The 72,089-nt window shown below is 43.1% G+C and overlaps 1 protein-coding gene across 1 annotated transcript; it reads left to right on the top strand.

Annotated features, from left to right (window-relative positions):
• The first annotated feature begins 12,126 nt into the window (after positions 1 to 12,126).
• EFCAB5 (EF-hand calcium binding domain 5) lies at positions 12,127 to 68,076 on the top strand. Its single transcript, XM_063450013.1, has 22 exons — positions 12,127 to 12,212; positions 14,112 to 14,633; positions 17,267 to 17,423; positions 18,150 to 18,213; positions 21,773 to 21,840; positions 21,948 to 22,103; positions 22,683 to 22,785; positions 24,329 to 24,514; positions 29,239 to 29,721; positions 29,856 to 29,945; positions 30,376 to 30,468; positions 38,474 to 38,688; positions 40,596 to 40,752; positions 40,954 to 41,240; positions 42,315 to 42,484; positions 47,027 to 47,255; positions 48,978 to 49,130; positions 49,282 to 49,388; positions 50,991 to 51,244; positions 54,086 to 54,315; positions 55,902 to 55,998; positions 67,839 to 68,076. The coding sequence occupies exons 2-22, from the start codon at positions 14,161 to 14,163 to the stop codon at positions 67,988 to 67,990; spliced, it is 3,924 nt and encodes a 1,307-aa protein (XP_063306083.1). The 5' UTR covers positions 12,127 to 12,212; positions 14,112 to 14,160; the 3' UTR covers positions 67,991 to 68,076.
• Positions 68,077 to 72,089: the final 4,013 nt, after the last annotated feature.

The raw sequence follows: 72,089 nt of genomic DNA, 5'->3' as shown, positions 1-72,089 counted from the left end.
GTCTTAGGCTCACTGGATAAACCCCAAGTTTCAGTTCAATTTTTATAGGTGGAATATTGCGGGCCAGTCCTGGTGGGTTGTTCTCTGCCCAAACTCCTGGAATGTTAAATAATGTCTCATCACTCCTAGGGTTTTGGCTAGTCAACACTGTATAAAGTCGCCACTCTTCTTCCTTTGGTACGGATAAAGTCATAATACCTGAAGGTCCATTAAACTTTAAAGATGTTGTTCCATTTGGTAGGAACGTAATCTGCGCTTGTAATTTTGATAGCATATCACGTCCCAGCAATTGGACTGGACATTCAGGCATATAAAGGAATTGGTGTTTTACTACGTGGCCTCCCAATGTACAGAGTCGACTTTTAAGAACCGGTCTTTCAGCACTTCTTCCAGTTGCTCCTATCACAGTAATAGTCCTTCCAGATGGAGGAGCAACTAGATTAGTCACCACTGAATGTTCAGCACCAGTGTCGATCATGAACGCACTCCTTTTTCCCCCTATTGATACATCGACCATAGGCTCCGCTCGACCAAGGGGGATGGAGCCCGGTCGGTATCAATAGTCCTCCATGACCGTGTCAGCCAATCCTACGAAGTCCCTACCTTCTCTATCGCGGGACCTTTGCGCTGCTGGAATATACCTGTCTTCCCTAACACTTCCTCTGTTCCCATTACTCCCTCTATAACCATTACTCCCTCCGGGGCCTCCTCTACCTCTCGCTCTGCCTCTAAAGTTTCCGTAGCCTGCCCTGGGTTGGTCTCTCTCGTACTGCTCTCTTTGCGGACATTCGTTCCTCCAATGCCCTTCTTCCCTGCAATACGCGCACTGATCCCTACTCAAAGGCTCCCTACTCCATCTATTATTGCCTCTATCTGGGCCCCGTTTATCTACGCCTGCGATCGCTACCGCTAGCATATCAGCCTTTTTACGCATCTTGCGCTCTTCCTCTTTCTTACTTTCTGTATCCCTGTTCATATAGACCTTATTTGCTACCTCCATTAGTTGGGTGATGGACATACCTGCAAACCCTTCTAACTTTTGTAGCTTGCGCTTAATATCTCCGTATGCTTGGCTGACAAAGGCGGAGTTAACCATTCGGGAATTGTCTGCGTCTTCCGGATTAAAGGGGGTATACAAGCGGTATGCCTCCAATAATCGGTCATAAAAGACACTGGGCGCTTCATCGCTTTTCTGAATCACCTCAACTGTCTTCGACATGTTAATGGCTTTCTTTCCTCCTGCTTTCATGCCAGCAATTATAGCGTCTCTATAGGCTCTGAGTTGAACCATATCAGCACCATTTACGTTCCAATCGGGATCAGTGTTGGGATAATGTGTTGCGGCCCATGCTGCTGGATTAGCTTGGTTCAAAGCACGGGCTCTATCCTCTAGTGCTTTTATGGCTGCTTGATTTATTCTTGTCCTTTCCTCATTGTTAAATAAAGTCATTAGTAACTGCTGGCAATCAGCCCATGTCGGATTATGCGTCTGTACTATTGAGGTGAACAGATCAGTCATGGCTTGTGGTTTCTCAGTATACGAGGAATTATGGGTCTTCCAGTTTAAAAGGTCGGTAGTGGTAAATGGGACATATACGAAGACTGGGTCAGCGTGTGCCATTTGACCTGCGGCATCGATATAAGCTGACCCAGGATTTAGGCGAAGAGGCATCTGATAGTGCTTTAATTGTTGGGCACCAGTCAACTGTCGGGTTTGGATGGGGCTACGTAGAGAGGCGTCAGTCATGGGTTCCGGTCGGGGAGAGATAGGGTATGGGGATGTGGGAGGTTGGTTTTGGGAAAAGGTTGTAAATAAAACACTTCGAGCCGAGCTAGATGAAGCTTGACCGGAAGTCTGAAGTGGCGCCAAATCAGGATATTCGTTTTTAATGGGGGTGGGTTCTGGTTCCGGAAGGGGAGATTTAGTACGAGGGGGGGTGGATCCTGTACTGGAGGAGGAAGCGGAAGTGGATGAGGGTAATGAGGGGAGGGGTGCAGGACTTCCTGCGTTTGCGTCACTTCCTCTTAACGGAAAGTAAGGGGGCGGCAAAGGGATCTCGGACTCAGGGGGCGTGTCCAAAATGGGCCTAACACCAGTCCTAGTGGACGAACAAGTCCTAGCTACCATGAGGCGACACTGCTCCTCGTGGCATGTCTGGAGCCATTTTGGCGAGTCATTTACGGCCTGTCTCCAACAGTCAATATAGGGAAACTGGCCGTAAAGTTCAGGCCTACCTGATACAGCCACGTGTAAGCGCTGTACCAGAGTTAGATCCAAACTGCCACGTGGCGGCCATGCCGCAACCAAAGTAGGCCACTCCCTAGTGCACAAAGTAACTAAACGCACAGGAGACATCTTAACCCCAAAATCACAAGTTTTGAATCCCTTTTTAAAATTCTTCACCATACAACCTAAGGGATCCGGAATCGTTGACTGCGACGCACCCATACTTAACAATGGAACGTCGTCGACAACGAATACTATACACGCGTACTATTCAACAATCACACCCGTTTCCTCTGGCAACAGCACCACGTGGTACGGTTACCAAGTGAAACGTACACAATAACACAATAAACACTCAGGGAATTCCCGTACACACACAGCTGTTACACCAGTCACTATATAATCAATATTATGCCCTTTGGCGTAACTATACAGTCACCCACGCTATAATTCTCTATATACGAATTACCCGTCTATAACACACCCCAGTAACATCGTCTTTTACAAATAGCGGTTACAGTACGGTTAGCATAGGTCAAAGCACAAGTTAAGGTCACAATACAATTATTAGTGGTTATGGTGTTAAACATGCATTAGACGACAATGATTAGTACTTATATACAATGTCAGTAAATATACAGGGTTATGGTACCGTGCACTATAATACAGCAACACACTATTAACACTCTCGCTAGACGGCTGAGCTCGCGCTATCTAACAAGATATACACTTTACTAAAACAATCGTTAACACATTTACAATTCCCAACTAAACTATTGGCCAGTACCTTGAATGGACTACCTAAAACTATATACACCCGTTTTGGTTAGCCACACTGCCCAATCACCACATATATAGCGAGCTAGAGAACCGAATTTACACAGGCGCCTCTTAGTCGCACTATCAAAAGTCTAGTGGGTTCCAAATTTACACGCCTTCCCACTTAGCCCAGATAGGATGAGAACTAGCGAACCGAATTTACACAGGCGCCGCTTAGTCTCCCGGTCCCTCCGACCTAGCGAACGTAATATACACCCTAGAACGCTAGTCTAGACAAGACACCGGTGTCCGGCTAGGGCTATTTACACCAGAACCCCGCCTGACTAACCAAATCAAACGGTCTGACTAAAGAGCGTTCGATCGAGCGGTGCGCCTTCGCTCCTTCCCTCCGACAGAGGGGGCAGATACACAGATTCAAAACCCCTTTGGGCCTACCGCACAATCGGTATACCCCTAGTGGGTCCTGCCGTCTAAAACGGCAGTTGTCTTACCTCCTCGTTCCTGAACCTGAGTTCACACTCATCGACGGGGACACCCCAGCACTTCTCACGTAGAGGCCGATGATCTCCTGGACAACGGCCCAGTGGCGCCGAGACGAAGGGAGGTCCACGCAGAAGTTCAGGGGTGCAGCCGTAGAGAACGTGGGCAAAGATAGACCGTCTCACGCCTCTGCCTCTCAGCTACCGTTGAACGATGAGCTTCCCGGCCAATGCACCAAATGATACCGGAGAAACTGACGGAAGCCAAGCACAGAGAGATGGACACAGGTTTCTTCAGGAAGGAAGAGATTCTTTATTGGATCACCGATCGGGACTCAGAGGGACTAGCGTCACCAAAATACAGCAAATTCTGAGCCCCGGACAATAGTGCAGGCTCCTTATATAGGCACATAACTCCTCCCATATTAAGCTCCACCCGCACATTCTCTTAACCAATCAACACAAATAAGAATTAACTTCCTGTTTGACCGCATGGCTTGTCCAGCACAATGGAGGAGGGGGAATACTATATCCTGTATTCTTGCACATGCTCCGTACACTACTGATCGTATCTTGCCTCGTGCAACCAACTGATCGATACGTCAGCATATGCACGTACACATGCCACGTGGTAATCTCGGCCTACTAAATTTATTTTTACCGAGATTCCACCACACACACACATTGCCCCTGCCCCCCATACACACACACATTGCCCCTGCCCCCCATACACACACACACATTGCCCCTGCCCAGGGCCGGCGCGTCCATAAGGCGGCACAGGCGGCCGCCTTAGGGCGCACCGGCCCTGGGGGCGCAAAATTCCAGTGACCGGCAGGAGGGAAGTGCTCCCTCCTGCCTGGTCACCTCCTGGATCCCCGGAGCTGCTGGGAGGCGTGCGGCTGCAGTTGATTAGGAGGAGGCGGCGAGGGAGCTCTCTGATCTCTCTGACCGGCTCCCTCGCGCGCCTTTTGCTGATGCCGCGGGAGCCGGAATATGACGTCATATTCCAGCTCCCGCGGCATCAGAAAACAGCCTGCGAGGGAGCCGGTCAGAGAGAGATCAGAGAGCTCCCTCGCCGCCTCCGAATCAACTGCAGCCGCACGCCTCCCAGCAGCCCCACTGGACCACCAATGAAAGACCCACGCCAGCACTCCAGGTAGGGAGGCTGGGTGGGAAATTTACATTTAATTTAGATAATTAATTACTGTGTGTGTATGTGTGTGTCTGTCAGTGTGTGTGTGTTCGAGTATGTGTCTGTGAGTTTGTGTGTGTCTGTCAGTGTGTGTGTGTGAGTGAGTGTGTGTGTGTGTCTGTCAGTGAGTGTGTGTGTGTGTGTGTCAGTGTGTGTGTGTGTGTCTGTCAGTGAGTGTGTGTGTGTGTGTCTGTCAGTGTGTGTGTGTGTGTCTGTCAGTGTGCGTGTGTCTGTCAGTGTGTGTGTGTGTGTGAGTATGTATTTTTCTGTAAGCCTGTCTGTATGTATGTATCTGTATGACGGTATGCCTCTGTATGTATGTATGTGTCTGTATGTCTTGTACGTATGTTTCTGTATGTCTCTGTATGCATGTATGTAACTGGATGTATGTTTGTCTCTGAATGTCTGTATATATGTCTCTGTATGCATGTATGTAACTGTATGCCTTAATGTCTCTGTATGTACGTATGTGTGTGTCTCTGTATGTCTGTATGTCTTTGTATGTATGTATGTGTCTGTATGACGGTATGCCTCTGTATGTGTCTGTATGACGGTATGCCTCTGTATGTATGTATGTGTCTGCATGCCTGTATGTCTCTGTATGTATGTTTCTTTATGCCTGTATGTCTGTATGTATGTGCCTGAATGTCTTTGTATGTATGTTTCTGTATGCCTGTCTGTATGTATGTGTCTGTATGACGGTATGCCTCTGTATGCATGTATGTCTTTATATGCCTGCATGTCTCTGTATGCATGTATATCTCTGCTTGTATGTCTCTGACTGTATGTGTCTGTATGTCTCTGTATGATTATTTCTGTCTTTGTATGACAGTGTACCTGTATGACTTTGACTGTGTGACTGAAAAATGATGCCTGTGTACCTGTGGCTTGGGAGGAAAGACACACAGGTGAAGATGCATTTTTTTTTTTTTAATGAGGGTTGGGGGCGCCAAAATGCATCTTCGCCTGTGTAACTAAAAATCTTAGCACCGGCCCTGCCCCTGCCCCCCATACACACACACACACACACTGCCCCTGCCCCCCATACGCACACACATTGCCCCTGCCCCCATACGCACACACATTGCCCCTGCCCCCCATACGCACACACATTGCCCCTGTCCCCCATACACACACACATTGCCCCTGCCCCCCATACACACACACATTGCCCCTGCCCCCCATACACACACATTGCCCCTGCCCCCCCATACACACACATTGCCCCTGCCCCCATACACACACATTGCCCCTGCCCCCCATACACACACACATTGCCCTTGCCCCCATACACACACACATTGCCCCTGCCCCCTATACACACACACATTGCCCCTGCCCCCTATACACACACACATTGCCCCTGCCCCCCATACGCACACACATTGCCCCTGCCCCCATACGCACACACATTGCCCCTGCCCCCCATACGCACACACATTGCCCCTGCCCCCCATACACACACACATTGCCCCTGCCCCCCATACGCACACACATTGCCCCTGCCCCCCATACACACACACACATTGCCCCTGCCCCCCATATACACACACATTGCCCCTGCCCCCCATACACACACACATTGCCCCTGCCCCCCATACACACACACACACACATTGCCCCTGCCCCCCATACACACACACATTGCCCCTGCCCCCATACACACACACATTGCCCCTGCCCCCCATAAACACATTGCCCCCATATACACATACACTGACCCCCATACACACACATTGCCCCTACATACACACACTGCCCCCACACACATACATTGCCCCACACATACACTGCAATACACACACTGTAACTGTCACACACACATACTGATCCACACACACTGCACCCCTGACATATACTGCCGCCCTCACGTACACACTGCAACCTTCACACACACACTGCTAATACACTGTCCCCCTCACACACACACACACTGCACCCCTCACACATTGCACCACTCACACATACCACTGCTCCTCTGCCCTACTACAGCCCCATTTCCCAGAGGACCTCAGGTAAGTTGTCAAACAGTTCTTAAACAGTTTTACTACTTACTCTGGGGGGGGGGGGGGTCTTGGCATTATTGGCACTATAACCACTACACTGAGCTGTAGTGGTTATTGTGTCTGGATTATTTATTTAAATAATCTACAAGTGCCCCTCCCGAGATCAGGCTCTGGATCCGCCACTGAGTCTGTGCCATTGTACAAGCTTCTGCTCATTAAAGTGAAAGATGTATTCACTAAAGTGTGCATTGTGGGAAATCAGCAATGGAATGAAATTTAGGCCAAGCCTGCTGAAATGGAACAGTAATTGAATTGGAGGATTGTTTTAAAGTTGGGCTATTTTGGTCTAAATCTAAAATTCCCTTTTCAATTCTAGGTCCTTATATTTGCAAACAATTCTACAGAAGAAGAATATTCAGTTGTATTGTCCCAAAAAAGATCTACAGAACTCCATTTCACGTAGTGGGAAATGTACCCAAGAGCCTACCCCATTCTGTAACATGGGATAAGGCTACAGTCTTCAAGCTTGTTATAGATGTATGTTCACAATATTACAGACATATTGGCCTAAAAAGCACATTCTACATCAGAACATTTATAGTGGGTGGGGGCTCTGATTGGTTGGTTTTAGTCAACCAATAGTACTGCTCTGATTGGTAAATAGTGAGCCTTACAGGTAACCAATCAGGTAAGGCTCACTATTTACCTATCAGAGCACTCTTGGGGGGACATCTGTTACTAGGGACTAGGCCTATATTTATTCACTGTAAATTAATAGCGTATCCATTATATCCTCTTTTTGGAACTGTGGATTTATATAAACAAGGCAAGCTGGTATTTCGCACCCTGGGCAGAATAGTCTCTTAGCACACACAGGAATTTATTTATTTATTGTGTCTCACTAGTTCTCACTGGTTGTGTCTCTCAAACGCAGTAAGGAAAAACAAGGTTGCTCAATTTCTTTAAAGCAAATTACTACTTTAAACCAGCTGCAGTAGGCAGGTAAACCCTAAATATGGGTAACATAAGGCTGCCCATTCCCAATAGAATGCAAATATTCAAAATGCTGGTGAGGTAGCTCAGATAGTAAATTCGGGGAAGTCCCAATGCGACCATGACCACATACGCATTAGGTCACTCCGCCGGCTTACATCGGTCTGAGAGGTGTGAAGACGAAGCCTGAATCAGTGATGAAGGACATCAGCGCTGGAATCGGGTAAGGTTTTTTTAAATCCCTTCTGCACCGCAAAGGAGGGCACCAGTATGGGGCCATATAGTGCCAGGAAAACAACTTTGTTTTCCTGGCACTATAGTTTCCCTTTAAACTGTCTAGCTCCAGTCACTATTGCTGTGTGTTTTTGGTTATATTCAGTCACATTTGCGCTTATTGTGCCTATGTGAGGGTTAATACCAGCTCTGCATTGTGTGCAGCTTGTACTGATCATTTGGTTTCCCTTCAGGGTTCAAGCACCTCTAGATCAGGTCCTTTTGGAGCTCTCTTTGGGAATTTAGTTGGCCTCTCTTAGTTGTCGGGGCTGCTTCAAGTCATGGCCTATGCTGAGGCTGTGATTGCTGAACTGGCTAGCACTACGCCCCAATTTGCTGTGCTCTTTTTTTGTCAAGTAGAATGTTGTTCATTTCCTGCTTAGTTGAGCACAACCACTTTTCAGAGTTGGTTCGGTCTCTGGATTCTCTCAAAACTTTCATTGGCCACCAGAGGAGGATGTGTCTTCTCTCTTCAAGGTCAAACACACTATACTTTCTCTTATTGGTAATGCAGCATGGCAGGGAAATCCTTATAAATCTTTCCTACGTAGTTTGAGTCAGAGTGCTCTGATTTGTTGGCTTAAGCCAATCAGTGTGCTCTGACAGTTGACTCAAATTGCACGGCGCAGGAAAGCTTTATAAGGTTTTTCCACCCTGAAAGCTAAGTCTGCCTGGAGCCCTCACTAGGGCTAAATATCATATTGATACCCATAGACCAAGGATGAGAGGGGATTTAGGAAGCGCACGGAGCTGCTTCTATTTTTAAATATTTAACAAATGTGTAACTGGGTGCAGGTACCCTAGGTTACCATCCCAATTCCTCAACGCAATAAAAAGATAAATAAATGGGACTGCAACACCAGGTATGAAAGAAACATCCTACTTTTTGATATCTGGTGCTGCAGTCCCATTTATATTATTTAAAAAAAATATTGCAAGGAGGGAGCTGCAATCCGTCAGCTCCCTCGTTGTAAATGTAACAAACAAACAAAAGAACGACTTGCATGGATGACATTTCTTACAACAAGCAATTTGTTCTTAATTTCATTTGTTGTAGTTTGTATTTGTCCTTTCATCTTTTAGACAAATGGACGTACTGCCGAAAAGTCGTAAGAAAATGTGTTAGTCCAAAAACAAATACCCCCTTTGGACGTGCCCCTTTTACTTTTAAATTTCTTTTTAAGGCTTTCTTTAGGCGAGTTCTTCGATTGACCCGAGTTCAATTTTGTTGCTGTCACACAGTTTTTTTTTTTATTTACAATATATATGCGCAAGTTGGCTGCAAAACTTGTATTCAATACACCTTACCACTCCTAGAACAGTTTGCTGACCAAGTGTGCCTTAATTTTAATGTCTAGTGGCATAGTTATTTCTTCATAGTTGATTGTTATTTGGTATTTTATACCAGTTTTAAAGCTTGCTTAACTTCCAGTAATTGATGCAGTCATGCAGACTCAGAAAGTCACAGCAAACCTGTTCTCCTAATGCTATAGTGTCCCTGTCTCTAGATCTGTTTGCAATAAAATTGTAAAAAAGTAAGGGTTATACTGTACTTACTTTATTCCGGGCTGCTCACCTGTAAGCCTCCTGCAACCTCACAACCTTTTACTGGTCCAATCCAATTTTCTTCACAGAGGAGCGTTGGGGACATAATGCACATGCGCGGCGGGCACTGCAGACGCATCCAAGCTTCCCCATAGGAAATCATTTTATTCAATGCTTTCCTATGGGCTTCTGCTTCATGTGACCGAGTTTGACTCGGTCAGTGCAGCAGAATTGCCTCTAGTAGCTGTCAATATGACAGTAAAGTGGCCTTAAAGAAAAACTCCACTGCCCAAATAAAATAAAACATATCAAAATCACTGTTTAGTAGATATAACAACAATAAAAACATTCATGCATTTTTTTCATTGCAGTATATATCTAAAAACAGCTTATAAAATATGCAGTTCTCATGCCTGAAGTCTTTGCTAGCCCTCACCTACTTCCCCAGCCCAGACTTTCTGTATCTGTCCAATCACAGACTTCCTAATGCAGCTCACTGAGAAGTCTTTGCAAGGCAGGTGCTCTGGGCAATTTCTGCCTCTTGAGCTCCATGGAGCTAACTAAACCAGGAAGTAACAGGACTGACTGTCTGAAAGCCAGGGTGTATAACAAGGTTAATTTATACAAGTGGCAATTAATTTTGAAACCTGCACCTTTTTAAAATGAAAAAAAAAAGAAAAAAGGACACCCTTACTTACACATAAAACATTTTAACAAGCTATAGTGCTTTAAGTGTCTGGAGTGTCCCTTTAACTCTTCAATGTAAACATTACAGCTTATAAAAAACTGCAATGATTTACATTATGGGGTTCAAAGGTCACGGCCACTGCACCCAGACCGCTTTATTGAGATGAACTGGTCTGGGAGACTATAGTGCCCCTTTAATTGTTCTCATAATCATCCAACAGAGAGTCTCTGTCACCTGTTAGGAGAAAACTGGAGCAATGTGCAGCACAAGTGCATTTTTGAATCCACTTGGCCTGCACTTGGAGCCAAACAAAGGGCATTTAAGTCCATGTGCAAGCTCTTCACCAGCATTGAGCATGGGAACATTCACCCGTATGACACGACAGTTTTACACATAGGCATCAATTTGCAAATGCTGATTCCATCCCCTTCCTTCTCCTAACAAATTAGTCAAGTCACCGAGGTTAGTTCAGTCAGAGAACCCAGATACAAAGTTATATCATTCAAATGGTTTGACTACTTACAAAGATGGGTATAGTGGTTACGGTGCTTGGAATGTTCAAACTGGGGATGCAGACATGCTGCATCTCCCGCCAGACTACTGGGGGGGGAGGGGATTGGGGTGGAATAAACTTTAGTATATACCCGCTGTCTCCCCATTACAGCACCTGTCACCCCAGTATAGCTCCTGTTACCCAACTAGAACCCCCTCCATCCCACTAAAGCCCCTGTCACACCACTACAACCCCTACCACCCAACTGTAGACCCTGTCACCCCACTACAGCCTTTGTCAACCCCTATACCCATTATTCATCCCAAAAAGTCTTTATCTTTCCACTACATCCCCTACAATCCCATTATAGCCCCTGTTACCCCACTATAGCTCCTGCCACACCACGATAGTTGCTCCCACCACTCCACTATAACACCTACCCCACACTACAGATCCTACCCCCCACTTACACTAACTACAGCCATATCTGCCTCTATAACCTCCATACCCCTACTATGGCCCCTGTTTCCCCACTATATTTAGAGGGCAGAGGGTGCAGCAGCAGCCCCGATGGAGTCTTGGCTCTGGAAAAAGGTAGTTTTAAAAACAATTTTATATTAGTTGGGTGTGCCCACTAATCTAAATAGGGGCTAAGGCACTATAGCATTAGGAATACAGGCTTGTATTCCTAAGCCTATAGTGTTCCATTAATTATACTCTACATTATAAGGGAGGTTACATAAGCTTGAAGGAACACTATAGCATTAGCAGTACAAATGTATTCCTAATACTATAGTGCTCTAATCACCAGTTAGGTGACCGAACCTCTGTTGCCAGGGTTAAAATGTAAGTTTACTTACCTTTTCCCTCTCGCAGTGCCGGACTCCTCAGTGAAGCTCCGCCTCTGTGGATTAATTATTGTAGCCAATCAAATACTTTTCCATAGAAAAGCATTGGGAGGCTAGTGCGCAGGAACGCCAAAACTCCGCACTGCGCTAGTCAGATGGTCTATATGAGACCATCTGATAGACATAGTGAAATTTTACTTCACTAGTTTGTGAAAGCGCCTCTAGTGGCTGTAGGTATGAAAGCCATGTGAGGCAATTAACCTTGTAACAAAACCATCGCCGTTCCTGAGTTATAAAACGAAGAAATAACCCAATAGGCTATATAAACCTGACTGCGTTAACATTGCTCCATATAGCACATTTTGCTGAAAGAACAGATTAACCTCCTTAATGGATAATGGATTCCTTCATTTTTAGTCTAGGGTCACAGAATAAATAGGTGAAATGTTTGTAAGCTGTTGCATTGCCTAAATTCTGGAATGTAATTTATGAGTAATGAATGAATTAAGGAAGCAGGAAGCACAACAGCCTTGAAGTAAGACAATAGATGATTGCTAAGCAACCTGTGCTACCCAAACATGCAGTGCACACGCCTGAAACAGGCCTCGCTGTTTATTAAAACGAAAAGCAGCTCAACAAACTAGTTGCATTCAGAAAATCTTTATATAAACCACAGACTTTACAGGTAAGAGAGAGCTGTATGTTTACTGTATTTATGGTACAGTTTAGTTCTCAAAAATTTGTTGCAATAACCATAAAATATTTTTATAAAATCTAGTCTTTGTTTCTATTTTGCTCTTCCATTTTTTTTTAATTATTATTGTAGGCAGAGTTTCAGTGTTTGGGAATAGTAATACAACGTTTCCAAATCATGGGTAGTGTATGCTGTTTCTACATTTAATATCTGGCGCATACCAATCCTTCTTTTTTTTTTTTTTTTTTTTAATCAATTATTGATTATTGATTGTTTATTGAAGTTATTCACGTTAACACCAGATTTTCTCCGGATGATGAAAATGGCAGAATTCCGATCGAATTGGCAGAATTCCTGCACTATTCACCCAGATGCATTTGGTGTCTGATTTAAAACTCTACATAATTTCCAATAAAAATATTTGGAAATAAAATCTGTGCTTTTTGCATTTGAACACTATAAAAAGTATGGGATTTGGAATATGTACAAAGCATGGATTTTAAACTTACTAGGGACTGAATGCATTCAGTAGTAAGCACACTTGCAAGTTATTGTTCACATGCTTTTGTTCCAGTAAAAGTTAATTTGAAGAACAAATAGTAAAAAAAAACTTATGGCAGTGTTAGAGTTAACCATGTGGTGGTTGGCTAGCATACATGATTAACCCTCACACAGCCGAGTGAAAATAAAAACTTATGGGGTGTCAACATGACACAGTAGTGTAAGGGCAGTTTTTAACCTCCTTTATACCCTTATCTTCCATGCTGCCAGTCGGAGCATGTCTACTTAGCTGTAAAATAACCGGGGGATAGGGACGTAGGCACAGTTCAGCCCCTACCTATGAACATGAGGGTCATAACATCTACATCTCTACCCCCACTTGTGGCTAGTGGGTGGGGGACTCTGTAAAAAACCATGAAGGGAACCACTACCCATAGTGGTGGTGGATGAAGCTTCTAATATAATTACCGGGTAGGGAGAAATTTCGCTGTCCTAACCAGCCACATGATTAAGCCACATGCATTGCAAGTAGGCAAATAGTTCAAATGTTCAGATTTTGATAATCCATGTTCAGATTTCAGCTGCCATGTGGCTTTCAGTCTGGCTGGAATCCAGGCCAAATCTAAAATGATTTTGTCCCATATGGTACAAAGCTATTCCGATTTTAGTGTGGTTATCATTATAGAACAGGGTTGTACCAAAGACAGAAGGATTGGTGTATCTTTAGTACCTATACAAGATGGTAATCAACAGCATAATTGTGGCTGACCATAACCTGATAGATACCATATATACACCAATTTTATCTACATAAACTATATGTTGTGAAAACACCACTTACTCTGAATATTACTTATTAGTAAGGATCATTCTGTGGTCCTCTACAATGATGGAGGAAGGGGAATTCAAGTTGTAAGGGTCAGTGGACTAGAGGATCAGTGTACTCTGGTATTCATATGGGATACCTGCAGTCCCCATGTCTCCATATGGCGTATCACTCTTCACCCAGAAGCTGAGTTAGAGATATATAACTGTAGTGGGCACAGTTGCTAGACATAAGTGATCAACTGTATATTTGTCATGCATCAGCATTGTATATTTAATAGAATAATAGACTGTAAGAAATCTGACCAGGTTGTAGGGGCAACACACCATGTCAACTACATTAATCCCTTAAGGACACATGACATGACGGAAATATTCTGTCATGAGTCCCTTTTATTCCTGAAGTTATGTCCTTAAGGAGTTAACACAGCGCTGACAGTTTAACTGCTCCTGATGGTGCAAAACTCTACCTTCACACCTACGTTTACAGCTAAAACTGAAATATTAAGGATTGGTCCTATTGTTATTTCTCTAATCGGAGTCTGGTCTTACTTGTATCCTCAGGAGAATACACTTATCATTTAGAAGTTGAGGATTTTGTATTAGCGTTACCATGGAATACTCCAAAGACAACATCAGGCAGTCCAAGGACGTAGATGCTGAATGGAGGAGAATATTTTTAGAAAAAATGCAAGAGAGAGGGTTAAATCTACAAGAGAAAACCTTGGAAAACATAAAACATCATAGAGAACAAGTGGCCAAATTAAAGAAGACTGCTCCACCTGATGAACTGACAAAAGAGTGGTTCAGCGAAGATAAATTGTCCGTGGACACTAGAGCTTATCTGCTTGAAAAGTTAATGCCAACTATAGTGCCTGGCCTGGAAGCTGTGCTGAAAGAAGTTGAGAAAAAGAAGGTTTTGGAAGATGGTTCTGTGAAGTTTGACCCTGTTAATTTTTTGGGAGAGTATCTCATGAGGAATAAACCTGAGTTTAGTGTAGGTTCTCATGCACATCCATATGTCCGAGGCCTAAGAGAGGTAGTTGCAAATCTCAAAGATCAGGTTTTCGACCTTGAATTCAACAGGTGAGCATCTACATTGACTTACAATATTCAGCTTTACTTTCTGGTTAATTACATCACTGGAGTTCATTTTATATTGTGTACTTTTGTATCTGCCATATTCTAGCACTGTATGATTTTTCTATAATACTTAAAGGGACTCTATAGTCACCAAAACAACTTTAGCTTAATGAAACAGTTTTTGTGCATAGATCATGCCGCTGAGGTCTCACTGCTCAAATCTCTGCCATTTAGGAGTAATATCACTTTTGTTCAAGTCCATGCACACCTAGCCACATCTCTCCTGGCTGTAAGTGACACAGACTGCATGAAACAAATTGCTTTATTTTTCACTCAGATGTTAACTGACTTTAGAAGTCTCCTGCTCTTTAAATTTATCTTCAATCACAGACAGGAAGCTCCTGCAAACTCTGCAATCTATTAACAGTACGAAAATAAGATATTCTAAATTAAACAGATTGTGCAATAAAGGAAGTGTAACATTTGATCGCTCTTTACAGGAAGTGTTTAGGAAGGTTGTTAAAGTCACATGCAGAGTTGTTGTGATTAGGGCTGTATAAATAAAGTGAGTTAACTTCTTAATGTCAGAGAATTGAGTCTGTAGAGACATGATCTATACACCAAAACTACTTCATTATACTAAAGTTGTTTTGGTGTCTATAGTGTCCCTTCAATTGATCTTTGACAGCTCCCAGGAAATGTAGGCCCACTTGTTCTTTATATTAACATTGGCAATCTAACAGAATGTAATACTATTAGCTTCTAACAACAAGTATTTGTTGGGTAATGAGGTTGAAAGGTCATGGCTGCCTCTGTAGTTAGACCTGAGGCTTAAGAGGGTTCAGGGGCTGCTCAAGACATCTAGTAAGGACCCAAGATACCACATTAATTATGTGTATGTCATATGCAGGGGAGGTGTGACTAGTTATACATAAACAAAATTATTTAACTACTAAATGGCAGATAATTGAGAAGTGAGATTGCAGAGGCATGATCTATACACCAAAACTGCTTCATTAAGCTAAAGTTGTTTTGGTGACTATAGTGTGCATTTAAAAGACCACTAAAAGCGGCCAGACCACTTCAGTTCAATTAAGTCGTCTGGGTACAGTGATCCATTAGTTTTTTAGGGGGTTTTTGGTTTTTAATGCTTTTTCAGGAATAAAGCAAAACATTGACATTAAGAGCAAATAGCTACCTTGGAGTTTATTTGGTTCATACAGTTATTCCTAGAAATAAGGTTTGAAATGCTTGCTAATAGGTATGCTATTGTTGACAAAGCAGGTTCTGGCCTGTAATGCAGTCTCAAGTCAACAAGATGGGTTGAAATACAATCCTATTCGGTACATGTAAGAAAGTAATAAGTATAACTGATAAGGGATTGTGTTATGGTAGATATTTGAAATGCAAGTGCCAGTAAACTGGTTAGGTTATGAACTAAACAGTTAGAGGAACAGGAGCCTGTATGAGCAATATGGAAGAAGCCATGAATTTGATCATTGGTTTCTGCCATGTCTCTGCTCGTGTTTGGAGATATTTTGTCAATCGTCGCCATGTCTCCCTACATTTCTGTGTGTTAGTGGAGCTAGATGTAAAAAATTACTCCATCACTTACATACACTCAACTCTCTGTATCCAATCAGATAAAGTAAGGGGATAAAGCTTCTCCAGTAGACTGGTATTAGAGCTTTAGCAGCATTTAAAAAATAGCATACAAGGGATTTGTGATACAAGTTTAGTAATCTCATGGTATGGTGGAAAAAGACAGCAGGCAGCATGGATGTCATGACTGTAGCATGTGTAATTTCCCCCAATAAGCTGTAGGATATCTTTTTAGTAAGGTATAATCCTATCACAATGCCACCAAACATGTAGTAATGTTCCTTCAGTAGAACAACATTTCCAGCACTCCCTGGGACAAGTGGGAAAGAGATTGTGGAGGTATACTGGAGTCCTATACCATATCCTATGTAGGGATATTTTTGTCCAGGCAACTGGGGAGAGGGAGCTGGCTAGGTCAGAGTTCCAGACCCTGGTGCATGCTTCCAGTGGAGAAGAATCAGAGGACTGTAAGAGTTTGTATATCTGTAACAGAGTCCTTCGTAATGGTCTCGGTTTCAGACTTAGAGTTTCAAATTGAGTAAGATCTTGTTTTGGAGGAAGGAGTGTAAGAGAGCGTCCAAACCATGTTAGTAGATATGCCAATGCTTACATTGCAGGGTTAAATACACTTCTAGTGGTTCTCTTCCTGACAACCACTATAGGTGCTTCCACTCTGTGAACCGATTTAAACTCTGTTCTCACAACTTCCATTCCATTGGTGGAGCACAGTCCTGGCCATGCATGCACTTCTTGTCCGCAAAACTTTTCTCTGAGGAGCACTGGATTGGGCAAAAAAAGTCAGCATGATGTCGCTTTAGTAAATAATCCTATTAGACCACCAACACTGAGCTGATGGGAAAATAATAGAGTTGCAGAATGTGAAATGGTTGGAGTGTAAATGAATGATATACTGAGCCTTTTCACCAATCAAGCTCATAAATAGACTTCATACATATCCACTCTCACTTTTCCAATTTGTTACCAGATTTTAAATCCACTAAAATGCCCATAACTGTTTGCTTATCATACAATAGGCTTGGGCAGCTGAAAGAAGAACTGAATGAATCCCAAAACCAGAGAGCACAAGTGCAAAACATCCGGTCTCAGATCAAGCAGAGAAGGGAAGGAGCCTTGTCTCTCCAATTTCAAGAGTGGACCTTGGATGTGACGGGGAGAATCCCTCTAGCACTGGTGAGTGCAGTTAATTGAAGGAGGATAGACATTTATACAAAAAAATACAATAATCTATTGCTTTGTTTAAACCTTAATCATCTAAATCAGTGGTTGTTAAATAGTACCGCAAATATTTGTGGCTATGGCAGGGCAGCACTATTCATACATTACCCATTATGATGACATTATTCTAGGAAACATGCGGGATATGTTAAATCTGTCAAAATGTTTAAGCTTAAACAGATTAAGTTGTTCCCATCTCCCCCAATGATGCTACGATCTGTGTTTTATTGAACGTCAATTAGAAATAATCACAAAGAAAACAAAAGAGAGTCGTGAAAAATAAGTCCTATATATGTAATGTTTTTATTAGTTCTGGATGTTTAACCCCTTAAGGACACATGATATGTGTGACATGTCATGATTCCCTTTTATTCCAGAAGTTTGGTCCTTAAGATGTTACACTGTGCCTCTTATATACACTTTTACAGTTTTGTTCAGTTGCCCATTTTTTTGTTTTTATGTTTTTATTCTTCCTTATTCTTTGTAACCAGGGGTGTCCAAACTTTGCCCTGGGGAAGTGCCAGATCAGCATCATTTATTTCTCTTCATTGAATCTAGCTTTCGGTTTTGGCCATGTAGCTCCCTCTATTTTACCATGGAGAGGCGAAACACTCAGGAACAAGTAACTTTTGTAATTAAGCTTTAAAGAATGTATATGTGACCATGTTCCTTTGTTTCCAGGTACAAAGTGCCCTCAAGTCATTTCTTGAAGTAATCCTTCAACTTCAACAAGAGGCTATACCAGGTACCTGGAGTACAGGCTAAAGATCAGAGACAGGGTGTTAGGTCTAAGGTCTAATGATGTCCAACACAAACTTTGAGTATATGCTAACTCAGTGGTTCCAGAACTTTTTAGGTTCAAGGCGCCCTTAATATTTCAATATTTTTCCAAGGCGCCCCCAGTCAAAACTATTTTCTAGGTTGTATATATGAACAGCGCTGCGGCATATAATGGGACCCTTATCTTGGGAGTGGCACTGGTAAATTATTTAAAGAAACAATCCAGGAACAATAACCACTACATTACATTTTAGTGGTTATGGTGCCAGTAGTGCCGTAGTGCCCTCCTAGGGTAAGTAGTCAAACTGTTTAACCCCTTAAGGACACATGACGTGCCTGACATGTCATGATTCCCTTTTATTCCAGAAGTTTGGTCCTTAAGGGGTTAAGAACAGTTTGACAACTTACCTGGGGTCTGTCGGGATAGGAGCTGTAGTGTGTGTGTGTGTGTGTGTAGGGGGGGGGGATGGGGGGAGGGAGTACAATGTGTGTGAGTGTTGCAGTGTGCGTGCATCTGTGTAAGGGGTCCATGTGCGTGTGTGTGTGTACAGGGGTGCAGTGTGTGTAAAGGGGTGCATTGTGTTTGTGAAGGATGTAGTTGTGTGTGTGAGTATGTGGGGCAGTTTGTGCATGAGGGGTACAGTGTGTGTGTGAGGGGGGCAGAATGTGGCAGAACAGACCTCGCCACGTGTTCTTGGAGGGGGCTGCTTGCCCGCCTCCTACCTTCTGACTATGGCCCTGGAATATATGGCATTTGAAAACACTATTTGTGTTTTTTTTATGGGGTTATTGCATGTTTTGGGGTCCCTTTGATATGTTTTATGATACTGTATTTTCCTGCCTGTGATAATTAAGTCTATTGTGTTGAGATAATTGTATCACAGGCAGAGGGGAGGATTTCTGATGTAATTAATGGGAGGCTGCAGGAGAACCCGGCGGAGCTGCAGGTTAGAGCTCCCCAGGTCCTCTCTCCCTCCCTCCCCTGCCGGCTGTCAGCAAAGTGCTAGCGGGACGGAGAGGGAGAACTCTGATCTCCCCTCCGGTCCTGCAGAGCCGGCAGGGGAGAGCACAGTTCCCAGGGCTATAATCATAGCACCTGGAAAATAACTTGCGGCTCCCCTGTGTGCCCGTCTCACAGTTTGGGAACCGCTGTGCTAACTTACTGTTGCACAACATCATTATGCATAGTGAGGCAGGTGAATATCTGTGTACTGTACCTGAAGAATACAATTGTATTATAACATATAAACATACATTATTGTGAATGTTTTCTATTTCAATTCTAAATGATATAGCTGTCCTCAGATAGTTAAAATTGTTCATATACTGTTTACGCAGGTCCAGTTTAATATATATAGGGTAAACGGAAGAGAATGTTATAAGGCACACAGGAGAGCTGTGAAAAGTAAAATATAGGAGATTAAATCAGAGAGGTGTAATGTAGGAAAAAATAATGAGACTAGAGGGAAAGCAGGTAATAAATAAGAGATACAGTAGGAGCTGGAGATAGTGTAAGGAGATATGCACAGCGCTACGGAATTTGCTGGTGCTATAGAAATAATAATAATATGGCAGACAGGGTAAGATAGCAAGTAGGTGTAGGAACCAGAGGTAGAATGGGAGAGCGTGGTAGAGAGAAAGATGATACAGGAGCTGGAGATAGATATAAGGGAGATACAGAATACAAGAGTAGAGAAGATACTTTTAAAGTGGCACTGTCACGCCAAACTTATCTGTTCGTAACAGTTTCCTCTTTTCTTCCTTTCTCGGAGTCTGTTCTTCTTTTCTTCCTTTTTGATCGTTTTTTCTTTAAAACAACATAAAGTAGGGACTACTTTGTCTTATGTATTGTTCCTAAACTCGACCTTCTTTGACCAAAGGAGGAGCTAAAGTCTGCTCCATTTCCAGTGTCAAAGAAAGTATTCCCATCAGTTCCACCCTCATGCGTGTTCTCGCGATGCTTCATTCACCGTGACCGAACGTCCTGTCATTTAGACAGGACACCGGCGAATTGACCGAATTTGTCATTATATTCAGTTTGGAATTTTATTTGTGAGAATTGGTAAACCGCAAATAGCAACTGGTAGATGGAAGACACTGATGTTAGGAAGAAATACAAGCACTTTACAGACAAAGCAGGGTACAGTTTCCTGGATGAGCATACCTACAGATAGCCACATTTATTATGTATTTATTATGGTGTTTTTAAAAAAAAAAAAAAATGTAGCTCTGAATAAAAATCATATAGGTTGCAACCCGAATAATTTCTAACATTAACCTTTTGCTTTGTGGATACAAGAGCTTTTAAAAGACGATTGCCTCAGATAACGTATCACTCCCTGTTAGAGTAAGAGAGTTAAATGCCAGGGTAACCTCATCAACAACAGGAGATGTTTCCATCAGCTGGATAAATACAATGATCTGCCTCTCACAGTGCAGGACACGTCTGACCTTGGAGAATGACTTTCTGTGCTTTACAACCTGTAACTGATAGCTGTGCTATGAAATATCATGTACCTCATTCAATTATGTGTCCAGTCCCACTACAACCTAGGGGTACTTCAGTGTTGCTAACCCTTTGTGTAACAGTAGCCGCATTGCTTTTCAATTTAACAGAAACTAATGTCATAAGGGTTCTAGATAAGATATAAATTTTTTTAGCAGGATGAGCCAAAAATACAGATGTTCTTCTTTGTCACTAAACAGTCACATCCAAATTGCCAAACTTAAGTAAAACCAGTCAAGATGGTAAATAAGTTATTGTATATAAATAAAAACGCTGCAAGTGGAACAAAAATAGGACACAGAGCAAACCATACATACATTATTATTAAACAATAAGGAAGAACTTAGAATAAGAGACCTAAAATGCCTTTGTTTAGCCCATGAGTTGAGCTAACAGGGATGTGTTCCAGGATGGGATACCCTTATTAAAGCAAAAGAGGTAGGTCCCACGTGCTACGGTACATGAAGTATGTTTCTTATCACCCTGACTTAACTATGTATTTCTTCATGGCAACAGCTATAATGATGTGTGTACCACATTAATAATAAATAATTGGAAATAAAAAGTTTGTAAAATATTGTAAAAAGCAATGTCATCGAAAAAATTATAAAGGGTGTTACTAAAGAGCAAATCTAGTGAGCTTTGGCACGTGTCATTTCATTAACATATTCCGCAACAATATGCAAAATGCGTTAACCATAAAAATATCACACCAACTACAGTGTATGTGTTGCGGTTGCTGTAACAAAGAGTAAAAGACTGACCTGTATAAGGCATGTGTGTTACGGAACTATAATATGTGAAAAAGAACAGATGAATATTTTCAGTATTTATTCATTGATAGTGATTTATGGTTTATAGACAGTCAAATCACAAAAATTAGGCCAAATCAGCAATTAGAGCCGATATTTTATAATACTGTGCCTGAATAGTGCTTTACAGTTTGAACACTTTGGTTTTATAAATATTGTCTATAATATTTTTCAGCTCATTACTCATTTATGTTCTTTCTTAATAGCGTATGATATTGACCTGGAGATCGTGCATACCATGGAACAAAAGCTGAATAAAGAAGAATTTGTGGAGGTATAAATTAAATTTACCTAAAAAAAAACTTAAATCAATATTCAGTATATGGACAAATCATTCAAACTGCCCTAAAACCTTTTTTTTTTTTCTTTCCTCCACTGCAGTATGTGTATCCCTTTATCTCGAAATTCAGCACGGATGTTTTTCAAGAGTTTCTGCATCATCTTGCACAGTGTGCAGACATGTTTCGCGAAACGATCCGCCATGACATAAGGCGGCAGAAGTTTTCTGATCTCTTCTTTAAGTGTGACCCAGGAAAGGTTGGTTCTATACTTTATGCATTGTCCTTGTCTACATTCATTAGTGCCGCTTTGCTCTGCTGTCTACCTTCATGTAAATCATCTGAGATAATTGCTTTCCCTCTGCTGTTGCTGTCAGTACCATTACGTTATGGCACAACTGTCACTTGCCAGTATTTTTTATATTATGTTTACTTTCCCCTTCATTTTACTATTAGCGTTAATGAGGTCTGTAAAATAAAATCAAATGTAGAAAATCTGCACTCCCATCCAACCTGTGCTATAAACTCTGACTTTCGCACCTGTCCGTCATTGGCGAGGAGGCGAAATAGAGACAATGTTTCTACTTCTTCAAAGTGTGCCCTAGCTATGCCTGAGCGGAACTGGATTGTGATTTGAAATGCTCAATCTGTGGTCTGTCTGTCTTCCTAGAAGAAAAAAAAACATCACATGAAAATCTTTATAGCTTATTCATAATGTTGTAATTATTAGAGCACAATATATAGAATATATCGAATTTATATTCTGGTTTCAATGCTGGAAGTATTGTTTGCATTGATTGTTGCTTCTTTTTATCTTCTGTTTTTGTGACTTTTTTAGGTTGGCTTCCTGGACAGACAGCGGATTCTTGCCCTGATGGAATCTTTCTTTGACAACACAAGTCCTGAATCACCTGAATGGCAGCCCCGAAATCCTAGACAATGTGAGATATTTACATGGTTATTCAATGAAGTGAAAATTCAAATTGAATTCAAAGTGGATTTGAAATTTAAAGGAACACTATAGTCACCTAAATTACTTTAGCTAAATAAAGCAGTTTTAGTGTATAGATCATTCCCCTGCAATTTCACTGCTCAATTCACTGTCATTTAGGAGTTAAATCACTTTGTTTCTGTTTATGCAGCCCTAGCCACACCTCCCCTGGCTATGATTGACAGAGCCTGCATGAAAAAAACAAACTGGTTTCACTTTCAAACATTCAATTTACCTTAAATAATTGTATCTCAATCTCTAAATTGAACTTTAATCGCATACAGGAGGCTCTTGCAGGGTCTAGCAAGCTATTAACATAGCAGGGGATAAGACAATCTTAATTAAACAGAACTTGCAATAAAGAAAGCCTAAATAGGGCTCTCTTTACAGGAAGTGTTTATGGAAGGCTGTGCAAGTCACATGCAGGGAGGTGTGACTAGGGTTCATAAACAAAGGGATTTAACTCCTAAATGGCAGAGGATTGAGCAGTGAGGCTACAGGGGCATGTTCTATACACCAAAACTTCTTCATTAAGCTAAAGTTGTTCAGGTGACTATAGTGTCCCTTTAAGGCCAAAGTAGTTGAACTAGAAATATAGCTCAATTAGAGATTTTTTTCTGGTTTCACTATTTACACCTTGCATTTGAAATTCACTTTGAAATCATGTTAGAGAATAGTCCTGGTGACAGTGAAATCTGACCAGTATTCTAATCAACAATACTCTGATAAAATACTATACTAAATGACTCTGCTCGTCCAAATTACATACTTTACTAATATACTGCTAAAGGCATTACTATATCTTAAAGGTTAAAACATACAAATTCTGGTTAGGTCAATAAATTAGTATCTTAGCCTGTATGCTAAATGTTCACAGACACAGGTTGACTTTTGTTTTCCAAATACAATTTTTATTGTGAATGCATGATAGAATTGATGTGACGTACATGGTGAATGGACATATTGGACATTCACTTTTTCCTGAGAAATTAGAACTTGTAAAACTAAATAAAGAAAGAGAAATGGCAAATCAAAGCTCCAGTCCTGCTGTTTTATTATTAATGCACAGTCTGCGTGGTCACTTTTGTGCACCGAGAGGCGTCCAAGCGACTCTCAGGCAGGCACCACAAAGGAGAGACAAATCCCACCGAAATTAATATATATAAAGCAAGGCAGTGAAACAATAAGAGACGTTGGGGATTGAATAAGGTCTCCATGGGTTGTAAGAAAGAGATAAAATGACTTCCCCAAATCACCCGGGTAGAAAACTGTGTCATCTACTGTCGAGGGACTGCTCGCAAGGCAATAGTATAACCCATAACGGTTACCGGAAAAGTCCTGAAGCCATCGGCTAATAGTGGTGTACACTAACAGGATTGCGGTTACAAAACCCTGTTGTTTGCGAAGGGAGAAAAAGTGGGTGCAATAAGAAAGGAGCAAGGACACTATTCGGGGATAGGTTGACTTTTAATTTAATTCCTTTATTCACTCAGGGCCGGTGATTGAACTCAGTGAAATGGACCCAGAAGACTTCTGGGCTAACTTTCAAGAAACGGAACAACTTACAGAGGGAAAGGATCATGAAGAATCCAGAATTCCATTTTCAGAATCGACTCCAAGTCCTGAGCCAGCAGTGGTCAAAGACGTTGAGACTGTTTCTGCGGAGAATCCAGGAGAAGGTGAGACAGACAAAGTAGCAGAAATTCATATGTAGTCACTGGCATCATAAGCGTAATTTCTGATAGAACAGTCTCAATAACAAAAACAATTCAATGCTCGACTGTGTCATTTGAACTGAAAAGAAAGGCATTGTTCTGGAAGAATAGGTAGTCTTAAGTCTTCAAATGGCAGTGTTAACACAGAGTCCAACTAGCAGTGGGAGGGATACTTTATATAGTCCGTAGAAACAGAAAAAAATCTGGAAAAAACAAAACAGATGTTGACAAAAAAAAAGCGCTAGATGCTCAAATAAAATAATGGATACTGTTACAATATCAAAATGCTCCATAGAACATCATAGTATTTGTTAGTTATACTCCTGCGAGCCCAAATGGGAATTTCATATAGGGTCTAATGTAGCGTTCTGTCACGGTGTGAATGGGGACCAGATGCTATTCTTTCCATGCTGACAAGCTAACTGTGTGCACAACAATGCCCTTGTGGCCTGCCAGAGGCGGCTCTAGACTTTATGAGGCCTTAGGCGAAACGCAAACATGAGGCCCCACTAACAAAAAAGTGTCACATATACACATTGATGCACTGTCTACCTGTGTATGTGCCTGAGAGTGTGTCTGACAGAGAGTATCCTTGTGTGTCTGAATGTATGTCTCTGTGAGCATGTTTGCGTTTTTGTCTGAGACCCTATGTGTATGGGGTAGCTGCTTGAAGTGTGTTGTGTGTATGGGGGGGGTGATGGTGAGAGGCGGGTGATGTGAGAGGCGGGTGATGGTGAAAGGGGGGTGATGGTGAAAGGGGGGTGATGGTGAAAGGGGGGTGATGGTGTGGGGGTGATGGTGAGAGGGAGCGGGGGGTGATGGTGAGAGGGAGCGGGGGGTGTGATGGTGAGAGGGAGTGGGGGGTGTGATGGTGAGAGGGAGCGGGGAGTGATGGTGAGAGGGAGCGGAGGGTTGATGGTGAGAGGGAGCGGAGGGTTGATGGTGAGAGGGAGCGGAAGGTTGATGGTGACAGGGAGCGGGGGGTGATGGTGACAGGGAGCGGGGGGTGATGGTAATGTGAGAGTGAGGGGGGTAATGTGAGAGTGAGGGGGGTAATGTGAGAGTGAGGGGGGTAATGTGAGAGTGAGGGGGGTAATGTGAGAGTGAGGGGGGTAATGTGAGAGTGAGGGGGGTAATGTGAGAGTGAGGGGGGTAATGTGAGAGTGAGGGGGGTAATGTGAGAGTGAGAGGGGGTAATGTGAGAGTGAGAGGGGGTAATGTGAGAGTGAGAGGGGGTAATGTGAGAGTGAGTGGGGGTAATGTGAGAGTGAGAGGGGGTAATGTGAGAGTGAGAGGGGGTAATGTGAGAGTGAGAGGGGGTAATGTGAGAGTGAGAGGGGGTAATGTGAGAGTGAGAGGGGGTAATGTGAGAGTGAGAGGGGGTAATGTGAGAGTGAGGGGGTAATGTGAGAGTGAGGGGGTAATGTGAGAGTGAGGGGGTAATGTGAGAGTGGGGGGGCATAATGTGAGAGTGGGGGGGTAATGTGAGAGTGGGGGGTAATGTGAGAGTGGGGGGTAATGTGAGAGTGGGGGGGTAATGTGAGAGTGGGGGGGTAATGTGAGAGTGGGGGGCTAATGTGAGAGTAGGGGGCTAATGTGAGAGTAGGGGGCTAATGTGAGAGTAGGGGGCTAATGTGAGAGTAGGGGGCTAATGTGAGAGTAGGGGGCTAATGTGAGAGTAGGGGGCTAATGTGAGAGTAGGGGGCTAATGTGAGAGTAGGGGGCTAATGTGAGAGTAGGGGGCTAATGTGAGAGTAGGGGGGCTAATGTGAGAGTGAGAGGGGGGTGATGTGAGAAGGAGGGGGTGATGGTGAGTGGGGTGAGGCTGAGGGTGGTGACGGAGGGTTATGCTGAGGGTGGTGACGGAGGGTTATGCTGAGGGTGGTGACGGAGGGTTATGCTGAGGGTGGTGACGGAGGGTTATGCTGAGGGTGGTGGGGGGTGAGGCTGAGGGTGGTGAGGGGGTTGATGCTGAGGGTGGTGGGGGGAGTGATGCTGAGGGTGGTGGGGGGAGTGATGCTGAGGGTGGTGGGGGGAGTGATGCTGAGGGTGGTGGGGGGAGTGATGCTGAGGGTGGTGGGGGTGAGGCTGAGGGTGGTGGGGGTTGAAGCTGAGGGTGGTGGGGGTTGAAGCTGAGGGTGGTGGGGGTGAAGCTGAGGGTGGTGGGGGTGAAGCTGAGGGTGGTGGGGGTGAAGCTGAGGGTGGTGGGGGTGATGGTGGGGAGGGGTGATGGTGGTAGGGGGTGAGGCTGAGGGTGGTGGGGGGTGATGGTGGTGGGGGGGTGAGGCTGAGGGGGGGTAATGTGAGAGTGAGGGGGGGTAATGTGAGAGTTGGGGGGCTAATGTGAGAGTAAGGTGGCAAATGTGAGAGTGAGGGGGTAATGTGAGAGTGAGGGGGTAATGTGAGAGTGAGAGGGGGGTGATGGTGAGTGGGGTGAGGCTGAGGGTGGTGACGGAGGGTTATGCTGAGGGTGGTTGGGGGTGAGGCTGAGGGTGGTGAGGGGGAGTGATGCTGAGGGTGGTGGGGGTGAAGCTGAGGGTGGTGGGGGTGAAGCTGAGGGTGGTGGGGGTGAAGCTGAGGGTGGTGGGGGTGAAGCTGACGGTGGTGGGGGGTGATGGTGGTGGGGGGTGAGGCTGAGAGTGGTGGGGGTGATGGTGAGGGTGGGTGATGGTGGTGGGGGTGAGGCTGAGGGTGGTGGGGGGTGATGGTGAGAGTGGTGGGGGGTGATGGTGAGGAGGGGTGATGGTGGGGGGGTGAGGCTGAGGGTGGTGGGCGGTGAGGCTGAGGGTGGTGGGGGGTGATGGTGGTGGGGGTGAGGCTGAGGGTGGTGGGGGCGCGGGTGAGGGTGGTGGGGGGTGATGGTGAGTGTGGGGAGGGGTGATGGTGGTGGGGGGTGAGGCTGAGGGTGGTGGGGGGTGATGGTGAGAGTGGTGGGGGTGATGGTGAGGGTGGGGAGGGGTGATGGTGGGGGGGTGAGGCTGAGGGTGGTGGGGGGTTATGGTGGTGGGGGTGAGGCTGAGGGTGGTGAAGCTGAGGGTGGTGGGGGGTGAAGCTGAGGGTGGTGGGGGGTGAGGGTGGTGGGGGGTGATGGTGGGGAGGGGTGATGGTGGTAGGGGGTGAGGCTGAGGGTGGTGGGGGGTTATGGTGGTGGGGGTGAGTCTGAGGGTGGTGGGAGGTGAAGCTGAGGGTGGTGGGGGTGAAGCTGAGGGTGGTGGGGGGTGAAGCTGAGGGTGGTGGGGGGTGATGGTGGTGGGGGTGATGGTGAGGGTGGGGAGGGGTGATGGTGGTAGGGGGTGAGGCTGAGGGTGGTGGGGGGTGATGGTGGTGGGGGTGAGGCTGAGGGTCGTGGGGGGTGATGGTGGGGAGGGGTGATGGTGGTGGGGGTGAGGCTGAGGGTCGTGGAGGGTGATGGTGGGGAGGGGTGATGGTGGTGGGGGTGAGGCTGAGGGTGATGGTGGTTGAGGCTGAGGGTGGTGGGGGTGAGGGTGGTGGGGGGTTATGGTGGTGGGGGGTGAGGCTGAGGGTGGTGATGGTGGTGGGGGGTGAGGGTGGTGGGGATGGGGAGGGAGAGCCTACCTTTCCCTGGTGGTCCAGTGGGTTCCCTGGTGGTCCGGTGGCCACTGCTTCCGGTCTGCAGCTCCGCATAGCTGCAGACCATGTAATCTCGCGAGATTTCAGAGCGTTGCCGTGGTAACCCGCGGCAACGCTCTGATTGGCCAAATCTCGCGAGTCACATGGTCTGCAGCTCTGCACACTGCGGAGCTGCAGACCAGTGTCTGCGATGGTGGCCGGGCAGCAAGGAGGGGCCTCGCACCCGGCGGCATACCGGGCAAGCCGCCGGGCCCCCTCCTGGTGTCAGGTCCTCGGTCACTGACCGAGGACCTGACACACTCTGCCAACAGGCGGTTTAGGCGGCCGCGAGGCCCCAGCCAGTGCGAGGCCTTAGGCGGCCGCCTAAACCGCCTAATTAGAGAGCCGCCTCTGTGGCCTGCACAAGTATGATCAACAAGTTTCATGTCATTTATGTCAACTGAAGTTATGTATTTATTTTGTTTTGTTCTATTGAACTTTCCAGTTTTGTAGTATAGAACATATATAATAGAATTACTTTGTAATTTAACTGGAGGAACGGCTGTTGGTAATAATTTGTTTCTAGCAGCATTTATAGGAATGCTAAGCAGCTGTCTACTATGAAAACATGATGAATGAAGCGAAGACTGCTGTTCACCTGAATGTGCCAGAAAGCACAGGCTTTATTGACAGAACATGATAGCACTGAGATGCTTTCAATAGGTGCAGACAAAGTATAGATCAGTCAAGCCTACCTTCTGAATTATAGATTACTAAACTGTTAAATACTGTAATGCCTACAGTCATAGAATGAAACTAGAATACATGTAAATTTAATCTTTGCTAGCCAGGTCAGTGAACTTTAGACTGCTATGCCATACATATTATTGGAATCACTATGTAAATCCATAAATTATGCCCACTTTCAAATTATTGCAATTTGTATCTTTATCAGATATCTCTAGATGTCCCTTTAGGTTAGGGCTCAGAGAGACCTGTGAAGACCAAAGAAGGACAAATACTCAAGAATATCACATAGCCCTGCTTCAATTTCAAGGTTGTTTGTGTAGATAATCGTGTCTCTCCCTCTTTATATATACTTGTTTTTTTAAATATAGCAGCATCCCAGCTTGTGGAAGGCATAGCTCATGAAGAACACAACAGTGAAAAAGAACCACACAGTGAAGAACACAACATTGATAAAGAACCACACAGTGAAGAACACAACATTGATAAAGAACCACACCGTGAAGAACACAACATTGATAAAGAACCACACCGTGAAGAACACAACATTGATAAAGAACCACACCGTGAAGAATACAACATTGATAAAGATCCACACCGTGAAGAATACAACATTGATAAAGATCCACACCATGAAGAACACAACATTGATAAAGATCCACACCATGAAGAACACAACATTGATAAAGATCCACACCATGAAGAACACAACATTGATAAAGATCCACACCATGAAGAACACAACATTGATAAAGATCCACACCATGAAGAACACAACATTGATAAAGATCCACACCATGAAGAACACAACATTGATAGAGATCCACACTTTGTTGAAGGACAGGCCTGCTCGGGTACTTTTTATAAAATAGCTACTAAATTACTATAACCTGATCTACCGATTACTACAATAACTGTACGTGCTAAGGAGTTCTTAAAGGGTATAAATGCATTTATTGATGAGTAAAGTATTTTGGTCTGTTTTCAGACACAGAATCCCAGCTTGTGGAAGGCAGACCTTCTGAAGAAACCCACTGTGATAAAGATCCTCATATCATTGAAGGACAGCCTTGGTCAGGTGAGTATGCTAATTTGGTCTTAAATAAATACTATATAATACTATACTATAAACAAGTACATGTATTCCTAATGCTGTAGTGTGCTAGTATCTATTTAGACTAATTTATGGCTGAGAAGAAGATCTGTTTAATGGCCTTCCCTTCTCTCGCCCCATGTTTTGATGACAACTTGCTATAATAATATAGCATCTGTAGTAAAGTAGGTCACCATGCACTGATTTGCTTTGAATCGATGGGCAAATTTGGTCCCTATGTAATCACTGAATTGCATTTAGTAAATATTCAAAATACAGGAAAATTCATGGATTTTCATATTCAGGTTCCTTTCAGAGTTTAGTGAATAGCTTTCTCAGTCTATTGCAGTGAGGGTTGTTACATTTTATTTCTAATCTAAAAAAAACTAAATAATTATCTTTTGTGTATTTGTAGGTGAACTCCTAACTGCTGATTTGCCATTTAGGTATAGCTCATATGGAGACAGAAGTCAAGATGAGTGCAGTGTCACAGCCTCACAGTTTACAGGTAATTTACTTGGGATAATTCTCCAACTCTTACAGGATAATTTACTGAAGTGAGAATTCAAGGTGAATTTCAAATTTAAGACCAGGGCAGCTAAACAGAAAACATTGCTGACTTAGATAATTTTCCATTTGAGCTGTTTTGAACTTAAATTTGTTTTCACTTTTGTGAATAAACCTACTATTTTGTTCAGATTACAGCTTGCTTAAAGTAATCTTTTAGATGCATGGCAATATTTTAAACCTTTAACAATACCAAATGAATGATGCGTTTATAATGGGACTGTGCAAACCAGGGCCATCTTTAATATTAATTGGGTCCTGGACAAGATTCAGCTGACAGGCCCCCTTCCCCAGGAACAGCTTGTCTGGGCCCCTGTAAATAATGGTGCCCCGGGCAGTGACCCTTTTGCTCTGTGATAAAGACAGCTCTGGTGCAAACACTCCAAAAGCAGCCTCCAATTTACCTAATGCAAAGACCTTTTGTAATGCTCTAATATCATTTTTTTTTTTCTGCCCATGTGCTTATAAATCAAACGTACTTTAATGTTCTTCTCTAAAATGTTTGCCAGCAATAATAATATGGCATCCAATATGTCCTGACACATTTTGGCAGCCCAGTCATTTCCCCATTGCAGCACCTCTATATGTAGACAATATATTATTTATAAACGTATGATTAGTGGAACTGTCACTTTATGCTCCAAATAATACAGCTTTTCTTTTCATGTAGAAATTGGGTTTCAAATACTTGCAATGTGGAACTCGAAAAGCATTTATCTTTGATCTTATCAAATGTATGAATCTCTAGAATATCTGTCATTTAAAGTGAATTGGAAATCGGTATTTCGTATATTATACGAAAAAATACTTGAAAAGATTTGAGATAAATAGCATATGTACAAGGTTACTCTTATTTATTATTCTAACTTGGTACGTCCTAGTGAACAGTGTGATGTATCTGATATTTAATTCATGTTGAAACTTGCAAATAAGAAAGATAGAAGGATATTTGGTGTAGAAGTTGGAGAGATGATTTTTTATTATTGGCTTGCCTGTGAGCCTTCGAGTTTCCACTTAAAACATCTGTGTAATTTTTTTTTTTTAATGGGCTAGGAATTCCAGTTCTGCTATTCCTGCCTGGCTTCCCCCGATACTACCTACATACAGTAAATTGATCATTCAAAGTTAATTTCAAATTTAAAGCCCACTGTTGTGATAATGGCCCACTGTAGTGATTATGGAATTCCCTGGCCTGATAAACTGAGGTGATGTGGCAAACCGTTTAGCAACGATTTGGTCCCCTCTGGGTTCTGATGCTGTTTAATGGTCCCGTGTGTGCTTCTGGCTTCTGCAGAGTCACAGAAGCTGGAAGTTGTGTCCATCGCCATTCATTGTGTCAGCTGATCTCTCTAGGCCAGTGGATGCAATTATGTGCAACGAAAGTCACACAGCATTGACATTAGCCAAACTAGAACTCTAGTCCGGAGTTGCACATACGGACTACAGGCACCATGACCTCTTCAAATCACTGAAGTGGTTATGCTTCGAGTAATCCTTCAAGGCCAGAGTAGCCAAACTGAACGCATAGCTGACTAGGTCCTTCAGCTCCACCATTCCATTGTCTATCTTGATGTTGGCACCTCCATTTTTGTGCAATCCCACCTTTTTTCTGTGTAGTTTTCACACACTGTTAGAGTTTGTCACTTTTTGCTTCAGACTGCCCTCTCCTGTTCTTCTAAAGATCTATCAGGGACATTTCAAAGTAAGTTTATTGCCGTTGCACATATGTTGGGGTTGTGAGGGACAGCGAAACAGAGTTCTCATTATTACCTAATCAGGAAAATGGTGGTAAACCAATATGTTTAATTTTCTTTTAAAAAAAAAAATTACATTTTCTTATTTAGTACTACAAATTGCATTGCATAAAGAGAAAAAAAGACTTTTATGTGTCAGACATGAACAAATGACACAAAATATGCTTTGAGACTGACCCACAAGGTTGTTCTTGATTAATATAGCAGCAATAGTTTATTTTGTGGTTTCTACAGTACATAATAGGGTTTTACACAGAAATTGACAGACAGTGACAAACTGATATATAAAGCACAGGCGGCATATTTGCAAAAATGTGCACATTAAACCTCATGTCTTCACTATATATCATATTGTGTTATTCCTGTGGGCATTGTCCTTCACTTTAAAGCATTTAGTGTCAAATGTAAACAATGGAAGTCCCATATCTGTGTACAGATAAATGATACAACAGAAAACTGAAAGCTTACATTTTATAAATCAGATCTGTCCAAAAGGCAAATTAAATTATTAGCGTCACCTACATGTCTGGTTATTATTACAATATAATGTGACAGACTCAAAATGCACTGCCTATAAAATCATTATATTACATCACAGTTTATTCACTGATTAGGTTATAAGAGCGCTTAATGTAAAATATTATTGATTCAGATATTGGCATGGTGTGGAATTTTTAGATTGTAAGCCTGTTCAAGCAGGATCCTCTTCAACCTATTGTTCCTGTAATCATTTGGAATTGCCTCATTTATTGTTACATTTTCCCCTTCATAATATTGTAAAAAATAAGTTGGCGCTATATAAATGCCAATAGTAATGATAATCCATAACTTTTTAGTCATGTCATCTGCTATGTGTGTGAGTTAGTAATAATAATAGATTGTTCCTTTAGTGTATTCAGACCCCATCGTCACAATTAAAATATGAAAGAAAAAATATATAAGGCTCTCCTGTAACCCAAAACCAGAATATTGTTCTGTAAGATGTATTAGTGGCATAACCAGGGTTATTTCTAACTTAAATTTGAAATTCACTTTGAATTCTCACTTTTGTGAATAGCTCTGTCCATGTCATCATGCTGGTTGTGATGATGCAGAACGCAAAGACGCAAAGGTCTTACAGAGGAAGAGCTACTGCAGTCTGTCATTCTGACAGCCACCCCCAAAAAAAGTAAAATACAGCCCTACCTACTCCCCTCACCCAAACCTTGTTTTTTCAGCACCAAAAAGGCCAAATAAAAATCCATTAACCCCTTAAGGACAGACAACGGATATATTCTGTCATGATTCCCTTTTATTCCAGAAGTTGTGTCATTAAGGGGTTAAGCCAGTTGAATTTAGAAAATAAAACAAGACCTGAGCGCAAAAAATACTCCAGGAAAAAAACATTCTTTTAAAAAATAATCCATCTTCACTCAGCGAAGGCACTGCGCAGACTTAGCTCCGCAGGGCGGGGAAAGGCTTATAAAGCCTAATTGGTTGGCTTAAACCAACCAATCAGAGCGCATTGAGTGAAATAGCAGAGTGTGGGAAGGCTTTATAAGCCTTTTCCTGCCCTGCGTAGCTCAGTCTGAGCGGAGCCCTCTGTAGTTGAACGCCTGGTAACCCGACCGGTTACCTTGGCTAATTCCCTTCCTTCAGCCGAACAGGAGCCATAAAGAGTGTAAAGAGACCCATTTTCCCCCAGTAACTGGACGAGACTCAGTTTTGGAGGTACAACAACATTTTATTTTCCACACTCGGCTTTTATGTAAAAGCCCATGCAAGGGTGTACACCACACAACGACACTGTCCCCCCTCAGGGTACTCCCCCTCCCAGGGGTCATATGCGGAAACAGAACTCCAGCCCCTTTGTCCCCTGTTCACGCCACCCAAATGTATGGTCCTCATCCCATGACCCAATGCACCTAGGAGTCACAGCGCGTGAAAGCTTTCCACCTACTTGAGTCCCAGTTACAGAGAGCCTGCCAAACCAGTCATTGTCCCCAAAGGATGCGCATACTAATCCCAGGGACCCCCATAACGGTACCTGCCTCGAACCACCTCCATTCGCGAGGTGTGAAACCAAGCAAGGGAAGCATCTCCTTTAGGGCTACGAATGTTCTCCCTGGCTGGCGCTCGCTTATACGAACGGCAGCCACCAAGGGGAGCACTCATTAATTACTTCCTTTCCGGCTTCACACTTATGTTGTGAGTTGTTAATGTTCTAATTGATTGGCTTGAACATTCCAATGGGTATCGGGGAGGTCCTCGTTCAGGAACCAAATGAGGTGAGACACCATCCACAAATGCTCCCCCTGGTTGTCGTTCGTCTATACGAAATGGCGGCCACCTAGGGGCGGCATGCGCTGTTGGCTTCTCTGGCGGTTTGTGGTTTGACACCTTGTTGCGAAGTGTGAACGTTCTAAGTGGTTCATTGAGGTGGTCCCCGTTCCGGAGGCGAATGGATTCCCTTTGTGGAAGCACTCCCGAACGGGGAGCAGGCACAGCACACAAATATACAGGCAACACACATACTAAAGAAGAGCAAAACCCATGAATAGTGGCGATCCCGCCACACCCTCGCTGGGTGAAAATGGATTATTTTTCTTGCATCAAATGGTAAGTTGTTTTTTTTAAATTTACAGATATTTTATTTGATTAAAAACACTGAGGGGGTAGGTAGGGCTTTATTTTTTTTTTATGGGTGGGGTGGTGACTAAGGGCTTGGGTACCAGGGGGGGGTATTTTTTCATATAGCCCCCACCCCCACTAGTTAATAGTTGCCCCACCATGGGGCCATTTATGAGAAGGTGAGGGGGGGGGACTTTTTACTGCTCACTGTTTACTTGACATGCCCCTACTCGCAGCATAGCGAGTAGGGGCAGATTAATCACTAATACTAACTAATCTTAAAATTTAAATTTAGTCTTTAAATCTTGGTCTTTAAGCCTTTTGGTAGATAGCTCCCTAATACCATGGGAATTAGGGAGCTATCTACTAAGCAGCTGCAAGATGCAGCCGCAGCACAGATCGGAATTTGATTCATTCGAAGTGGGTCGGAGTGGGTGAAGTGTAGGAAAAATACATAAGACAAAGTAGTACCTACTTTGTCTTATGTTTTAAAGAAAACTAGAGTAGAAAGGAAAAAAAGAACATATCCTGAGAGCAGGACCGGTGCTAGGATTTTTAGTTACACAGGCGAAGATGCATTTTGGTGCCCCCCACCCTCGTTTAAAATAAGGTTCATACAAACACAGAAATAATCATACAGAGACATACAGACACAGACAGAGACATACATGCAGGCATATAGACATACATACAGAGGCATACCGTCATACAGACACATACATACATACATAGACAGACATACAGAAACATACATACAGAGACATCCAGGCATACAGACACATACATACATACAGGCATACAAAGACATACACGCATACAGAGACATACAGACACATACATATATACAGGTATACAGAGACATACAGGCATACAGACACATACGTACAAAGACATACAGGCATACAGACACATACATTTGTACATACAGAGACATACAGGCATACGGACACATACATTTGTATATACAGAGACATACAGGCATACAGAAACATACAGACACATACATGCATACAGAAACATACATACAAAGACATACAGGCATACAGAGACCTACATACATACATACAGAGACATACACACATACAGAGACATACACAATTACATACTAGTTCAATCTTGTCCCCTGGATGCATGCTGTCTGGCTCCTTGGAGTCCTGTCCTGCAGCCCAGCCCCATCACAGGGCGCCAGCCGCGCTGTGTGGTACACAGGGAGCAGGGATATGATGTCATTCATATCCTCGCCCCCTCCAACACATGGCGGCGGGCACCTGGTCGCAGGGGTTGCAGGGCTGTGACCCCTGCGACCGCGGTATTTACGCCAGTGCATGCAGATGCACACACAATTAAAGGACCACTACAGACACCCAGATCACATCAGCTCAATGAAGTGGTCTGGGTGTCAGGTCCCTCTAGTTTTAACCCTGCAGCTGAAAACATAGCAGTTTCAGAGAAACTGCTATGTTTCACCGAGGGTTAATCCAGCCTCTAGTGGATGTCTCACTGACAGCCGCTAGAGGAGCTTCCGCTATTCGAAAACACTGAACGTCCATAGGAAAGCATTGAGTAATGCTTTCCTATGGGCGGTTTGAATGCATGCGCGGCAAGAGCATTCGGAGCTGAGAGGCGGAGGGATCCCCAGCGCCAAGGGAGTCCGGCGCTAGAGAAAGGTAAGTGCTGAAGACACACACACACTCTCACGAACAGATGCATACACACCAGCTAACAGACACACACATTTACTGACAGACACACTCAGCGACAGACATACATACACACTCACTTACAAAACATACACTCTCACTGACAAACACTCACTAACAGACATCAAACAGACTCACTAATACACACACAAACACACTCAGTAAGAGACACACAGTAACACACTGACACTCACTAGCAGACACACTCACTGACACTCACTAGCAGACACACTCACTGACACTCACTAGCAAACACACACACTGACACTAGCAAAGTGGGCGCTCGGCCACGCTACAACAGGTCGTCGGTTGGAGGGGAGCGCAGTGCGCTTCCCTCCTTCTGGTCAGCCTGATTTTGCGCCCCCACGGCCGGTGCGCCCTAAGGCGGCCGCCTGGGCCGCCTTATGGTAGCGCCGGCCCTGCCTGAGAGAGGGAGAGAAGAGGAAGCGATTAGGGAAGTTCGGCATGACAGTGCCGCTTTAAATCGCTCTGTTTATCCAGCTTCAGCCACACCTCCCTGCATGTGACTTGCACAGCCTTCCCAAACACTTAAAGAGACATTCCAGGCACCCAGACCACTTCTGCCCATTGGAGTGGTCTGGGTGCCAACTCCCACTACCCTTAACCCTGCAAGTGTAATTATTGCAGTTTTCATAAACTGCAATAATTACCTTGCAGGGTTAACTCCTCCTCTATTGGCTGTCTACTAGACAGCCACTAGAGGGCACTTCCGTGTTTATAGCACATGAAAAGTGTGCTATAACGTCCCTGGACGTCCTCATGCTATGTGAGGACCTCTAGCGTCGCTGAAATCCCCATAGGAAAATATTGAAAGCATTTGTCAATGCTTTCCTATGGGGAGGTCTAATGCGCGTGCGCGGCATTGCCGGCGGCCATGCATGCTCAGTAGGTCTCCCCCACCGGATGAATTTGGCGGGGTAGGGGCGTCGGCTGACCCTGACCCGACGCCAAGGGACATCCGCGCTGGATACAGGTAAGTCACTGAAGGAGTTTTAACCCCTTCAGCAACGTTGGAGGGAGAGGGGGCCTGCAGTGCCAGGAAAACGGTTTGTTTTCCTGGCACTGGAGAGTCCCTTTAATGTAAAAGATTTACCTGAAGTGTAAACTTCCTTTATTGCAAATTCTGTTTAGAATTTCTTATCTCATGCTCTGTTGATAGCCCTATATACTCTGCAGGAGCCTATTGTGTGTGATTAAAATTCAACTTACAGATCAAGGGGAAAAAAATTATAAAGCAAGTTAAAGTCTGAAAATTAAACTTTTTTTTATGCAGGCTGTGTCAGTCACAGCCAGTGGAAGTGTGGCTAGGGCTGTATAATCAAAAGTGATTTAACTCCTAAATGTCAGAGAATTGAGCAGTGAGTCTGCAGGACCATGTTGTACACACCAAAACTGTTTAAGCTAAAGTTAATTTGGTGCCTATAGTGTCCCTTTAACCCCTTAAGGACCAAACTTCTGGAATAAAAGGGAATCATGACATGTCACACATGTCATGTGTCCTTAAGGGGTTAAGTTTGTAGAGGTAAAACCTGTAGAAAAAGGATATAGTAAATATTGTATGCTAGATACTGCACATTGTCAGCTGGCTCACTCAGCATATCAATGCTGTCAAAGTATGAATGAAATTGGTATTGCTTATACTGAAGTAATCTTTCAGCACATTAGAAATATGCTGAGCAGGGTGATGGTTTCGGTCAAACCTCTTAAAAATAGAGCCGGCAAATCGTACCTGCTACAATATAATGTAGTGGTTATGGTGCTTGGACCTCCTTTTTAATACTCGATTGATGCAAATGAAAGAAAGCAATAGCTTTTATAAAAGCTTTTATTATAAAATTTGCTGTTTTGTTTCTACATCTAGATTTACACCCAATCATCACCGATATTAATTCTCGACGTCCATCAAATATTGCAAGTGCGTTCAGCAGCAGCCAATTGAACCTGCCGCAGTTTGTGCAACTAATGGAGACTTTCCTGGGAGTGGGAGCCCCCTTGCCAATTGTGGACAAACTCACCAACTTCATACAGAAAGAATATGTTGAGACAGAAGAGGAGAAAATGACATTGTTGAATAAAGTAATGAATCTTTACTATTTTGGGTGCGGGGTACACTCAGCTAAAAGGAAACAATAGCTAAACACAGATCATGATACCACATTACCTACATAACTATAAGAGATAATTAGAATAAAGTCAAAGAATACAAGTACACCAAGCATGAACAAAACAAGTAGAATAAAGGTGATTGAGGCCAGTAGAGTAAAAATAATTGTGTAAGCCTATCTATGCTTATATAAGCAATGCAAGTATCAATTTTCTTCTACAAGCAGACAATTCTCCATAATAGTAATATAAAGCAATTTAAAGGGACACTCGTGACCAGTAAAGCACTTTAACTTGCTGAAATGCATTAAGTGTGAAGTGTGTCATCTTTTTTCTTTTTTACAAAAAGTGCACATTTCAATAGAAATTGGCACTTTTGTAAGATAACCTTGTTACACCTTCCTGACCTTCAAGCAGACACCAGGTCCTGTTAGTTCCTGGTTTTTATTTAGCTCAGTGGAGCTAAACTCAAGAGTCAGGCAATTGCCCAGAGCACCTGCCTGTCTGTGATTGGACAGTCACAGAAAGTTTGGGCGGGGTTAGAATGGGAGGGTTTGCACAGGCAGCAGAAAAGAAAACTGCAGCTTTTGCAAACTGTTTTTAGATATAGCCCCCAATGTAAAAAATGCATAATTAAATGCATGTATGTTTTCAGTTGTGACATATCTACTAAACATTGATTTATTTATGTATTGAATTTGATTTGTGCCGTGGAGTGTGCCTTTAAGTGAACTTGTCGTGAAAGGTTCACCTTAATTGATGATAACTACTGAAACAATACATTTTTAATTTATCATACAAATCTATTTATTTAATGTACGATAAGGTGCCCTGTACCATGAAAGGTACAATTTAAAGAGGTAAAATAATTGGGATAATACATTTTTAATTTTGGTGAGGCAAATTTAACCTTGTATGTTGTTGAGAGTGGACAACACTTTTTTGGGAGGGGAAGAAATGAGTTGTACATTCATCAGTTTTCCACATATTACATCCCTGCCCTTGGAGCAGCAACTGTATTTGATCCATGGTCAATATATCTTAAAGGGACACTATAGTCACCGATACCACTTCAGCTCAATCACGTGATCTGGGTGCCAGGTCCATCTAGGATTAACCCTGCCTGCTGTAAACATAACAGTTTCAGATAAACTGCTATGTTTACATAAGGGTTAATCTAGCCTCTAGTGGCTGTCTTCCGCTAGAAGCTTCATAAACTGTACATTAATTTTAAATAAACATGTCTCAAATTAATAAATGCTTCAATATTACATTTAAACACGTGTCTTCAAAATGAATGTAACAGTATTATTTTAAAGATACGTGCTTTAGTGTAATAGATCAAGTAAAGTGCAATGAATTTCCGATTTTCATTTCATACAAACTGGTACCCGCAGATCAAATGTTAAAGGACCACTATAGGCACCCAGACCACTTCAGCTCAATGCTCCATCTAGGTTTAACCCTGCTTGCTGTAAACCTAGCAGTTTCAGAGAAACTGCTATGTTTACCTATGGGTTAATCCAGCCTCTAGTGGCTGTCTCATTGACAGCCGCTAGAGGCGCTTCCGCGCTTCTCACTGTGATTTTCACAGTGAGATGACGCCAGCGTCCATAGGAAAGCATTGAGAATGCTTTGAGGGTGGCGGCACCCTCAGGGCACTATAGTGCCAGGAAAATGAGTATGTTTTCCAGGCACTATAGTGGTCCTTTAACATGGATCGTCCTATGTGTTTAGCTGCACTCATTTCATAAATTGTTAAAGCACATTCTTCAAAAAACAGATTGTTGTGAAGGCTTAGATTTCCATTAGTAGTTAAATGATGCAAACAAATCAGTTGGCTGTCATGTAAGATTTAAATGTTCCTATAATTTGTTCAGGTACGTTATGATGCTCTAATTGCCCATCAGAAGTTGGTGCTGCAGGCACTTTTTGAAAAGTGGGACAATGATGGGTCTGGTTTCCTGGAACTGCTTGAAGTGGAGGCTGTGCTGTCCAAATACAAAGATGGAATGGAATCTGAGTTGATAGACAAAGGTGAGGACAAAGGTTTCTGTTAATTTATATAATCAGAGTGGTAATGAAAGTGGTAGATAGTAACTTTGGATCGGAAAAGCGGTATCATTAAATCCACTGTCAAAATTAATTCTTCTGTTATTTATGTAATAATTTAATATCACTTAGGGTTTGGTAGCAATAGAACATACCAGCATATGGTTCTATTTTTGTACTATTCAGGAAGGGAGTCTTTGAGCTCATCACAGTCCCAACGTGGTGTCTGGAAGTTGTCGGCCTCTGAATTCTGTCGATACATTCAAGACGTGGTTAGCATGTTACCTGGACTTGAAAGTGAGGTGTTTGAAAGTGTGGTGGAATTCCTGACCACCAGTGTGGAACGTACTCAGGTTGAGAAGATGCGAGGGACGTCTCGCAGAAAGTGGCTTCAACACATCCATACAGTAGCTGAAACCAGTGGTGGAAGTCTAGATCCTGTATATAAAGCTATTTTCCAAGCACTTTATAAGGTACACCCCCAAAAATCTGTTCTGAATTGATAATGTATATGAAGGTTTGGCCTCAATAGTCCAGTCTCGTAAATGAGCAGTGGAAAAATGTAAACGCATATAATTAATGCTTTTCATTTTCAAACGTATAATATTTATACTTTACTGGTTCTTTAGCTTCCCAGCCACCTGTTCAGCTATGTTCGCAAAACACATTTACAATGTGCTCTGTTTAACATTTCACTTCTGATTTTTTAATTGCTTTTTACGTGTCTTCCCTATTACAATGACTATTAATTAGCAATTCTATTTTACATTGATTAATAATGGCTCACTTATTATAAACATTGCAGTGGATGGGAAAAGATTAATGGCAGTGGGCAGGCAGAATACAAAACAACTAGCAGACTAGAAACTTATTGCTAATGAAGCATTCTAATGTCATCTTAGAACGCTATGAAATAAATATAAAGTACTTTTCTGGCCAACACTCAGGATTTTAAACCACCCATTGCACAGGGACTGGGAGATTGCACCCTAGCAAATATTTTTATTTTTTTTTATTATTCAAATTGGACAGACTAGCTGATGATGTGGCACAGAGAAAGCCACTTGGTACCATTCTGCACCCTAATTGCACGTATGGCTTCTTCTGAGTCCAGTTAGATGGACTCACTTGTGGTGTAGCTTGGGAAAAGCTGTTCACATTGATCACACTCATTACTTGTTTGGCAAATAGACCTGCAGAGCCCTACAGCAATTTTCATAATCTTTAGAATAATTATAATGAAACCCTTCTTCTACTTATGAAGTAATTTGCTATCAGTCTGTAAATCTCCCATTTTGTGCGTAATGGCATGGCAAGATACAGACACTCTGGTAAGGTGGGTACACAGTGGGGCAGGTAGACATGAGCTGGACCATTTGCCTCCCATGTTCTTCAATCCATGGAATGTTGAAATCAATGTGGACTAAACAGAACTATAACATTTGTATATTGTATACAACTTTTAAGTATGAACTTTTGTCATTTTGTGGAATGATGTTCAAATGAAAAAGACTCTCTGAACACACCATACATTTTCTAACTTTAAGGATGCTGAAGCCCATGGCAACAATAAAAAGATCAGTGCCAGCATCGCCCTTCTGGAGCAGAGCGTAGTAGAGGGAAAGTGGAAAGAGGTTCTACGTTATGTTGCATGTACATCAGATGATGCCTTCTATGTTTTAAATAAAATTTTGCACAGGGACATGGAGAATGTAAGGTAAGATATACCACCAATACTCCTTCAAGCATCACCATTCTGTAACTCCACTCCAAGGCAATCTTCAAAACGTTTCAGGTGTTAAGAGCCTTGGTCAAGCTTGGTCAATAAATGTGCCTGGGATTATATGCAATTTTGTCAAACACAGTATTACAGTGAGGGGAAAAGGTATTTGATCCCCAGCTGATTTTTGAACGTTTGCCCACTGACAAAGAAATGATCAGTCTATAATTTTTATTTTTATTTTATGTTCGAAGTGAGACGCGCAGGTCTCTTCAAGTGTATCGCAACTGAAACACAATCGACATTTTCGGTGAGACTCGCAGGTCTCTTCAATATTATTGTAAGTAGAGCACAACGTGTGCTAGAATAAGGGTGTAAACATAAACAGTTATTTGGGCACGCAGGCCCGCTTCATTGTTGGACTCGCAGGTCCCCGTTCATCAATACCTTAGTGAGGCTTCTAGTGCCTTTCTTGCATTTCCCCCTCGGATAGGTTGTGTATGGCCTCTCATCTGGTGCCTGTGAAAGTGATTAGATCTAGCGTGCGTGTGGCTATGTTACATTGATTGAGAGGGGTGATCAGATAGTATTGTGTCGGTGACCCCCAAGACACTGTGTTTTTTGTGTTGGGTGTCCTTTGGGTTCATGATCCCACCGTTAAGTGGTCAGCCGTGTCTCAGTTCTTTCGGAATGTGGGCCTGCAGCCCAAATATGGTAGGCAAGAGAAAGCTGGGGGGGGGGGGGGGGGGGAGGAAAGAGAGGGGGGGGAGGGGATGCGGGTTATGTGACAGGGTAGGTGGGTAGGATGATGGGATGGGGTCAGTTTTGGGCGTCAGGTCTGTCGGGTGGGTCGTCAGCGTCTAGGCGGGTAGTGAAGTCTACCTGTGTGGTGGATACGATCCAGTGTGTCCATGTCTCCATGTATTTTGTGGTGGTATTAGTCGCTCCCGAGTGTAGTTCTTCTATTGTTCTAAGCTCCTCTATTTGGTTGAACCATGTCCTGAGGGGAGGGGGCCTATCCTGTCTCCAGAATTGTGGTATGGTTTGTTTGGCTACGTTGAGGATCCTGATGGTCATGGATCTTTTGTATCTGGACCTGGGTATGGTCGTGTGGTGTAGCAACATTGCCGCTGGGTCCAGTGGTGGGGGTGCGTCTGATAATTTTTCTAAGATGGCGTGTATGCCCTTCCAGAATGGTTTAATACTACGGCATTCCCACCATATATGTAGTGTGGTACCCGTTGTCTCCCTGCATCGCCAACATAAGTCTGAGTGTGATGGGTCTATTGCATGAAGTTTATGTGGCGTACGGTACCAGTGGCTCAGTAGTTTAAATGCTGTCTCCTGTGTCTTGGTGAAGGTGGAGCAATGATGAGTGAGATAACAGATTTTTTCCCATTCTGTCTCGGTGAATGTCCTCCCCAGGGCAGTTTCCCATTTGCCTTTGAAGGCAGGGGTCTCTGTCGGAGTCTCCCTTTGTAGCAGTGAGTATATAAGAGATATGCTGTGGGTCAGGGGGTCAGGGTGGGTGCAGTACTCATCGAAGGTAGTCGGGTTCTTAACGCGGGTTCGTCCCCCGGGTAGGGTGTTTATGTAGTTCGATAGTTGTTTGTATTTGAAGGTTTGTAGGAATGTGGGGGGGTGTCCCCTGTCAGGTGCATAAGTGTCTTCCGTCCGGTGTGTGTGTACATGTGGTGTAATCTGGGGATGGGCTGGTGGATGAGGTCTCTGAAGGCGTTCGGGTCGAGGCCTGGGGGGAAGTCATGGTTGTGGGTTAGGGGCAGTAGGGGCGATGGGTGTCGAGTGAGACCGTGTACCCTAGACGCTCTGTGCCATACCCGGAGGGTATGTTGTGCTAACGAGGAGCATCCCCGGCCGAGGCCTCCCCCGGGGCACCACGGTAGGGTCGACACTGGACCAGCTATCTCTGTCTCTTCTACAACCTTCCACAGTTTATGGACGTTGGTCTTAGTCCATTCCATGACTCTCTGTAAGTGCCCTGCTGTATAGTATAGGTAGAAGTCAGGGATGGCCAGCCCTCCCTCTCCTTGGGTAGAGTGAGGGCCTGATATTTAATTCGTGGTCTCGTCCCGTTCCATATGTAATTACCCGTCATCGAGCGTAGGGCATTGAAAAATCCTTTGGGGATAGTTATGGGGAGCGTCTGAAACAGGTAGAGTAGACGCGGGCGGAGATTCATTTTAAGTACCTGAATCCGTCCCACAGTCTATAATTTTAATGGTAGGTGTATTTTAACAGTGAGAGACAGAATAACAAAAAAATAAAAAATCCAGCACCCCAGATGAACTGCCACATTTTCTAAGGAGACTAATGGCTACCATCTACTGTCCAGAAAATAACCATGGAGGGCATATATCGCTTACCGGCAGGATGCAACTCACCTTCCACGGAGGCTAGGGATGTCATCCTGCGCTGTGCCACAACCCAAGATAAAGCAAACATAATGATAGCAGTGAGAGGCAAGACCCCCTGACATTTAAAAATTCCCAATTACTCTTCTTCCAGGATCTAGCAATGGCCACGCTCCACTGGCGGAGATCCCTGCACCACCTAACCGGCCGCTTGAGAACAGCAGGCATACAATACAGATGGGGACCGCCAAGGATTCTAATGATCACCCATAATGGGGCCACCCACAGAGCCACGTCGAAGGCAGATATACCCACTATCCTCACTCTCCTGGAACTCTCAGAATTGCCCAAGACCAAGGACACGACAGGCCTATCCCAGATAGGAGACCCGGCCACTACAAGGCCATTTACTCCCTGCACCCCACACACAGACTGGACCCAGTGATGGTTACATAGAACCATGTTAGTATGGAGGAGCCCCCAACTCCCCCCTAACCCACGCCGTCCTCCCCCTTGGGGCACCCACAATCCTAGTAGCAGCTGAGATCCACTTTGAGTACTCTGCTTTCTTTTTATGAACTTATAAGATGGCTGACTAGCACAAAGCGGGATAAGTTCTGCCTAGTACAATTTTCAATTTTACCGGTACTATTAATCCCAGTTAACTACGATAAGTTACACCTAATGCAACCGCCCTTGGCGACCAACAGTTTCGAGGTGGCCCATAAGACTCTGATTGCCCAAACTGAACAGCCAAGTTCGACCTTGGTAAGCCCCATGTATCCAGGGCCATTATGTGCCCACTGGGACAGATATCGAATGCAACACGATGCAATGTTTCAAATTGTTAATTTCTCGTTGTTGCCTTATACCTTTAATTTTACGTTACTTTATACTGTTTAAACATAGGGTCTCAACCACAATAGGTGCAATACTTGATTGTTAGAATACAGCAAGGGGTCATAAGCCTAGGAGCAAGCTCTTGCATTACTACTGAAACTTGTAACATAACATGGTTAAAAAAGTAAAAATTAGTGCAGTTCAACTTGACAAATACTGTGACATGACTACCCTTGTGCTGTGATGTGATACATCCCCCCGTATGTCAATGTAACTCGTGATATTTCTTAATGCACCTTTAACCCCTTAAGGACAAAACTTCTGGAATAAAATGGAATCATGACATGTCACACACGTCATGTGTCCTTAAGGGGTTAAAATAAAGAATAAAAAAAAATCCAGAAAAACACATGTCAAAAAAGTTATAAATTGATTTGCATGTCAATGAGTGAAATAAGTATTTGACCCCATCGACTTAGTACTTGGTGGCAAGTAATTGGTGTTACCAATTGTTTTCTTGGTGACTATGGTCAAGATCCTCCAGTGTAGTTCTGGGCTGATTCCTCACCATTCTCATGATCATTGAAACTCCACGAGGTAAGATCTTGCATGGAGCACCAGACCGAGGGAGACTGACAGTTATTTTGTGAATAATCGCAACAACTGTTGTTACCTTCTCACCAAGCTGCTTGGCGATGGTCTTGTAGCCCATTCCAGCCGTGTGAGTGTACAATCTAGTCCCTGACATCCTTGGGCGGCTCTTTGGTCTTGGCCATGGTGGAGAGTTTGGAATCTGATTGATTGATTGATTGCTTCTGTGGACAGGTGTCTTTTATACAGGTAACAAGCTGAGATTAGGAGCACTCCCTATAAAAGAGTGCTCCTAATGTTAGCTCGTTACCTGTATAAAAGATACCTGGGAGCCAAAAATCTTGCTGATTGATAGGGAATTAAAATACTTATTTCACTCATTGACATGTTAATCAATTTAGAACTTTTTTGACATGCATTTTTCTGTTTTTTTTGTTGTTGTTGTTATTCTGTCTCTCACTGTTAAAATACAGCTACCATTAAAATTATAGACTGATAATTTCTTTGTCAGTGGACAAACGTTCAAAATCAGCAGGGGATCAAATACTTTTCCCTCACTGTATGTATGCCTGTCTATAGTGTAGTATTTGACTTTCTTAGCTCATTGAGTGATTTGTTCCATTCCCTTCAAATTTCTTTTAAATGAGCAGCATTGGAAATTTTCAACACAAAGTTATATTCCACTTTTAGTGATTTTATGATGTTATGTTAATGCACTATCTTATGTTTGCTGTAGTTTTGCAGCTGTGGACAGTGGAACTCCAGTTCATGTGCCACGTGTTCAATATCATGGTAGTGTCCATTTCTGGAACACCGATCGCCCTGAAGAGGAGAGGAAAGGATCCCTCATTGTGCTCCCTCTCATTGATGCACAGCAACAGGTCTTTGGTACCCTAAGCATCGACACTCTGAGAGATACCCGAGAGCGAAATATCTTCCTTACCCACGAGATTAGCTTTTACCAGGCATGTATCTGTTTCAATGCACATTTCACACACACAAAAGAAAAAAAGAGACATAGTAATTGGTTATAATGCCATAACTCAAAGCCTTTTGGAAAAAGGTGCTTTTACTGGGTATGTGCCACGTGAGCATAAAACAATAACTCAATATTACATAATATGGCACACAAAGGGCTTCATGGGTGATATACCATATACATAGATCTGTAAAGGTTATATTGATATATAAAATGCCAATTATATAGAAAAGTATCCCAGAGTATGAAACGTATAGTGACACAGGACAGTAATGCTACTATAGGAGATATTCTCAACCGTTCAGCACAGCCTAATTTTATACTTCATATAGATACGTGCACTTTGTGTATTTATATAATATGTCACCTAGGTTAGCGATTTGGTCCTTGTATATGTATATTTTACTTTTTAATACATTTGACCTGTATTTCTCTGTATGTATTCTTTAGTTTTATAATCCTCAGACACCCAGTATCTTATTTAGGAACACAGGACAGGATATAATTATTATTATTTTTTTGCAATTAGTATTTTATTGTTGTTTTTCCTTTTTTTTTTTTTTTAATTAAGGGGGGATTACAGAAAAAGGAAAAGGGAAGGGATTACAATAATTTACATAAAAATATCACAAGGCAAACACTCAAAAAAGGTTACCTCAAATTTTCCAAATAACACAATTCCCTTATTTGACTCTTATACTTTTTATCACCTATACTTTCCGAATCTAGAGCTGTCAAATATAATATCTCCAGTTTAATTAAAAACCAGAAAACGTAATTTTAAGATAGTCAAGCTAATTCTTTCTAACAATTATCCTAAGATTTAATTTACATTCTTGTAATATTATTATTAGTAAGGTGTTGTATAATTTCAATATCTTAACATTAAATATAGTTCATAGAAATGAGGTCTGGATTCTACTCTTAAACATTTTTATGTTTGCCTGGTAAAAAAAAAATAATATATATTTGTGGTCAGGGCATAAAGCCGTAGCATTAGTAACATAAGACAAACAGGGAATGGAAAGGTCAGTTGTGGTGTGCCGGAACTGACGAGGTAGTAGGCCTGAAATAAAAGAGGGCCTACCTTATGAAATGCTTATAAAACGAGGTGTGGTTGGTGGGACAACTCGCCAGACCTAAGACGGTAGTGAGAGAAGGGCTGGTGCTCCTTAAGAAAGGGAACCAAGCCCCTACCACAACTTCAGGCCCCGCCTTCCATATACATATATATACATTGTCTCTCTGCATCGAGATTTTCCAGTTTGAATAATATTTGGTTAGTAATTAGCAGCATGTAAAATGTGAACTGAATTTCTTCGCTCTTCACTCTCTAGAAAAATCATAATGTGGTTATGTGGGGAAGATGATTGAAAATAGGACCACCACCTTTTGGCTACATTAGGGCTTAGTTTCCCTATTTTTGTCTGTCTATATAATTGTCTGTCTATTTAATTTGTCTGTCTATATAATATAATTATTTAAGTTTCTTTTTTTTGGTACATTTTATATACACGCAAAGCCTAGCAGACCAACATTCAGTTATCAGTATTTTGTGGGATTGAATTTCCATTATTGTGCAGTCTAAAAAAATACCTCATTTGCTTACCCTGATTTAAAGGACATTTATTGCTTTTTTTTCTTAATTCCTGTAAATAATATCTGTCAATGTTCTGTTTCTTTCAATAACATGTACATGTTTCACTAGGGCATCACAAATATGTTCAGCACAGCATATCATCACATCGAGATGAAGACAGACATTCTACAGCTGGCAAGCAGTGCATTTGCCTGGATCTACAGCCGAGCTCCCAACATTCACATCATCAACACCTACCTCATGGAGCCCAGTATAGAGAAGGTAAGCAGAATGCAGTGCTTCCAAACAGAGGCCAGGAGGCACTGTGCCTATATGGGAATGTACCCGCACATTAAAGAGTAGTGCAATTATAACATTAACAAAATCACTTAAATAATGTGGAGAGATGTATTTATAATTCTTGATTTTCTAGTCACAGGGTTATGTCTTTAGAAACATGATGCACACAGATAACAGCACTGGAGTTTCGGAAATATTCAGTTCTCCAGCCATACTTCGCAGGCGAGATAACCTTTTCAGGTCAGTACTTTTAAAGGGCAGCCATTGGTTTAAACATTGAAAGTCACCTGTAGCTTGACCCTTTTCACCTGATGCCCGACTGATGTTGACTTGATGCACTGTTGCTGTTGATCTGATGCTCTGTTTTCTTTTAAATATATATTTAAAATCCTATTTAATCATGGCACACATTTCATTGGAGGAGGAGAAACAACATTTTATTTAACTATGTTTAATGACAGAAAATGTTAGAGCTTAGACCAATGACTGACAGGGAGCCAAAATGGAGACAATCCTGGCACAGTAAGAGCTAAATACTGTGAATTGGATTTCTACATTTATTTTTGTTTTCATTTTTTACCCATATTGGTAAAGTTAATACAAATTAAACATAATATTAAAAATCACAGGAAATTCTATTTACCCTTTAATTCTGGAGCAAGCATCCCACAGACTAGAGAACTTTTTTACACTTCAGCAATTATGAGCTATGTTTACAAAGCCACCATTGTTTGGTGTTTTAAAAACTGTCTATTTCTTCTGTGGATCATTTTTAAAACTGTTCAGCGTTTCGTTCAAATAGAAGCTTTCCAGCTAAAAATGGGCACATATCACACAGAGAGTCATTCGATAATTCTCTGTATGTTGATCCCAACATTTCATTGGCTGCTGATATCACATGACGGTAATAAAATGGAGAGGTAATTTATGCATGGTCACCCCCAATATGAAAAACTGTCCGATATTCAAGTGGTGATTCCAACTAGTCTTAAAGGGACACTATTGGTACTTGAACGAACTCATGCTCATTTTGGTTTTGTCTCATAGATATGCTGTATTTTTTCTCAATTCTGTTTAGTTTTGATAAAAAAAATAACAAAACATTTTTCACATTTCTCCAGAATAAGCTGCCATATTGTTCCTGGGCTGACATATACATAAAAGCATTGCTCAAATTAATATATATTTATAAAACACTGATATGGTAAGAGCAACCTTTGCTCTGCTGTTCTGCCCCCAGGCTTATGACACCCCAATGAGCGTTTAGTTACACCTCTGGCAGTAGTGGAGTTAATATCACTATGTGCAGCATTTCATAGTGTAGAAATAAGGGAGAGTAGACTGCAATACTCCATTACTGGACTAATATGGCTTCTGAACTATCATGACGCTAGGTTATGAAATCTCTCCTTTGCAATGTGGGGTTTATTCACTTAGTCCTTGGAGATTTTTTTTCCAATTAATTTAATTAGAACTTTTGCAAAGAGGTTGTGCACTCAGCATAGCTCACTGTTTAGTCAATAACCACCATATGCTAACAAGCCATGCTTTCCCTATAGACCAATGATCTCTGGTTCCCAGATGTTGATGGCCTGCAACTCCCAGAAATGTTTGATTGCAGAAGTCAACCAGGGAATCATGAGAGTTGTAGTTTGGTAACACGGGGGAGTGGGAGAGGGTAATGCCTGCTATAGAACATGGCTCTCGCAGTTGAAATGGAAGCCTATGCTGTTCTGGATTTCTATAAGGGTTGGGTTTATGAAGAAAATTGTGTAAAATGTTTAATAATTTCAATCAATAAAATAGTTGTAAGTAAACTTGGGCCTCTAATTTGTTGTGCAGAGATTATCTCTTCAAGTGTGCTGATAGCTCAGAAGTAATCACAACAGATGCCTATGGAGAACGGCATATCGCTGTTCCCATACGTGACTTGGCAGGGCGGGCTGTTGGGGTCTTGGATATCAGTACAAGACAGTGCTGTGAGCTACCAGCCCATGAGTATCAAGACCTTCAAAAGATGCTACAGATGTTGCAGGAAGCCTGCTATGAAATCCTTGAGCAAAAGAACACAGACAGCCAAGGAGAGCCACTCTTAGGTAAGAAGCTTAAGTGCACACCTCAAATTGGCATGGATAGATTTGTGATGAAGGGCAACTGGCAAGCTACTTAATTTTTAGACATTAACATTAAAGGAATACTGTAGCCCTAGGAATACGTTTGTATTGTTTTACTTACCTTTTTTACCGCGTAGCGTTGGGCTCCACTACTGGCCTCGCCTCCTTAGCTGAGATCATCGAGATGGATGATCTCAGCCAATCCAATGGTTTCCCATAACAAAGCATTGGGATGCTAGTGCACATTTGCTGTTCCTGCAGAAGCACCTCTAGTGGTACTAAAAACCTGTAATGAAAACATTGTCAGTCTGCTTAACGGCAACATTTTCAGCGGCAGGATTAAAATCTGGGTGGAGGGGAAGAACACTGCACCCAGATCATTTTGTTGGGTTGAAGTGGTCTGGGCACGTATAGTATCCCTTTAATTCTGTTTTGGCTTATCAGCTATTAGTTATCTGTCTGATCTGAAATAAGAAAATAATAAAATAGCTAACAAAATGACTGCGTTAGGGAAGTATTTAAATCTTACAGTGTCCAAGACAGGTAATCAGTTTGGGACCGACCTTCACTCTTCGTATGGGGATGATGAATGGTGTCAAGTTTCATAAAGTACCTTCATGATTTCAGGGCCCTCATTAAACACCCTGAAGTTGTCTTAGGTTGCTTTGTGGCTAATCCCACTATGTTTAACTACATGCAACATATAGGGTTTCAATACACACATTGTGATTTAAACTGACATTTAACAACAAATTACCTCCTTTCTTACCATATAATTAGATATGATATTTTATATTGCAGTTTTGAAGCAATATATATACTGGCCACTAGATGGTGCCATTGTATATAGAGTGAAACAAAAGTAACGCGCATTTCGATTGTAAAAAAGTCATAAGACAGCTCTACACATGAGCATTGTAATATGACATTCTCCATAATTTTGAACCAATATAATATTTTATTAAGCTCCATAATTTCAGTATGCCAATATCTTGAATGTATTGCTCCTCTCACATGAATTTGAGTCTTTTGATTGTGTACATGTGTGTGTGTGTGGCACGGTGCCTCCTTGAGGATTGCCTGCCACTTTTCCTATCTTCCACTTGCCAATCTGACTTCCAAGCTTCTGGGAAACCAAGGTGGTAGAATTTTGGGGTGGATTTGGCGGCAGGTACTTCCAGCTATGGGGCTGCTTGTGCCCATTTAGTGGGCAGAGTTTGACACAATTGTGAAAGGGGCACCGTGGTAATAGCCATGGTGTGGCAAGAAGGCTTCTAATGAAGTGGGTGGTTCTAGGTTAGCCCAGCCCAAGCATTGTGTTCATACACATCACACTCAGTGATCGACATAATAAGTACACCTGTACATGCACCTGCAAATATTCAATTGTGCAGTGGCAGCTAATTCATAGGAGCAGGTAGGGAGACGAACCCCCACCTGATTTTGTTGCAAAAAAAAAAAAAAAAAAAAACATATCTATTGGCATTGTAAGGACTACTGATAAGTGTGTGTCTGAAAAAACATGCAGGTAAATGTGATATCTGATACTTCTGCAGCTTTCATTCTCCCCTTTATTGATGACTGTAAACACAGCTGGTTTTAAACATGGTATTAGGTAAAGTGGTTACAGCCTAACAAGTCAGGAGGGACAGCGCTACACCATCTTTAAACTTCACCACCCACCACTGCAATCACGTGGCAGCAACTTAATGCAAAAACACATGCCCAGATATGGGGATTTGTTTAAATTGTTGCTCAAACCAAACAGAACAGGTAAGATATTTGATCTAAGTGACTCTGACTGTAGAATAACTGTTGGCGCCAGAAGTTGGTGTCAGAAGCTGTTGATCTATTGTAAACTAACACCCACCTCTGGTCCTGCCTATGCTCCGGTTTAACTGGGCTTGCTTTAAGACACTTCCCTCCATGACACCAACATGCTTGCTTTACCACCAGTTCTTAAATGTTTGAATAGAGTCATCTTCAGTCTCCTGTACAATGAGGTGAGTTGAGGGTAGATCTCAACAATCTACTCTTCTCCTTCCCTCTACAGACACAGTCTCCAATAGCCTGTAGTGAGCTCTAAATTTAAAACAATCCAAGGGAACCCAACTAATTTCCTTGTATGTATGTATGTATGTTACATAGTTACATAGTTAGATAGCTGAAAAGAGACTTGCGTCCATCAAGTTCAGCCTTCCTCACACCTGTTTTTTGCTGTTGATCCAAAAGGCAAAAAAAAACAAAAAACAACAAAAAAACCCAGTTTGAAGCACAATTTTGCAACAAGCTAGGACAAAAAATTCCTTCTTGACCCCAGAATGGCAGTCAGATTTATCCTTGACTCAAGCAGTTATTACCCTACATTGAAAGATTATATCCTTGAATATTCTGTCTTTGCAAGTATGCATCTAGTAGCTGTTTGAACATCTGTATGGACTCTGATAAAACCACTTCTTCAGGCAGAGAATTCCACATCCTGATTGTTCTTACAGTAAAAAAACCTTTCCTTTGCCTTAGACGAAATCTTCTTTCTTCCAGTCTAAACGCATGGCCTCGTGTCCTATGTAAAGTCCGGTTTGTGAATAGATTTCCACACAATGGTTTGTATTGGCCCCGAATATATTTGTATTGGCCCCGAATATATGTATGTATGTATATGTATGTATGTATATAATTTGTGCATAAGACAGTACAGAATTACCTTCACTGAGAATATTGTTCCTGTTTTGCTACCAAGAGAAAAAGAGAATATTATAAGAGTTACTTGTACCCACATTGCTCAAACCGTAATTGCCCATGTGATGCTTTGTGTTCTTGTAGAAGCAGAACAAGTTCCAGGTCAGAAGCGGGTGGGAGTCTTATTCCATCGCTTTATGCTGAAGGACCTGCGCCAGTGTGTCAGTAAGCTGGATTATCGGTCCTTTGCAGAGCTGAAGAGCTACAAGGAGCCACCATCTATGGTGCACAGTATACTCAAGGCTGTTCTACTACTTTTTAGTCCAGACTGGGCTGAATCTGAAGAGATTCACAGTTGGAATCAGTGTAAATTGGTACGATTGCCTGCTTTGTTTTCAGTTTTAAGTATGTACTATATAATGTGTGTTATGTTAGTGTGTGATGCAAATTGAATTCCAACTCCCAAAATGATTTGCGAGGCCTGATGTGCACATAGGGTGCACAATATATGAAAAAATATATCAGTTAGACATGTGCAATTCGTTTAGTTCCGAATGTGAATTCAGACGAATTTCTGGAAATTCAGACATTCGGATGCTTCCGAATGTCTGAAGGGCCGAATTGCCGAAGTGCCAAATCTGCAAAGTGCCAAATTGAACCAAATTGCCGAAGTGCCGAATTACTTCGGATTTCTGAAAAGTGGCAAAACAAGAGAGGGAGGGAAAATTACGTGAATGATGACAGGATTAGAGGTAGAGGTAGGGTTAGGGGTATGGTTATGGTTAGGGAGCCCTACAGATGTTCCGAATTCAGAAGTCCTGAATTGCCGAAGTTCAGAATTGGCAAAGTTCCGAATTTCGGAAGTGCCCATATTTTTTACCTACCCTAATTTCCGAACCGAACCAAATTTTTGGCCCATGCACATGCCTAATATCAGTTATCATATAGTGGTTAATTTACAAAACATCAAATTGTGGTGTATTGAAAACCAAATATAAACATTTAAATAACTAACCAACTAAGCCATAGTGACAGGTTACCTATTAATGTAGCTTGAACTTGCAATTCCGTTCATTATACTTTTTATATCCAACAATTCTTAAATCTTAAATATACTCATCAATATTTCAACACACACATGTTCCCATTGTACTGTGGAAAGCATTATTTCTAAACAGACAGCTTGTTTTATATATATTATATATAACATATATAGTTACCATATCCACCATGTTTTCAGTGACACGTATCATGTATACATGTTGATTTGCAGCCCATGAAAAGGGCTATCCTGTAGTGTGAGAAATTTAGAAAAAGTTATGCAAACTACAAGGGTGACAAAATACTGACATACTGACAAAATTACATATCAGAAAACATGGTGGATAAGGTAACCCTGGTGGACATGGTTACCATATATATATATATATATATATATAACAATAAGAAAGCACGGCACTCCTCCTCTATTTATCTATAGATCAAAACAATGCCTAGGTGCAATCCCGCGTCCAGATATAGAATACAAAAATAAAGGGAGCACTCTGGGTCTTCTCTTCAGTGAAAAAAAGTATTTACTGTATCAAATAGAATACATTACATGTGCAGAACAAATCGACGTTTCGACCCTGCTGGGGTCTTCGACCCCAGCAGGGTCGAAACGTCGATTTGTTCTGCACATGTAATGTATTCTATTTGATACAGTAAATACTTTTTTTCACTGAAGAGAAGACCCAGAGTGCTCCCTTTATTTTTGTATTCTATATATATATATATATATATATATATATATATATATATACATGGCATTTTTTCAACAGAAAACACATTTGATAACTATACATACTCTGATTATGGTAACTGTAGGAAACTCTCCACTCTGTCTGAGGAATCCCAAACTGATGCATGTTCCACATTGCAGATCAAAATCGTAACATGAATTTTCATTCATATTTTTCAGAAAGTTAATACTGATTTGATCAGAAAGATTTTATCATTCGACCCAACAGCACAGTCTGTACAGATCAACCCAGAAATCCTTGCAAAGTATATTAAAGGTAAATAAATCAGATTTTGTTTTATCTCTTTCATATGCTATATAGCCCAAATACTATGCTATGTTGCAATCATACAATGACCTATCACTTGCTAAACAGCTCCTAATGCTCCAGACTCAACATCCTGGGACTACCTTGAAGAGCTGATTGTGTCTCTTCTGCATGGATAGTCCTGGGGGTAAATTGAGTTCAACGCTGTCCTGTGTCCTGTGGTCGACAGTAGTTCCCATCCTGGGACTGCCCGATCCCATGGACTAGAGGGACAGGATAAACTGATACATAATTTCATCCGATGTACAAGCCTAATAGACTTATGGAGGGTGTATCACCCTGACTCGTAATATTGCTCTTTTTGCTCTGCAAGACACTTTACATACTCAAGTACTTCTTGGTTAATGGATCGGGATAGCCAAAGTAAAAAAAGACAATATAAATAACATTACATGGTCAGACCACACTAATGTTACTATAAACTTTAGAAACTCTAAAAATGCTTCCTCCTGGACGTGGAAACTTAAGACATCGCTACTAAAAGACCCAGAACTAGCTGAGACAACCATACAAATGATCAAAGAATATATCAATCACAACGCAATATCTGGGATGCGCTCATCCATGGTGTGGGCGGCCCATAAGGCAGTTTTGAGAGCGCATTTCATAAAAACAGTGACACAGAAAAACACCATCCGCAAAGCAGAAAAGCAACACAAATCGAATCCTATAGAAGACGAACTGAAGTGAAGGTTATCAGGCATTCATTAACCACTTCACCGACCATTGATGTATCAGATACGTCCGCCAAAAAAAACGGTCCTTAAGGGGTCCGCGGCAAATTTGAGTGCTGGAAGCGATAGTCGCTTGCAGCCGCTCTATGGGTATTGCACCATGCCTTGATGCCGTACAATACCCCCCTCACTGCCGTGCACCCGAGTGATCGCTCCTTCTGAAACGATCACTTCCGGGTTGCCCCGTGTGGTGCCCGGCAGTGTAGAGCAGAGCATTGGAAGCCATGAGGCAGGCTTCCGATGCTCTGCCGGTACTGGGTGCTTCGAGGGGTCGAGGCAGTCAGTAAATATATATATATATTTTTTTTTTTTTAAATGTAATTTAAATAAATAATTAACCACTACCCTCCCTCTCTCTCCCCATGTACTTATCGATCGCCGCCGTTCCCCTGTCGGCGATCGGTCTTCTTCTAAAGGGGGGACTGTCTGGGCTCAGCAAATTAGGACCCCCTGGGGGCCATGTGACCGCTCTAAAAGAGCGGTCACCTGGCCGCAATAGGTGCCCATAGTGCTGCCAGCAGCGGGACTGCCTGAACTGATAGGCAGTCCCCCTGCTGGTGAAAAAAGTTAAAAAAATAAAGTTAAGGCATTTAAAAAAATATGGGGGGGCGGCGCCTGACTGCCGACCAAGTCAGACACATGGTGCTGGAGCTCCTCAGGGGAAACTTAATCTTGGGCCTAAAGTTGGACTCTTACTGCTCAATTGTTGGCCACCTCTTGTCTCTACCCTGGGGGACACCCTGCCACTTATTGGGCTTAATCCTGCTTACAGCCGGCGGACACAGTGACTGGCAGACGCACCTGCGGCCTAACGTTCTACTCCCAACCTTGACCTGTGCTCCGAGCACGTTTCCCCCCACTCTGGGTTATCCCGGTCCCCACTGGTGTCTAGCTACAAGCTTCCTGCCAAGCCCTGCAATTTTCTGGCAACTCACAGGCGAACCACAGCACTAAGGCCTAGCATCTAGAATGACCACCCCGCCAAAGATGGCACCCTTGACGACTCCCCAGCTCGTGGAAAGACTGCTTGCAAACTTTGATTGCATTTTGACCAGTTCTGGGAGAGAATCGGCAGAGCACAGCTTCTCTCTACTCCTGCTGTAAGTGCTGTGATGCCCCAGAGCCACTCTGATGACTGCCACCGACTGCATGGGCACCCACCACGTGTCTCCCGAGCGACGGATCAAAAGACAGCCGTGGCTAAGATCGGAGTTAATCAACCAACCGCACCCTAGTGCCAGCTTCAGCTTACCTCAACAGAGAAGGACCAAGCATATGCTTACCTAGCGTGGCCAACACAATCCGGAGACCTCCATGTCAGGCGGCCGAGCTTGCAGGCAAGCACCAACGCATACCCTAGCTCCGGGTGACGACCGAAAACCCCTCCTGGAAAGGATTACCGCGGTGGGGGGCCTGGGCACCGCGTTGGGACCATGTTGGGATAACAGGTGGTGAAGGAGACTCTCCGTCCACAGGCATAGGCTAGAGGGCATGTTGGCTTCACCTGTAGCCGGGCTGATTTGGGGTGTTATTATTAATACAATGTTTGCCAAGTTTTCTCCTGCAACACTTTAATCAAATTACCCAGTGGTACTTACGCAGTAAAGTCCCTCACAGCAGTAGAGTTAATATATCCTTTCTCAATATCCTACAATCCACATTGCTAATACTATAGTTCTGCCCTCTCATCTGTGTTTTCTTTTTTAACTATAAAAAGTGCTGTTTATCTTACATTTCTTTTTTTTTTTTATTCTTTATTTTTGCACACGACAGGTAAGGCAAGAGGAATACAACTGTGTGGCTTGCGCAGAAGCCGAAATACAAAGAATAATAGTGCAACCATAACGATTAACATCAGCACACCCGACAAGCCACTCTATACTTCCTACATTACTTGCCTCCTATCGAGGATTTTTAATTTTTAATTCTTCATTTTTACCCAAGATATGAGCAGCAAGATTTCAGTAATGTTTAGGCTAGCGCAGAAGCCCTTTTTGAATAGAATCTTACAGTGATATAGTGCACAAGAGTACATATAAATAAGCCTCTCTTTGGTTTCTTCGTTCTTCGCCACCTATCTAGGGTTTTATAATTATTCCAGGCTATGTAGCTGAATATGGAGCTCTAACTCTATGCGCCAGGTCTACCTTTAAGCATCCTCGTTTCTCCGTTTGTTGAAACATGCCCGGGAGACAGATAAAATAATATACAAAAAAAAAAGGAAAAATACTAAGAGGAATGAGACCTAAGAAGGAGATATACCCCTATATACTGATGGGCCGAAGCCCATATAGGCCAGATCAAGGCCTGAAATAGGACTGAATTAGGAGAAAATAGAAAAGACTAGGAGAAGAAGAATAGGGAGAGAAGGAAAAAGAGAAAAAGCAGGTGTAGCCAGGGAAAGAAAAAAGGGGGGGGGGGGGGGCCTGGGGAGGGCCGGTCAAGGTAAACAGAGTCCAGGACACCGTCAGTATCCCGCGGCCCTGGCACCTAGTTATTCACTCGTTCGTATCCCTTCAGTCGCTACTGGAGCCCACCAGACTGTTATCCCATGGTTCCCAGGTCCTCTGGAAAGATATAGCCATCCCCTTCAATCTAGCGGTCAGGTCATCCATGACTCTGCTTTCCCGTATCCTGGATATAACCCCTCGGAACTCTGGTCCCTCGGGTGAGAGCCATGCCGTGGCTATCGCTCTGCGCGCACTTAGAGTGATCGTGTGTACCAGTTTCTGTTCTCTCTTCGTCCAACCCTCGATGGACCTGTTGAGTAGGTATATCCACGGGTTCATGACCAAAGGCTTACCGAACGTTTGTTTCAGCAGACCTTCTACTGATTTCCAAAAGCCTTGTATTTTGGGGCATTCCCACCACATGTGGATGTAAGTGCCTCTTAATCCGCATCCCCTCCAACAGTCGTCTGTATCTACTTTCCGCATATTGTGTAGGGTCACCGGTGTAGAATACCATCTGAACATGGTCTTCCATGCCTGTTCTTGCATCGTAACACAGATGGAGACGTTTCTGTTTGCTTCCCATATCTCCTGCCACTCTATGCCTTCCAATGCCTCCCCTAAGTCTGCTTCCCATTTATCAATGTATTTCAATCTGCCCCATTCCTTAGTTTCAGTGCTAAGGTGAGCGTATAGGATCGTGACCATGCCCTTGGGTGTGGTGCCCTCTAGACATAATCTTTCGTAGAAAGATAGCTTACGCTGGGCTGCTGCTTTAATGCAAGGTCTCCTAGCGAAGTCTCGTATCTGGATATAGCGAAAAAAGTCCGCTGGGGTCAAGTGGTTACCTCGCTGAAGTTCTTCGAATTGTATAAGTTCCCCGTTTTTATATAGTTGGTGGATACGTTGTAATCCAGCCTTTTCAATGTTTCGGAAGTTTCTAGGGGACATCCCAGGAGGGAAGTCTCTGTTCCTGAGTATCGGAGCCATAGGGGAGGGGGATGAAGTAAGCCCATATTTGACGCTGTTAGCATCCCATAGGTAAAGGGAATTAAGTATGGCCGGGCATGTTACCCTTATCATCGGCCTTTTGTCCTTCGAGACCCATAAGGTAAACTGGGGGACATCTAGACCCACCATCATGGATTCTATCTCCACCCACCTTCTTTCCCCCATTGGGGAGTGCCACATGGCCACCTGGGTTAGCTGGGCTGCCAGGTAATAGAAGTACAGGTTCGGCAACCCTAGTCCCCCTCTATCCTTTTTCCTATATAAGACTTGTCTAGCTATCCTATGTCTCTTATTTTGCCAGACAAAATCGCCTATCGCCCTCTGTAACGGCACCAGTTGAGATTTCGTGATTCGTACTGGCAGAGCCTGAAACAGGAATAGGAGGCGGGGTAGAATGTTCATTTTCACGGAGTTAATACGCCCTATCCAGGAAATAGGGTTATCCGTCCACTTGTCTAGGTCCCCTATCAGTGTCCGTAACATGGGTTCATAGTTTTCTGCGTATAGCTTTCCGGGGTCTGCCGTTAGGTTAAAGCCTAGATATTTTAAGGAGTTCGATTCCATCCGGATTTGATACTTTTCCTTTATCAGGGAGATATCAGCTTCCGGTAACCCTATTGACATTGCACTGGATTTCTGGATATTCGCCCTGTACCCGGATAGTTCCCCATAGACCCGTATCTCTTCCTGTAATGCTAACAAGGACTCGATCGGGTTTGTGACTGTCAGAAGGACGTCATCGGCATAGGCGGAGACTGTGAACTCCTTATCCCCTACTCTGACCCCTCTAATATTCGGACGTTTACGTATTGCCTGTAGTAAGGGTTCTAGTGCCAGCACGAATAGTAGGGGAGAGAGAGGGCACCCCTGCCTGGTTCCGTTGTGCAGCTGAAACGGGTGTAGTGGGGCTCCCGTAATCTGTATCTGTGCCCGTACGTTGTGATACATCGCTTTGGTGACTTGTATGTATTCTTCTGGGAAGCCAAGATGTTTCAATACTGAGAACAAGAATCGCCATCTGACCCTATCAAAGGCCTTCTCAGCGTCAATGGAGACCACTAGAGAAGGAACTCCGGTGGCCACTTGTTTCCAAATAAGGTCGACGTTCCGCCTGGTGTTCTCGAACAATTGCCGTCCTGGAATGAATCCGACTTGGTCCGCATGTATAAGAGAGTTTAGGAGCGGATTCAACCTTTCCGCTTGTATCTTTGCCAATATTTTCAGGTCATGGTTTATTAACGATATGGGTCTGTAGTTTTCAGGTTGGAGCGGGTCCCTCTCAGGTTTGGGCAGTAATACAATAGTGGCTAGTGCCATCTCAGAGCCTAGATGTTCACCCTGTCTTAAGCGATTGAATAGTGCAGTCAAGTGAGGGACAAGCTCCTCTCTAAAGGTCTTGTAGTATGACCCGTCGAAGCCATCCGGTCCCGGCGCTTTGTTACCCTTCAGGCTCGAGATAGCGCTATCAACTTCTTTCTCGCTGATCTCTCACCGCTAGGTTAGCTGCTGCCTCTCCGGTCAGTTTGGTCAGACCGAGGTCTTCCAGATAGCGCAAGATGTCGCCCTCCCCCTGCTCCCCCCGGGTGTTGTCATCTGGAGTATGATTGTATAGGTGTTCGTAGAATGTCTCGAAAACCTGCGCGATTTCCGCCGGATTAGTTTTAGTCGTGCCGTCCGGGTGTCTAATGGCCGTGATGTGGGGCCGGGTTTGTCTAGGCCGTAGCGTTCTAGCCAGCAGGGTGTCCATTTTGTTGGCTTTGTCGAAGAACGTGCGTTTCGACCACGCCATAGATCTGGCCGTATCGTCCAGTAGTAGGGTGCGTATGTTCCTCCTAACCGCCCCCAGCTGTTCGTATGTCGTAACATCCGGCGAGGATTGGTGTTTCTGCTCTAGATTCCTCAGTTGTTTCAGTAGAGTGTCGAGTTGATGGTGCTTCAGTTTCTTCTTCCTTGTGGCCAATTTAATGAGGTTCCCCCGAATCACTGCCTTATGCGCCGCCCATACTGTACTAACGCTCACGTCTGGGGTGGTATTTGTGACAAAGTATTCTATAATGTCCTTCCGAATCTGTTCCATTATCCCAGTGTCCCTCAATAGAGATGCGTTTAGTCTCCAGGTCCAAGGGCTCGCTATACATAGGTTTCCAAGTATAATGGAGACATCCGCGTGGTCCGACCATGATATATTACCAACTTCCGATCGAGCTATCCTGGGCAACCCCGTTGCATTGACCAGGAACAAGTCTATCCTGGAATAGGTGCCATGGGGGGCCGAGTAGAACGTGTAATCCCGATCCATTGGGTGTTGTGCCCTCCAGACGTCTACTAATCCTGTACCTGCAATAAATTTTTTCAGTATCCGGTCTTGCCCTCCCATCCCCTGCGACCTCGGGCCTCCGTCTCTCGAGCTCCTGTCCGCAGCCGGGCATGGGGTGGCATTAAAATCCCCTCCCATGAGAATCAGTCCATGAGGCAGTGCGGCAATCTTGCCTCTAATCCCATCCCAAAAGGCGGCGTCCGGCTGGTTCGGTGCGTATATATTAATTAGATGTACGCAGTGTGAGTGCAAAGTGCCAGAAACAAATAGATAGCGTCCCTCCGGGTCGGCATCTTGAGTTGACATCTGAAAGGGGCAAGTACGTTTAATGACGATGGCCACTCCATTACGTTTACGTCGTGATCTAGCTTCAAATGAACCCGAGAATGTATGGTCCCGAAGTCTAAAGGCGGCCTGTTTAGGGAGGTGTGTCTCTTGTAAGTAGGCTATTTCCGAGTTCATCCTCCTTAACTCCTGAAAGAGGAGGCGCCGCTTCTTGGGGGCGTTCAAGCCCTTAACATTCAACGTGGTGACCTTAAGCTCCATAATGGAGTATGTTTAGTACTACAATGCTACTGATTCTCTGCAGACGTCTGGTGAGCTGCAGCCGCGCCCCAGGGCTCTCACAAGGTACCAACCCCCCGAACGCCACCCCCGAGAGAAGGAGAATGGGAGAAAAGGAGAGAGAAAAAGATAGGGAAGGAGGAGAAGATAAAAAAGATAATGGCATCTGGACTGAGCCGGATGCAACAGTGATTCTGGACTCACTAATCGCCAGAATGTAGTGGGTAGCGCTTGCCCACGTCTCCGCCACGCTCAACGCAAGGAGGAAACTGAGGATCCCCAAAGCTCCTACTCCTACGCGCGCATCGCATACGGTTATGACCTCTAGGCTTCAAGGAGCAAATCCCCATCCCCTCTGACGTGACTACTCTCTACTGCGACAGTTGCTTAGTAAATTCCGGGGATCCTAAGCTCATAAACCCTACTCCCCATAGGGGGAAAGTAGGGGGATATGGAGGTGAGGCGGCTTTCCAGGCTCCACCTCCACTCCCGCGCCTCTATACTCGGTCCCACCTCACATCTATGGGGGCCCCTAAAACTCACACTAGGCAGGTGGTCTAGGGTCCTAATCTTGTGCTTCATCAGATATAAACAGTAACAGTGACCATATGCGTGGCTTGAGTATATTCAAAACAATCCTCTGTCATTAATACAAAAATGGAAGGTATAACATAACCCGATAATCTCGGTGAAACAGATATTAAAATGATTTATCACAAGGCACCCTTTTCGTTAGAACACATATTACCCAATTTGGGGCAGTGTCCCTATACCATTTTGAGGCAGCCAAGATCAGCGCCATCTACCTTAATAGGGGTCCCAACAAATAGGATGTGCTCCAGGTTCCCAGTCCCGCTATGCTTGACCTCTGCAAGGGCTGTCGTGAGTGCGCAGGTGTCCCGCCTCCCAGTGGCCTCCCTTGGCAACCACCCCACTCGTCTGAAGGCATCCCATATCTCCCTTAATAAACCAAAGGTGCTCCCGTTCAGGGCCGGGCAATAGGGCCTCTAGCATCAGACGTTGGGATTAGGGGTATCTCGGAATCCAACTTGGAAATAATGGGTAGTGACATAAGGTTAACGCCTATATTGGGTGATATATTGTAGGTTTCAACTCCCCTTTGATCCTGTAAGTGCTAAGGCTATGTGTATTTTGGAGCATGGGCAGTTCAGGGTTCTAATGCTTGGCCTATCTGGGATGTGGTGAATTGTAGTGTCAACTAGATTCGCACATGCCCGTATATCCACAATTCCGGAACAATCGTGTGTTATCCCCCCGCCAACGTAAGGTGTTACCTGTGGGCGCCCCCCCCTGCCAACAAAGCAACAGTATAACGTAGTGTTTGGTGTTCATATAAACAGCTTATGAAGTATAGCAGGATTGCTCATCCCTTCCCTGTCTGCTGTACCTCTGGCAACAGTCGTAATAGCGCTGTAAATCATGTTTATTGACATTATACATCTTTTATATTTTTATGTTATTTTTATATATTTTTATGCTTTTAGAGTTTCGTAGACCGCTTTATTCGTTGATACGTATGTTTTTTTTTTTTTTTGTTTTTTTTAACTGTTTTTGTATTATGATTGTTTTCTCCCCCCCTCACATGTTCCGTTTTTATGTGTGTTTTAAGGGTCGCCCTACAATGTCAACAAAGCTTAAAAACCCTGCGGGTATGCTAGGGTCCCAATCCACTCGGCCGTACTATTAACTAATAACTATAAGCTCCCAATCAAGGTGGGCAAAAGGTCACGTAAAGGCCATGGCTAACATACGGACCGCATCCCATGGGGGTCCCATATACAAACCCGTGTATAAGCAAAGGAAAAACACATAACAAAAAACTACATAACAATGTCAATGGTAGGCGAAAGTCCCACTTGGGGGGTCAGTCAACATGTAACCCCATGGCTCGTGTTAGAGTGTCGGTACCCAGACTGGGCGAACCAAAACTCGGGCAGTTTGAGCGGTATCCCCCCTGTCCCCCCCCCCAAATGAACACCACTCCAACGGTGCCACTGCGGCCTGAGCAAGACCCCGAATAAAGGCAGAATATTACCTTAGTCCCACTGCAACCCATGAGTATAAGGAGCGGAGGCGTCCACCCAGGCCTTCATGGCCAGTAGCCCCTGTATTCGGATTTTACAAGGAGCGTTACTGAGTATAATCGAGTCGTGTAAAAGTTATGGCCCGGGGCTGGATCAGGAGCTCCCCTCAACATATCCCCCTCCCAATAAGACATAGCCATCCCCCGGACACCCCTGGGCGTGATACCCCCTGGAGAGAGTGGCATCCTGGGGCCCTATAATACGATACCCTCCGCAATTAGTTGTGTCCTCTCGGTCCTGACTCGCGCCACTCCGTCTGCAGCTGGGGAAGGCCCTCCGGATACATCGCTACGTTGGGGAGGTCGGGTGGCGGCTGGACGCCCAAACCACGGAGCAGTCGATGCGGATCACCTCCCGGGGCCAGGATGTGCGCCCTGTCCCCACGGAACACCATCAATTTGAAGGGAAAGCCCCAAGCGTATTTGATGCCGGCTCCTCTCAAGGCGTCAGTGATGGGGCGCCAGTCTCTCCTTCGTTGCAGTGTGGAGGGCGCCAGATCGTGGTAAAGGGATATCACTCCCCCCGCATGTCGTATGGGTCCATCACGGCATTTCTTCATTAGGGCCTCTTTGGTCCTGTAATGCAGGAATCGGAGAATTACGTCTCTCGGGGCAGTTGTATCGTTCCTTTGGCTTCTCAGGGCCCTGTGTGCCCTTTCAATGTGCCAATGTTCCTCTGGTATATTCGGAAGTAACGGTTTGAGGATGGTGAGTACAAGCCCTTGCAGGTCGTCATCTGGGCCCTCAGGTAAGCCTCGTAGGCGGAGGTTATTTCTCCGAGAGCGGTTCGCCATGTCCTCGATGGCTAGGTCCGTCTCGACCAGGTGTGCTGTTACCCGGTTTAACCGCTCAATCACGGCATTGTGGGCCAGTGTGGTTGTCTCCATGCGGTCTTCGAGTCTGGCGGTGCGGTCACCTAATGCCCCGATCTCGGCCTGGAGAACCGCGGTGGACTTAGCGATTTCACCGGCTAGAAAGGCCTTCACCTCTGCTAGTTTCGCCAGGATGGTATCCTGGCCCCTTGGGGATTCCTCTCTGCCCGCACGAGGCGAAGACTGCGGTGACTGGTCGACGCCATCTTGGGTCCCTTGTCGGCCTAGCCTTTGCGCCGACATTAGATCGAGGACTGTCCCCCCAGATTCAGTGCCCCTCTTTGGTTGCTTCTTGGAGGGTCTCTTCTCCATGGCAGGGATTATCTTGGGGAGTTTTGCGGACAAAAAAGGTCGCTTTTGTAAGCTTTTTATGCGCGGTTAAGCGGAGCTCTAGTGAGACACGTCTAGTCTCATCGACGGTCAGACCACGCCCCTATCTTACATTTCTGCCTAACTAAATAGTATACTGTAAATGCTCACTCTCGTGAAATGTTTTTAAGTTCTCATGCTTGTCAAGCTATGCACTACAAAAATAAAGAATAAAATATATTTTTTTTAATTAAAAAAATATACATATTATATCTATATATAATATATATATATATATCTTATATATAACGTTATACTTAATTAATATAAAAATACACTTGGAGTAAAATTACACACGGGTATATATATATATACATATAATATTTATAATAACTATATATATTGTGTATATATATATTATGATATATAATAAATAATTAATTAGAAATAAATAGAAAACTGTAAAAATAATTTTAAAAATTAGTACCTAGAAGAATGAGCCCACAGATTCATGGAGCCGAAAGAGCTGACCAAAGTTTTAAAGTAGCGGCTTACATCAAGGATGTGCTGCTCACAGTGACCAATCCAGCCACTTCCATGGAACACGTAGACTAAACACTACAGATCTTTGGGATTTTATCGGCATATAAGCTCAATATGAATAAATGAATAGCCATGCCCCAGATATGTTGGCCGCGGAGACGGCACTGGTGAAATCTACGTTTTAAGATAGAGAGGGAAGCGTTCCCGTATTTAAGAGTAAAAATTACTTCCGACCCGACTAAATTTTTTCTCAGAAATACACCCCTGCTCTTTATACATTTATTCAGTACCTAGACAACTGGATAGACAAACTAATTTCTTAGATTTGACGTACTCACTGCGTCAAAGTGAGCATTCTACCCAGAATACTATTTCTATTTCAATCCCTTCTGATTAGAGTCACTCGGTTTAAGTCACTTGGTATGACTTGACTGGATTACAAGCCGCAAGATGAATTCATTGGCAGCGCAAGCACTGCTGGTTGGTTAAAATCTCCCCTGTAGACCAAAGAGGAGGGGAGGACTTAGACTGCCACACTTAAATTTTTATTACCTAGCAGCATTGAATCTCTTCTCATTGGAGCTGATCTCCCACAATTATATATATATATATATGAGTCCATAAAGCACAGAGGGCATTACTTAGAACCACATGCCCAGCGATCACTGCCTCCATTCAAATATAGGACACAGTGAGAAAAAGAACAATGTACAATAAACTATGAACCCCCTTTATCCATGATTTGTGTTTGTGCCCACTCTTCTAGACATATATTGCGTTTAGTATTATAATGATCACCTTAGATTTGTCGTTGGGGGTCAGAGTACATGATTTGTTTTATACTATAACATTATTGTCTAATGTAAAACCAACCTTGTATTTCAGGTATTCCTAGAGGAGCGGTCTGGAAGCATGGCTCCATTCCAGCGGAGCATCTCTATAACTGGACATTTACATGCATGTGTTTATTGGAGCTCACACAGAAAATGCAAAACACCCATCCTCCATCTCTAGATAATTTACCAGGACCACAGTGAAGAGTGGCTCATAATAAATCCTCTGGATAAGCAATGATTCATATATGTTGCATATATTTTCGCCTTTAAGATATGAAAATATTTAGTTGCATGGTTTATTTGTTCCTTATTATTTTATTATTATTTTATTATTTATATAGCGCCATCTGTAGCGCTGTACATATAATTATATCACTGGCAAAGGTTTAACTACTTCGAGGATCGCTAACCTGAAACTCAGGTGTTCCTACGTTTTTGCCAGGGTCCTAAATTAATGTTGACCCATTTATTCTTTAATTGGAAACCTAGCTCACAAGATTTGTTCAACAAACTCCAAATTGTAGTAAAATGAAACACAAACGGAAAAATATAAGCAAAAATAGCCAAGGTATGACTATTGCTAAGTTGGAGGATTTTTAAATTCCTAATTTTTGCCATTGTAAATTTAATTTACTTCACTTTCAGAATTAAGTAGATGCCCTTGTCAGTGACCCTTTTTTTTTGAGGGTCATATAATTATCGTTAAAATAAAATTAATAGTAAAACACCATAATAGACTCTTCCCATTACTGTAAGGGTCCCTTGTACTGAGGACAGCATTGCTACAATGGGCAGCTTGTTTTAGTTGGAGCCAGATGGAGACAATGTCTGTACCAGTAAGAACCAATAAAATGACATGAGGAGCCATTTTTGGTTTCTGATTCAGAGATTACAATCTGCTTCTATAGCTGATTTGCTGCTGTTGTCCCTGTAATTAAATGATACACAGGTAGTCATAAAATGACACAAAGAGACACAAAAGACTATGCAGATTGCATTGAAGTATTGGTTGATTTTTCGCCCGGTGTGCACCAAGCCACATTAGTTACAGTGGGATAGGTAAGCACGTGACAATGCACCGCCTGCTGCAGGGTACGTCAGAGAGGATGCAAAAGATTCACAAGGTTTGTCCCTGTCTGAGGTAGAGAAAGTAGCATAGCGTTATGTAGACAAGGTAGTGGAGGACACGTACTCCCTTCCATGACATTCATGCCTTGCGCCCCCCCCTTTTCCTCTATTGACCATCTTCAATTGACACCAGAGAAACATCCACTATAAGTGCAGAGAATTGTTAGAAAGTTTGACAATCCATACCTCTCAACATTTCAAATGGAAACAGAGGGACACTTTATTTATTTTGCGGGGGGAGTGGGTATGACCAAGTGGCAGAGCAGTTCTGAGAATTATTATTTTTTTTTTTTCTGACAATCTTTATTTAGTTACATTTCCATGTCAAAGGTGGGTAATAACAATAGGGGTATAACGTTTGCTTTCATCCACACGCAGGTGGTATAGTTGGTGAACAAAGTGGAAGCATCAGAACAACAACTGTAAATGTCTGGTATATTCCAGAGTGGTGTCATGCATCGTTGCTTAGTAGAAAGACAGTCATCAGCTTTGCTAAACGGTTGTTTTTTGACAATCAACAGTTATTTGTATTACAAACTATTATTATTATTATTTTTATTTTTTTGTAATTATTTTCTGTCGTAAAAAAGGTAGTGTAATTCTCGTCAGTCAGGGAAAGTACATTTTGTATGAACAGATAGCATAACGCGTACAAGGCTGAACCCCTGTCATAGCACCGACCCGGCGACAGGAGCCTTCCCAATGGGCCCCCAAGCTTGTGAGGTGAGCGCCTGCATTATCTCAGCCCTCTAACGGAGTCAGGGCTGTGCGGTGGTTCCCGCCTCAGTTCCATCTGGTACGAGCTATGGATCTAGTTGACCATGGTCAGTATGTCGTCCCTGGGTCACCATCCTAGCCACATCTGTATCCGTCAAGGGCTATGCCTTCGGTGGTCTGAGCTATTTGGGGTGTCCTGTTAACGTTTGGGCCAGGTTATCTAGTTTCCCGGCACCCCTATAAGGATCTGTCAACTTAAGGTGTACCTTCCCCTCTGCAGACTTCTGAGAAACGTGTCAAGGTAGACTTATGGGAGGTCATCTGAGCAACCCAAGGTTTGGGGAGGGCCTCAGTTTTATGTAGTATCATTCTGCCTGCTGTGTATGCACTATGTAGGGCAAGTCACGGGAGCATCGGGATCCGGCTATGTACCGGGGACCTAGTGGTTCTGTTTCTCAAAGCCTGTGCTGTGCTACCGGTTGATTCAGGTTGTCAGTCCTGGACAGTTCCAGGTCTCTGCAATATGGGTAAATAGGTCAGGTGGGAGATCGTGGGGGAGACTGTCGGTTGTCAGAGAGAAATAGGTGGTGGGTGTCTATGTCCTTGAGAGGCAGGGTGAGTGTTGTGGTGTACTGCAGGTTTCAACTAAGTTGGTGTGGGGGCCACCGTTCTGTCAGCCACGTACGTGGTCCATGGATACCAGGTCAAGGCACACTGCTCCGGTCTCCCGTGTAGGTCAGCTGTCAGGGACTCCATTGTGTGTATGTCTTCTACCGTGTTCTGAGAAATTTTAGGTGACTTAGTAATTACAATTTATGCAACTAAAAATAAAAATGTAATTTAGAACAAGAACAATGTATTTTATTTACACACACTGATTAACAGTGTGTAAACGTGTGACTGGTCAGTGTGGCTGCTGCTGTTGAGTCTATCTTGTCCCCTGCAAAATTTAGACTAGACATGTGCATGATGAGAACATTTGTTTTAGCTGAACCATTCTTTCCAAAATTAAAAAAATATCTGGCAGCTGAATTTAGGCTCGGATATGTTGGTTCTGAATTTCGGTATGAAAAACTGTTTTGGGGAATGAATCAGATGAACCTAAAGAACATGAAAATGGGCCAATCAGTGTATTACAGAATATAACTATTAATATATATATTTTGCAGCACATTGATAGCAGCATTTTCCCACTATTTGGTTTGCAGTTCAAGTGACAAAAAGTAACCAATAGAGGGAATAACAGGAAAAGCAGTACCAATTGTTAAAAATATACATATATATATATATATATATATATATATATGTATGTATGAATTCAGATTTCATTCACTGCCCCTCCTTTTTTCTCACTTCTCACTTGATCTGCGAATAATATCAATATTTAGTGACTCCCCTGGAAAACAATTTTTTCCCATAATTATTATTATATTTTTTTTTTTGGCTCGAGGTGAGGAATTTAGAACCACGAATGAAAGTTACATACTCAGCCATTGAAATCAGAACCACAAATGAAAATGACGTGCTCGGCTATTGGATGTTTGTTTATGATTTGGCTACAATTCAGCTCGGAATTTAATAATTCGAATGATCAGCGAATTTGATCAGAGTTCAGGCAACTGCAGTTAAGAATGGAACCAATCTTTTTTTTTTCTTTTAATTTCAGACTTATACCAGCCCAAGATAAGTTTAGAGTACGTCTTCATTTAAGGCTTTGGTATATTTGTCATCTTTAAGGCTAGTTTAGACCAAAATAATCCAACCTGGAAGCTTGCTAGGTTGTAAAATGTTTCACATTCTGCCATTGTGAAGTTAAAAACTGCAATTCCTCTTTAACCCCTTAAGGACCAAACTTCTGGAATAAAAGGGAATCATGACATGTCACACATGTCATGTGTCCTTAAGGGGTTAATGTGCGCTGTATTCACTAAATGGTGTACTGTGCAGAATTAACATGAATTAGCTGATCTACTTCGTGCATATCGCTAATTTTAGCTCTTTGTGCATCTTACGGTTTACGGAATAGAATCTTGTATTTTATTAAAAGTTCCAGAGGTTGTCTTTTTATTCTACCTTAATTTAAACTCTTAGCAGCTCTACTGCAGTGAAGTGGTTAATATATTTTGCATTTATAGTGCGCACAACATCATGTCTGACTCCGAGAAAAGATCCTATCTCTGTAATAAAGGATACTGAGCAACAGCAGTATTTTTTTTAATAAAAGCAAAATTTGGGAAATTACATTTCTGTGTTATTTTATGGAGCTGATAAACCTCTGTTTTACAATGCTGGGTCAGAGCTGTCACTTTGATTGTTCCACAATAAGAATCGCTTATTATCACGGAGAATGGCAAGATTTTTTCTTACAGATCAATTTTATGCAATGACAATTAGATACTGCCAGTTATATTTCCAGGAAAGATGTTCCAAACAATACTATGCAACAAATTATTTC

This window comes from Pelobates fuscus, chromosome 1 (assembly GCF_036172605.1).
Source record: "Pelobates fuscus isolate aPelFus1 chromosome 1, aPelFus1.pri, whole genome shotgun sequence".
NCBI lineage: Eukaryota > Metazoa > Chordata > Amphibia > Anura > Pelobatidae > Pelobates > Pelobates fuscus.
This window is presented reverse-complemented; position numbering and strand designations above follow the sequence as displayed.

Coding starts and splice junctions, on each gene's coding strand:
- EFCAB5 (XM_063450013.1), top strand. CDS start 14,161: ATGGAATACTCCAAAGACAACATCAGGCAGTCCAAGGACGTAGATGCT. Junction 21,841..21,947: donor ATAAAGAAGAATTTGTGGAG/GTATAAATTAAA, acceptor CCTCCACTGCAG/TATGTGTATCCCTTTATCTC. Junction 29,722..29,855: donor TGAAGGACAGGCCTGCTCGG/GTACTTTTTATA, acceptor GTCTGTTTTCAG/ACACAGAATCCCAGCTTGTG.